Source organism: Ischnura elegans, chromosome 3, assembly GCF_921293095.1.
Source record: "Ischnura elegans chromosome 3, ioIscEleg1.1, whole genome shotgun sequence".
Classification (NCBI taxonomy): domain Eukaryota; kingdom Metazoa; phylum Arthropoda; class Insecta; order Odonata; family Coenagrionidae; genus Ischnura; species Ischnura elegans.
Window position 1 is genome coordinate 125,930,073 of NC_060248.1, and position 72,089 is coordinate 126,002,161.

Here is a 72,089-nt window from a genome sequence, read left to right on the forward strand (position 1 = left end):
TACGGGAAAGGGTTTTAATATCAGTCTTCTGTGGATACCGGGACATGCAGGGATAGCTGGAAATGAGATAGCAGACGCTATGGCCAAGGAAGCTCTGAGTGACGAAGAGTTTGTCTTAACGCTGGTTCCCTACGAGGACTTAAGAGCATCTCTAAGAAATGCGGTATTGGAACAGTAGAGGGAGTCGTGGAGGATTCTTAATAATAACAAGCTCCGTGGCATCAAGGACATGGTAGCAGCGTGGCCCTCCTCCGCTCGTAGTAATCGGAGAGAGGAGGTAGTACTCACACGATTGAGGATAGGGCACAGCCCCCTGACTCATGCGTATCTCTTTACTGAAGAGAAGAAACCTCCCCAATGTGAGGATTGTAAGTGTCCATTAAGTATTAGACACATCAGGTTAGATTGTGATTAGTACCGCGAAGCGCGAAGACGGAATAATCTAGGGGGAGACCTAGAAGCCCTATTAGGAGACCACCCTACCAACTTAAATAGTACATTTCGGTTCCTCAGAGAAATAAATATTTTTTATAAAGTCTAATTATGCACACTCTTTGTACGAAGATATCATCTGCAGTGGATCACTTTCTACATAAGTTTTGTAATTAAATCACACAGTAGTCGCGCAAAATGACCAAGCCGTCGACGCACCCTAAATCCAAACACTACTGCTACTGTATTACTGGAATTTGCTCTATAACTACAGACTTCACAGAATACTGACTGCCCATATGAATCATAATCAAATTGAAAAGCCTGGAGCGCCTATTCAAATCTTAGAAAAGAATATATTTTTGCATGACTTTTAAACTTGACTTCTTCTTTTCTTCTGTCAGGAAGTGGCTGAAGATGCAGACTTGGTTTTCTGAATTCAGGTTTCATCTTGAACAATGGGTTACAGCGCTTGTTCGGTGATAACATTTTTGCTAATTTCCATCTCAAACAATTATTTGTACTTCATGTATCTTTATGCTATTTTTTATCTAATATTCACCTCCTGTTTGCTGGCCTTTAATGCTTTTTCAACGCAATTTCAAAAGCAATTTTCATCGCCACACTTGTTCCTTGTGTGAATTATTTTATTTCTTCTCTTTGGAATTTTTTTTGCTATTGGTATGTTCTGGATTCCTTACATTTGTTCATCCATTTGAGCTATGCCATCGAGTATCTCATTTCTATAAATGTTCACTTAATTCACCTTTTTTCACAGCGCTTTTGAACAAAATAAATTCCCTCTGAATCTAAAAAAAATAACGAGTGTAATTGACTTTCCTTTGAATTATTTTGGTAGCCAAAAGTCCATTTAATCAAAAAGTCCATACTGGATCATCTGATCGGCATTTATTCATCAACTCCATCGTATTTTCTCCAGAAAAACCAAGTAGCGGAGGGAAATCTTATTTCAGCAGCATGCTGTCCATTCTAAAATGCACCAGAAACCTATAGAAAAAATTCCATTTGCAGATTTGTGCGAAATTTCTGAGAGGAAAAATCATTCGCCCTGACTGGGATTTGAACCCAGATCCCTTGATTTGCGGCCAAGTTCTTTAACCTCTCAACGCCGTCATGCGTATCCAGTACGCTTCCTGAACTGGTGTATCTAATATGTTTTCTTCGACAGAAATTTTATTTTTAATAAAACTAATTACTCTGCTTTTTGAAGAAATGTGTTTTTCTTTTAAAAAAATATTCATAGCGATTTTATGTCTTCAGTTTTTTTTAAATATTTCGATGATATTCCGTTTTTAACCAGCGATTTGGTCTTAAAAATAAACACCTTTCTTCAAATGTACTATCTTGAAAACTGCTGCCAATTCTGCTTGTGAGACGTCAAGAAGGGTCAGCTACTTCAGCTTGAGTTACGATATCTTCCTTATAAGCTCACAGCCTTCTCTCTGTCTTCATCACCATGAGCCCCAATTGTGTTTGGTCCGCATCGTTTGTCCTATGCGAAGAGACCATGTGCTTCGCTCTGCATTAATTTTTTTCTTCTTTTGTGGACAGTAATCAAGGAAGATAAAATTCCTTCTAAACAGTCGGCGTATACCAGGACCCCTTCGAGATATTTTTTCGTCTCTTGATGGAGCTTCGAAACCACGCGCTTTAGTCCACCAAAAACGTTCATGCTGTGTGGTGTTCTTTCAGGCTGTGTTGAAATTCTCGTCGGGTGTACTTCCTGTGTGTGGTTATTTTTATTTATAATTGGGGAGCCTACGAAATGGGAATAGTATTGAAAGGCAAAAAGGAGACTCGGAAGTCTGTTTGAGTGATAGGCTATAATAAATCCATATGTTGGGTGGATCTCAAGGACTTGTTATTGCATTCGTACCTAATGGAAAGAAAACGCCATAATAAGTGGTGTATGAAGTTATTTAGGAGACTATTGAATTCCGCAGTCCTAAATTCATATGTTATTCACAGGGAAAACACGAATAAAAAATTGGCCCTATTATCACTTCGCGTGCAGCTGGTTGAGGTAATATTTTTAAGTATGCACCCCAATACGGACAGTTTGGACATGACCGTCACTCCTTAGACAATTTAGTACCAAGACTCACCGAGAGACGTTTCCTTAGGAGTACTCCTGCTGCTGGGAAGAAAACCCCCTAAGGAGGTGTGCAGTCTGTGCCAATCATGGGAAAAGAAGAGACAGCGTGTAGGTACTGTTGTGAACAATGTGCAGTGGGCTTATTCTTGAATTGCTTCCAATCACGTCACACAAAGCAGAATTACTAAGGAAGTCATTTCAACATTTTCATATTGACGTTTGAAACAACAACGTAAGTACCTATATGAAACGATTCGGTAAAAATCGAAAAAAGTCAAAGAAATGGGCGAAATTATGAATTTTGAAGTAGGAGAAACGGGTAATCCTATCGAAAATATCCAATTGAAAATTATGGAAATTTCAACCCCAAAGCACTAAAATACATCATGCCATCATAAAAAATGCATGGACTGTTAGAGATCTCGCAGCGTAGTGTTAACTTAAATTAAATCTTTGAGAACTGAAAATGTATTCATTAGTTTAGAGAACGATATGCACAAAACAATAAATATTAATGGAAATTGCTTGAAAATTTATGAAAGAGTAGCGCATTGTATTACGAATGCTTACAAAATTTTTTAACGATACTGATCATATGTGATGAAAGTTACAAACTATTGAATAATACCATGCCAAAAAGGTAAATTCATTTTAATATCATCTGGCCACTGGGATGGGAGTTAATTAAATGCCCGCTGGCCTTGAGAGGTTAACATTATTTTTATGTTTACTTTCTTAAACCTTATGTTGATTCCTCTGTATGGAAATTTTGTCGTCTTTCCCTTTTTATAAATTTTTCGTTTTATTTTAGGAGTTTATTAATTGATTATCAATGAAACCAATGGCTACAAGCATGGGCGTAATTGGTGTCCAGATCAATGTAGGTTTAAAATTTATATTGATGGCTTTCCTATTTCGGATGGTTGTAGAAAACCGAACGCGATCTCCGTCAGTGGGCTGAAGTACAGTGTGCTGTCCATGTGAATGGCCAAGCCGATACCCTGAGACGACTTGGTACCGACTGTTATATATTCTGGATTTCTTTTAACTTTGAAAGTTTACACGTAATTATTCAAGACTTTACTACTGTTTTAAACTCCTTTAATTCACAACGGAACTCAAGACACCATTACACAGGTTAACACACAACCGCTTCGCCCGCCTTCCAATCAGGGGTACCAACCTTACATTAATTTCAGTTACCAATCTATAACATCTCCCCCATAAAGAAGCATACCTTTGGGGAAGGTGTACAGCTCTCCCTGAGCGAGTTTCATATGCACTTGAAGCTGAGCTTTTATTACCCCCTCCAGGAACATGTACACAAGGATCACGTACACAGTTAGTTATAACCCTTGAGTCATTATTAATGCAGTGATCAAAGTCAAGGAGTTCTCTTGAGCTGTGCTTAGGGGAATTCGCATTTTTTCCGTGAGCGTTTACTTCTCTCCGGCCGTCTCGAAGTTTCCGAGGTTTGGATCAGGGTACATGGTGAGGTCGGACACTCGTCGCACGAGGTCTTTGGCTTGGTCCTAGACGATGATTGCTGGATCGTGGTCTTCGTTGAAGTAGATGTTGTCGCGTGGCCGGTTCGGAGGGAGTCCTCGTCGTCCGTGATGATGTTGGTGAGCAGTGAGCCGGACTTGAGGACGCTTCTAACGGCCTGGCCCGTGGTCAAGTCGAAGGCGATGAGCTCTTGTGTGCAGACGACGGTCTTGGAGTTCACCACTCCGTCATCCACAACCCAGAGCCTGTTGCTTCGATCAAACTTGACTCCAGGATGGATTAAGATGAGCTGGGAGCAGTTGGCCAACTCTCCTGGGGATGCAAAGGTAGGAAAAATCTATTTTTATTTTAATATCCAATAGTGAAGTGTTAAGGACATGTGTTTTTCCCATTTTGTTGGTAATGTAAATCGTATTTTTTTTCAATTTTTGATTTTCAGAAGTTAAAATTATTATGCTACGTGAATACTTCGAGGATTATGTTTTTACAATTGTTTACTAATTTAATTTTCGCGTTTCCCGTTTTTATTTTTGTTTAAAAGGGACATAACACATCTTCGCTTATCCTCAAGTGATTCCGATAATTTTCGGGATCATCAACAACAGCTCCTTCTCTAACATCGCTAGTACGCCTCTTCCAATGCCTTCATCTCTTCTTTCCGAGCCAAATCCAACCACAGTATTTCTTACGCCTAATTTCTCTCAGGGCATGCACACTTTTTTTCAAATAAGTGAAACAGATAGGGTGACAACTAAAACCTTTATATGAGTAATTACGCAGGTTTGCAAAGAAATATTTTGTAAATCGTTTGAAATTTGATAGCTGATTTTTATGTACTTTCCTGCGCCGATTTCAGAAATGCAATCTGTTTTTGTCTATCGCGTCAGGTTTTTTCACAAAGTAGGTATACCTTCACAAAATATTTGGGTATAATAACAAAATGTAAGCAATTTTCACATTTTTCCAACGTAATAAAATTTTAGTTTATTTATAAATCATGTTCTAAACTTCATTTCCAGTACACTTCCATTTCTCTTAAGCTCATTAGTCCTTATAATAACGCTTTCGCTTTCTGTCAAAGCCTCTTTTACTGTTTGTCCGGTTGCAGACTCGTAGAGGATCATCTCTTTTTATCATCCAGCAGTAGTCCGCTATCATGTTGACGTTCCATCTTCCTTGAAATCTTCTTTCCATTTCTTTGATTTCTTGATGGATTCTTTCGCCCTGCTTTTTACTTACATCACCAAGGTCTGCAAGGAAGTAATCAATATGTGAGTGGAGAAAATGAACTTTGATGCCTATGTTACAGCCAAGTGTCTTAAAGTTGTCGAGCATGTCTGCGACGATTGTCTTGTAGTCTGGAGCTCTTTTGTTTACTAGGAAACCGGTAACTACTAATTTAAAGATTTCAATGCTGTCTTTTCTTTTTTTTTTCCATTTTGGCAACAAAGTTGGAATCTGTCATTAGTTTTCTTATGTCTGGTCCGAAAAAGATTCCTTCCTTTACCTTTCTCTAGGATATTCCAGGAAACTGTCCACAAAGATATCTGAAGCACTCCCTTCTTTTGACAATGCCTAAACAAATTGTTTCTTCAGCCATAAATTAATGTGAAGTGGTGGAAGTAACACCTTTCTGGCATCCACAAGGCTTTTCCTATCATCGTTTTTAACCCCTGCCTGTAACCTTTTTCTGAAGGGCCAAGCTTTTTTTATGTAAGGTAAGGTGGGGTAAGTGCGACCCCTAAATAGCATATATCAATTTTAAATTGCTTAGGAAAATTTTCTAGGCTAGCTAAAAACATGAGATTCAATGTATAATATATATGTGAATCACTGAAAAAGATAATTGGATTAAAAATCCTCTCTCTGTAAAGTGGTAATTTTTATAAATTTTTTCTTACAATCTTGTCGAGGGATCGCACTTACCCCATACATGAGGCAAGTGCGTCCCATGGCTGATGTGCAATATATTTATACATTACGCGGCACATGGGGTAAGTGCGTTTCGCCCAGAAATTCAGCTGCACATTGCTTTTTAAAGTACCAAATTATGTTCAACCATTCTTGAGAAATCAACTTTTATCTTAGGTAATGTAAGAAGATTTTTTTGCTGTTTTTGGTTAGTTATGACACAGTATGGAATTGTTGTTAAGTTTGTTTTTTAATGATAGTAACAGTATTTAACTGTTACGCATTAATTCAAAAGTCTACTTAAAATAGCTAGTGTGTATAACAGCTGAAATAATGCTAAATATAATAAAAAATAATAAATCTTGCATATGACAACAAATCTGAATACAAACTAGATTGCAATGAACAAAGAATTGCTTCTATAATGTAACTTACGTTATTAATATAAAAAAGCAAAATGAAGAAAAAATCATGGTCTTCAACCATACCATTGAATATTGAATACTTATTTATTTTAAGTTGTACCCCGGGAAAGATAGGCAAAACGTTAACTTTCCTCGGCGGCCGACAGAGGCCTTGGGTAATATTTTTACAACATCTTCCCTAAGTATTTCGCTGGAATCCTCATTTCGTGGATAAGTGAAACTTATTTCAGTTCCAAATCATGTCCTCAGAAAGCAAACCACGGGATAACCTGATTCATTAATCTCCAGAATTTTCCCTACATATTGAGCAACTGACTTTTTGCTGCCGAATTTAGCCAGAATCCAATCTCCACTTTGAATGTTAGTCACCGAATTTGTTAAGCTTTTTCGACTCATGCTATCTTGTTTCAGGCATTAATACCATGTCGTCTACATTCTCCTCGACAGAAGATATGATATCCAATGTCCTATCATAATCAATTAGCAAACTCAAAGAAAGCTATCTTTATCAGATAAACCTTCAAAATCTATGTTGATGTGAGGACTCTAATAAAAACACCTAGTTTTATAAACCTCGGTGCTTTGCAACATTTGTACAAGAAAGTTTACGCAAGAGCTGCCAGACAGAAATGAAATGTTTAACGCAAGAACTGTTAGACATAAAATAAAAGTTAATCCATACTACAACCTCATAGCCTGGGGTAAGTGCTACAGGGGGTCGCACTTACCCCAGGCAACAGGGTGGCACTTGCCCCGGAAGGAAGGAATGGATGGTTACGACGGGGAAAGTGCGACCCCCCATCTAAACTATGTATAATGACCCGAGTTCCGAAATTTAAAGTAAAGCAAGGAAAACCAATCCATGAAGAAGAGAAAACAAGATATAGTTCTTGCCTAACACCTCCGATGCGTTGATTCAGAGGGAACTACGGTGTAGCCTCTCCTCACAATCAACTAAGACTACGAGATGAACGGACAGGTATATTTCCTAAGCATGTGGAACGAGAAATTAAGGGATAAGTATTACAAAGTCGTTGGCTCTGGTTTCATTACTATGTGTGGAATATGCTGCACGACCGCCACCTGCTTCGAGAACAGAAATACGATCTTCCTTTAGGGAGGTCGCACTTACCCCACCTCACCTTAGTGCTGCTTTCTGTCTCTACTGTCCCATTCAAAGAGAAAGCAAGGGAACTTAGTATAGCAACTTTGTTGACCAAGCAGCGTTGAAATCACTTTTAAATCACCACATAGGCCCTTATTAGACGAGGTAGCCAGGCGACGTCGCCAGCGACGGTAGCTGGCGACGTCGCTGGCTACCAAACCTAGTAGCCAGTTATGTAGCCAGAATTTTTCCGTTTTCTCTCAGTTTGCTGTGAACTATAGTGGACTGCGTTGTGTGAGTGGTAACGTTATCTTAATTTTGTGTCGGCCAACTTCTGGCTCTTTTTCACGAGCTCTTCATGCTTTTTCTTTTGGTCGTCTTTCTGCGGCTCTTCTTTTTTCTTCTTCTCTCCGCGTATCCCTTCCACTGAATCAGAAGATGCAGGCATTTTCTCAACTGGCGTGGACATAATGAACAACTCACCCACTCACAACAGAACACAACACAACCTTGAACAGTACCTACCAAACGAGGTGTACTGACCGAGTAGCCTGGCGACCTCGTGTAATAAGCTCCGTATGCTACAACGCAGCGTCGCCAGATGGTCGCCAGTATGGGTAGCCAGTGGCGACCGGAGTGGCGACGGGGCTCGGTAGCCAGTCAGTCGCCAAAGTGTGGCTATTTTCGATAATTATGTCGTAGAACAATAATAAATTAAGGAATAAGACATACATTAAATAATTGAATATGATACTAAAAGTCAGAATATCACGTATGCTAGTAGAACATCAACATGGAACAAGTTTCGACACTTTCTTTTTTCAGCCGGTTGCGTCTGTCAGTCACAACTAATTTGTAGTGGCTGAAAAACCTCTTGGCACCCACGCTGCACACTGGTGCCCAGATTGTATGGTGTGCAGCATTTCCAAAAACAGGTTTTTCCTGGCAGATGGCAAGAAATATTTGCTTAGCATCGCATAACCTACCAGGATTCTCTCTCAACCTTTCTATTAGCTGCCTATGAAAAAATACGTAGCCATCTATGAAGCAGTCAGGCCCAAAGTCTCGGAAGGCTGGTAGCTTTGCTCTTAAAGCAAAGTCTTAAAGCTTAAGTCCAGTCATCGCATTTATTTGCGCGCATCGCATTTATCTGATTTGCGATTTTCACGCATCTCTACCCATCAGTAATTGGAGCTAATGGAGCAGATGGCAAGAAAAGAAAGCATTTTAATTTAACCTTTTCATTAAATCATTAGTGAACTGTTCCCGGGAAAAATACCGTTCACAAACTCGAGTTTTTAAATGAAGTTTGGCATCATCTTTCCCGAGCAATTTGGATTTCCACGCAAATCTCGCCATTTCTCAACTCTTTGAATCACGATCATAACTTGCAAAAGAGAAATTGTCGCCATGAACTCTAGACCACTCAAAGGCAGGTAGTACACATGCAGTCAAGCGCTGCCTTGAGTGATTGGAAGGATGACAACAAATCATTATAACGTGATTCCTGTTACTTTTAATTACAGGCTTAATTTGCACTCACCAGCATGTTATCAGAACAACTTTACAGTAAATAACGAACATAATTTTACTTATTAATAATATTCTTGTGGATTTCTTACGCATTATTCCTCAGTATTGGTACCTTACTACTTTCTCTAAGAACCATTCAAAAAAGAAAATATTCGAAAGCCTAATAATTTAAAACAAAAACGTTCCTCAGAAATGGAGTGATAAAATATCGCCATCAAATCAGAAAAACCGCCATGAACTTGAGCAATCACTTTTACGGTGATTTTAATAGCGCATATGAGAGGAAACCTTTTTCGAGAACTCACTCCTATCTGTATCTCATTTACTGTTACAAGTTCCTTTGCCAAGAATAATGCTATGAAACATCTCTTCTATGTAGCACTTCAATTAATATTTAGTAAAACCTTTTCATGCGAATTTATCCAGAACAGCATGAACATAAGAATTTCATACCGAAAACCGTAATTTTAATGCGTAGTAACTTCAAACCACTGAGTATGAGATATTTTCTGCTATCCCATGGAAGCATAATATTAGTGTGACAAGCGAAGGACGGAAGTTAGCTAAGAATAGTAAAAATCATGCATTCCTTTTTCAAAATCCCTGGACTTTCATAATAATCGCTTCAACCAGATTCTCTCAGCAAGTTCTCCCATTCATTTGGATTTGACATTCTTAACAGTCCTATACCTACTCGGCCGGAAAGATATGTGTTATCATTTGAGAGGAAATAAACTGACAAGTCGCTGTTATTCCAAAGAGAAGGTAATTATCCAGGTATGGCGTTCTTGAGAAAAGTATTTCACCACACATGACAGCAGATGTAATAAGCAGTGAATGTGAATTACCTGGCTACTGTACGAGGAGAACAGAAAAACTTACAACCCTTTGAAGGGCAACATTTCAAACGATACTCCAAATTTTGAAGATCTATTAAGACGCGATAACGCTGGCAATCGCCGAAATTCTTCGATTTCACTAAAGAATTACGAAACAACTCCAATAACACAGATAAGAGGCGTTCAAATGAGAGGATACGGATGTCACCTTCATTTATTTTTCTGGTAAGACTTCGAACAAAAATATTAATTATTAGAAAGGGAATTTTAGTTATAATAAGGAAAGGCAATATCGCGTAAATTTGAACTTAAGTATGGAATTATAAATTTTTATAGCTACAAATATTATTTTAACAACTACAACAAGAATAGGCATCGCAAATGTCAACGGAAATTTTTCGCCTATCCGGTTGGACATCCATGCCTTGAGGCATATGCCAGAGCTCATGTGAAACGGATCAATTTTAAAAAGTAAGAGTTTAAAAAAAATCTTGTTATGATATTTTACGGCCTTTAAATAAACAATGGAAGGAGTTGTTTTGGAATTCAGTACGAGCAATTCTGTCTTCTTAAAAGGTAACTGAGTTCTGAAACTATGTATTTCGTTGTTGATTAATGATCGCCTTCGAAAATAATGCTCCTGGTGTTCATGAATTTCCAGCTCTTCCAAGGCGTCTTATCTCCGTCCTTTCTTCTCAAAGTGAAGAATATTTGGGGTCAAGTCACTATTGTGCCCCATGCCTATAAGATGTTTTGTGAAATGTGAATGATCTTTCCCCTGTCTGTGACACATATGCTGGTCGGCCGCTCTGATGGAAAAACTCCTACCTGTTTGGCCGCTGTAAATCGCATCACAGTCGGCGAAATTGAGGCGATATGCTCCGCTCCGTTCCTCAAGAATTTCCTTGTCTTTCGGTGATCCTAGCATGCTTCTTAGTGTACGTAGGCTATAAAAGGCTGGCCTTATTTTTTAATCAGGGAGTAGTCTCTGCACTTTTTATGATAAATTCTTAAGGAAAGGAATTCGCCTCTACTTGGGGGACTCCGCCAGGGAAGTGTGCGTCACTCCTCTGTAGATTACACCTTCTGCAAGATTAGATAATTAAGTAGCAAGCTTAATGCCATGATTGGCCTTTTTATCTAAGGAAAAACCTCCTTATAGTTGGTATAAAAATGCATTATTGCCTCCAGTTTAAACCGTTTAAGGGACGTCGGAGGGTTTTCCATGCATATTTCACTTTGCAACAAATGAAAACGAGGTGCTTTGCATGCTAGCTTCAGTGCCAGGGCACCATGGACAATCTGCACCTTCGATTGTACCCACTGCTCGCGGAATACGTGCGTCAGCCCATCTCCCTAGCACCAGACGCCACGAGATATCTGCATCCATTCCGAAGGTAGATCACGTTCTAATAGTTAGCCAGTTTATCGTTTAGTAACCATATCTTACACACATCATCATCATACACCGAAACTTTTGGTAGTGGAAGTTTAGTTGTAGCTAATTTCCTCTTACTCCGAAAGTAAAAGTGTCGCATGGGCATGGATGGTGGCCATCCAGTGGGGTAAGGGCGTGAAACTTCAGCAGATGGTGTATCCTCCGGCGTTGGGCACAGAATTCACCAAATCTTCATCAGACAGTTGTAGAAAAGGCCACAATTTTCACGCCTTTGATAGGACGTACTGTCGCTGTATATAAAGCATTCTAAAAGCCAGCATCTTATCTTCGATGCCTATCAAAATCATTTTAAAATTCCGAAGGAGTAAGTCAGTATAGGCTCTACCCAGGTATTTATAGCCGTTAACATGTTCCTTCCAGATAGCTTTTTATTCAGGATCTTCGTCACCCGACTTCTACATGCATTTCCTCGGGCTTTCTTTAATTCCGTGTGGTCCATCCTATGATTTTAATAGAAGCCTCATTTCTCCAGTCCAAATTCCATACATATATCCTTGCTAAACATTTTTTTCATTTCAGATGAGTATCTGAAGTTTTTATTTGTATTCGGCGTATAGTTTCAGATCATCCATGAACATTAAGTGATTACTTTTGGTATCATTTATACGATTTAACCTATATCCGATGTTGCATTTATTTATCAGAGTTGACAGTGGATCTATTTCTAAACATAACCATAGTGGTGACAGTGAGTCACCCTGAAATATTCCTCTTCGGATGTTTAGGGAACACATTGTTTGGTTTTGGAGGTGCAAGTTGATTGTCCAGGTTTTCATCATTTCGGCCAGAAATTCCCTATACTTTCGGGTCTATTTTATGTATTTCCATAGTTTTTAACAGCCAGTCATGGGGTACCTACTCGAAAGCCTTTGCATAGTAAATACATCCTACTTGGAGGTTTCGATGGTTTCGCTGAGCTTGCTTCAGAATTACAGCATCTATTGTTACTTAATGCTTGCAACCAATTGGATCTTTTATACAGCATTTATGTTCTTCTTCAATGAGGTGGCTAGTATCTCAATGTAGGTAGATAATAAGGTTATTGCAGTGATGAGTTAATAAATAACAGACAAGCATGTAATGGGTCTGTAGTTCCTTGGATGACATGGATCTACTTTTTAAACAAGAGATATGTAATCGAAAAGTTGTGTAGCTCATCAGGTCCTGGGCAATTCCAGTTGATTGCCCTCTTTATTTTTAACATTATATCCTTTGCAGTGAAACCCTCCAATGACACTGGGTCTACTTCCTCCCGCTGATTTTTTATTCCATCCAACCAATTTGCACTATCGTCGAAGTCTGCGGAATAGACCATAGTAATTGCCAATAGTTTTGAAAAGCATGTGAGTCAATAGATTTCATTGCTGAATTCGATTGGCTCTCTGGTGATTATTCCAGTAGGCGGAAAAATTTCTTCCGTTCGTTCCAGAACATTTCGTTTTGTGTTTTCCTCTTAGCTAGCTCATTATATCTTCTAAGTATTGTTCATGGTGAATTTCGCATGGAATAACACACATTCTTACTTCAACAAGGTTGACTTTAATCTGAACTTCCGAAAAACACTCTTACATGTCATACACAACCAGCAGGGAGAAGACGTTAAAAAAAAGAAGAACAAAATGCACCGCGGCGATTGGCCAAGATGATGTCACAGAAAAAACAAACATTACAACACTCTCTCCTTTGCTGTGACATCATTTACACAATACGAACAATCATAAACAAAAAAATGTTCCACACTAAAAAAAATTCTTTCAATATTCCACTCTTGAATATTGTTGTAACTTCATAACAAATTCATCTTTTCCCTGAATTTTTACATCTTTGGTCCATTAGATGGCTTAGTGAATACATCTGCCACGTTATCATTACTACATATATATTCATATCTTAAAATACCCTTTTTAACATAATCTCTACATAATTTATACTTTATATCCAAATGCCTAGACCACTCTGTATCCCCATCATGCTTAGCAAGCCACATTGCACTCATGTTATCAGCTGTGATAACAAATGGGTTGGGTAAATACCTCTATTGACCTAATTCTGTTAATATGTACCTAAGCCACATTGCTTCTTTGGCTCCCTCAAACATAGATACATACTCTGCTTCGCAAGTAGATGCTGATACAGAGTCTGACTTCTTGGGTAATTTGCTATTCCAACTCACTGGAGCATTTGCAAACATAGATATATAACCAGTAACAGATTTTCTATCCAAGGAATTGGCAAAATCTGCATCACAAAACAGCAAAATAGGACATTCTGAACGACAAAATTTCAATTTTACATCCGAAGTCCTTTTCAAGTATAACATAATGTGCTTTACATCTTGAAAACCTGACTGAAATAATAAACATCTTACCATGTCTACAATAGTTTGGTTATACCTTTCTGCCACCCCATTCTGTTGTGGAGAGTATGCGACCGATTTTCGATGAACAATCCCATTTTCTCTGAGAAAGTTCTCAAAAATACCCCCACAATACTCACCACCCCCATCAGTCTGTAAGCATTTTAATTCTAGGCCATGCAGTTTCTCTACTTCAACCTTATAATCCTTAAATTTTGAAAAGACTTCATTCTTTTTCTTACAGAATTTCACTACTGCGTACCAACTAAAATCATCAATAAAGGTTACCATGTACATTGCACCACCGTTTGATCTAACTGGAGAAATCATTAAATCACTGTGCACTAGTTCTAATGGTTTGCTAGTTATTCTGTCACTTCTCACTGGAAAAATGGTGTTTGTCATCTTACCTTCTATACATACATCACAGCTCTCTGTTTCTTTGGGTACCTTGAGTTTTTCTAACCCTGGAATTATCTTTATGGCATCCGTGTGCAAGTGTCCAAGTCTCTGATGCCAAACATCCATGCTGACTGCTTTCAATGCCATTGCTTCAATGTCATCCTCGACCTTGAAATCATCAGATTGCACTACACATGATTGAGCAACATTAGAAATCACCACATCTCCCTCCAGAGCATATAATCCTTCATGTACATTTGCCGTAAATACATTGCTCCCATCAAATAGACCAGTAGCACATTCTTTATCAAATAGTACCTTCACATTGTGCCCATTCAGTTTGGAAATTGGAATTAAATTGAAATTTAATTCAGGCACATACAACACATTTTTAATTTCTAGGTCATTACCTCCACATTTTTCTGACATACTCAGCACAATAGTACCCCGTCCACAAACCTTAATACTACCTTTACCAAGAGTTACATTTCCACCTCCCGGAGTGAATGATGAAAACAATTCCATTTTAGAAGTCATATGCTCAGTCGCGGCTGAGTCTAACAACCACATATTAGGACCTTTCACAGCAGACAAAGCATACAAACTTACACAACTAATGGTCTTCTTTTCTGACTTCGCTTGCACAAGATTATTATTAGTTTTACTTACATTCTTACTTGTACAGTCAGCAGCCCAATGTCCCCATTCCTGACAGGCATAGCACTGCACTTCAGGACACACTTTACTAATATGACCAGATTTCTTACATTTAAAACAACACCTGGTATTGTTTTCCCTCTTCTCCACTGCTGCAGGTTGACCTTTCCCTTTCGGCCTTGAACGACTCTTCCTGTCCTGCTTATAGGTTAAGAGCGCAGTCCGATCATTTTCCTCTCCGGTCAGTTGTAGACGCCTCCTTTCTTCGTCCAGCAAACGTCCCTTCAACTTCCGCGTTGTTAGCTGAGGCTCTTGGAGAACATTTTGAATAAACACTTCGTATTCATCAAGTGGAAGTCCCGCTAACAGAAAATTAGCTACGACTTCATCATCGAACTCAATACCGCCTCTCTGCACTTTCTTATTCAGTCTTCGAATGGATGCTGCATATTCTTGCATGCTGATGTCTTCGGTCTTGCTTACGTTGACCATCTCCTTCAGTGCGTACAAAGCATGGAACTTCGTAGACGTGACATGTATTTCTTTCGGTTAAGTCTTAATTGGTCAACGTTCAACTCCTCAATATCGTCATATCCCGGCTCTATCGCAATCCAACAATTTTTATCAATTAAGTGCGCCTTCACGCGCAACTTCCATGCGAAATAATTTCCATTAGACAATTTTGGAATAAAAGTGTCGTTATGGTCCTCACTGTCCGCCATGATGACTAGTGAAAAACCTCACAATCAGTCGCTCAGTCATATACTTCACTCGAATTCGTCAACCTTCAACAAGTATTTCAATCTGCACTCTACTTGGTTGCCTGTCTGGGCCCATAACCTATTGTTCATGGTGAATTTCGCATGGAAATACACACATTCTTACTTCAACAAGGTTGACTTTAATCTGGACTTCCGAAAAAAAACACTCTTACATGTCATACACAATCAGCAGGGAGGAGACGTTAAAAAAAAGAACAAAATGCACCGCGGCGATTGGCCAAGATGATGTCACAGAAAAAACAAACATAACAACAATTGATTCATTTGTTCCACATGGCTGTATGTCCATATTTCCTTGCCAATACTTCAATAATGTTGGATTATAATTATTGATCCATCTATCCTCTCTTCTTGGTTTCAATACACATATTCTGCCGTTGTTTCGGATAAATTCATCAGATGTGTTTGAAATGATTCTGGTTAATGCACTTTCTCCTCTAGGAAAACCAAATCTGCATAGAATGCTCGAATCTTGTTTTTTGCAGCTATGTGCATGTTTGTGAGTTTGACATTTATTAACCAAATCTCTCATCTCATCACCCTCATCTGGCATATGACAACTTGCCACTTGATCCAAAATTGCTCTACCTTCTGGTGTAACAAATGAAGGGTGATTTTCAATCCATACTAACATGTGTACATGTGGGCTACCTCTATTCTGAAATTCGATTCCGTACCAAAAATCTTTCATCTTGCCTCCAAAGATAGAATCATCCTTCTTCATGAACTTTTTGAAAACGTTGAATCGTTGCATGAAATGTCTTGCCACTACAATAGGATATCTCTCTATAAGTTTTTGTACCTCGTCAATAGTAAGTGCTGTAGGATCTACTTCTGATCTCTTGTCTGCATGAAGTAATGCTTTTCTCATGTCAGTCCAATTCAAATCGTTGCGGCTAAATGTAACAAAATATGTTGGTGGTCCCAAACATTTTATCTGTGCAATTAAAATACTCAAACATTGTCGCCAATATGCACCAGATCCTCGTAAATTTTGAAGTAGCAGATGGACATCTTCAACCATTCCATCTTGACCTACAACTTTCTTTGCACATGCTGAAAGTGTTGCTTTTACGTTATTGCTCTCCATCGCTGATAGTGCGAAGAATAAGTATTCAATTTGCTGGAATCTCGGATCATCGCTTAACAAGTGTGCTTGAAAATAGTCCTGGACTCCAATAGGTACGTTTCTTGCTTCATTTAATCCATTTATACCACAAGGAAAAAGTTCTTGTGTCACTTTTACAATATTATTTGTAGTTTTTCGTCTGATTTGATTTATATTGTCAGACATCTCCAATTCATCTTCTTCCTCAGGGTGTACACAATCAATAGGTAGCATTAATGGTGTTTGTACGGGTATAGATAATGTTGCTGTATCTTGTGTAATTGGTGATGTGTTTTGACGTGGTGTCATTTCCTCGGATTCTTCAATTCTGTTTTCGTCTTTTTGATGGACATCTTCTAAAATCAAGTGAATATTGAATTCTTTGAGATCCAGTAGCACGTTTTGATATACGAATAAGTTCATCGAAAGTGTTGCATTCGATTACACATGCTCTTCCATTATTTCGAGCACTGCTACCCTTTGGTCCACAAGAATGCGAATCCGTAAAGTAAAACTTTCCTTGATAATGCATAATACCATGTGATTTTTGATCAGCAATCAGAATTCCACCTTTATGTTCTCTAAATAATTCCTCAAGTGCTATTTTCAACGGTAAAATTCGATTCTCTGGATCATTGTGTGAATCCATTAAAACTCCAAACCATGGACTATCATTGTCCAAATTCAATGCTGAATGCTTGATTAAACATGATAAAATCGTCTTTGATAACGTTGAAATTTCTCACTCATAAAAAGCCACTTTCATCTATATCATTTCCGTTGAGTTTCTCAATGACAGTTTTATACATTGCATCTCCTTCTATCATGTTGTAATCGAGAACCGATTTGCTCCAAAGATGTGGTGAAATTATATCGGCGCGCACTATATTTGCTAAAGCCATGGCACAGCATTGTTTTCCAGCTGTGTTTTCACTGAATATATCCAAATTTCCTTGATGCCATGAAGAGCGTAGAATATTTGATACATCATTAGCCCGTACATAATGAATCCTCCGGATTTCTTCCTCTATTGGTTGCTCAAATTGTCGAGGTTGTTGAACTCGAATCAAGCTTGCTTGGTCGATTCTTGCTTCTGTATTTATAGTAACATCTTGATACAATGGATTATTTTCAATTAACCATTCCAGAGCTTTGAAATCTCGTTCACGAGAAATTGTAAATTCACGAGTAATGTTGATGTTTTCAAGGCATTCCGTCACGACTACCATTCCAGCCTTATCTGTTGATCTTGGTAACACATTTGGCAGTCTTTCAGTTACTTCATGGACGTCTTGTGCAAATAAAACAGCTTGGCCTTTGAATCCATATTGACCAAATCGAACATCATATTTAACTACTTTTACGAATGGAATTATTCGCTTCAGTAGCCTAATCTCAACCGGAGTTAAAGCTTTGATTTCATCCGGAATCACGCCAGGATCCAATTTGTTCCAATATCCCTTTGGAGGTGGCAATCGCTTGTTGCTTGTGATGTGAGTTTTGCAACGATGACACAACTCCAAGGTATCCTTTTCATTCAATTCCGGAGGTAAATATTCAACAGCCGTGTTACTTGGAGCACATGGTGAAATTTGATTTGGATAGCATTGCTTTCTGCATACTTCACATGTTCGATCAGCAAATATATTGATTTCTCTCTCGAATGCTTCCAAATCTGCGAATACTAATTGGCGTTGTGCTCTATGATTCTCTCTGTCTTGTTCCAATCGTGCGGCACGTTGTTCGACGGTTTCTTGAGATCTTAATTGAGACATTGTTTGTCGCACTTGTTCCAATCGTGCAGTATGTTGTTCATCAGTTTCTAGAGATCTCATTTCTCCCGCATGCTCTCTCATTATTTCTAATCTATTTGCTGTTTGCTCAGCAGTTTGTTGTAATCTTAGCTGAGACATATTTTCTCTAACATGTTGTAAACGATTTAAACGTACATCAGATGATTGATTTTGTACGCGTTTACGTCTCTTCTCCAGTGTTGATCTCTTGGCTTCTTTACTCTCTATAGCCGTTTTTTCCGCATATTTTTGTCTTGCCTTCTCCAACTTTCTCTTTCTTTTCGTTGCTGTCCGTCGCCTTCCGTTCCCGTTAGCCATTGTCCTAGCCGTAGTCGTCACCGTTGAATCCAGTCCGATGTTGTTGTTGTTGTGCTTGCGCAAACTCGCCTAAACCGAGGCCACTATCGGTATCTATAAAGAAATTTTTCATTTTTTACATCTCTTTAGCGAAAAAGTTTATGATTGCAAAAACTCACATATCTTTGATTCAGGTTCTGCTGCATCTTTTATTTCATTTCTCGCGCTCTCGTAATCGTTAGTTTATACATGAACAGCATCAGATCTAAATCGTCTTACTTCCTTTTTGGTATTTTCTTTCAATCTCGAAATACCTTCTGTAAAAATTTTTGCAAACATTAAATATGAAAATAGTATTGTAAATTATTGTTCCTCACCATCGTTATCATCTTCTACAGTCTTCAGCATTATAAATATCCAAAACGTCAGCCATTAGTTTGTTTTCACTATGAATCTAAAATTATTAGAAATTATTGCGCTTTCAGGCTTTGTTTACTTTTTCAAAATAACGGAATTTTCTAGTTCAATAAAGAATATTCCTGAGAAAACTACCTTGTTATGCTCTTTTGACATGTGTTAAAATCATTTATAACCATCAGTAATTAACTTTCACAATTGTATATTTACTGAAATAAAGCAACTTAACATATTTTTAGAATGATTTTAAACTATTCTAAAGATTTACCAAAATACATGATTGACATTGGATAACGTATTTTATTTCGAAAAAATCCGCCATGTTGAAAATTCCATATTTAAAATTAATATGTTTATAATGATCAAAATACACACTTTAGATGTTCGAAAGTGGTAAAATATTGTATTTTCACCGGGAATACGACTTCCTGTAAAGTTTCAGATCGATTGGAAGTCGGGAAGTGGTCGAATTTTCGATTGCAAGATTTGAACTAAACATACAAACAAACGGACAGAGTGAGTAAAATAAAAGCGTGTTAAAAAGATTTGATTGAAGCTATCAAACTGGTGTGCTAGGGAGTTTTTTTTTGTAAAATATACTTAAACTTTGATGTAAATTATGAAGCACTTGATTTATTTTACCAAACGCTCTTGATATATTTCATAAAATATTTTGATATTTCATAATTTGGTCAATTGTACGAAAGAGTTTGTTAAAAATAACTGAATTAATTTAATACGATTCTGAATTTGGTAACTTTCATCGAAGTTATGATTAATTTTATGAAGGTGATTGCTTGTTTCGTAAAAATTATCAAACTCTACATTGCTATGCAAATTTGGTTTGATAGGATTTACTAAGCGTTTCGTAATCTATCAAACGGTCTGCCGTTCCTCTTTTTTAAATACCAATGCCCATTTGCAGTTGAAAGATTCTTAAACAGGCCTTACATTAAAGATAGGTTGGTAGAAATGATTTTGTTTTTATTATTTGTGATGGCGATAACGTTTTAATTTTGTTTACGTTCATTTTTCTGTTTGATCCTACTTTAAATTGCAATGTTATCCGTAAGCTGGTGCATCAAAGACAATGATTGAATAGCGTATTATCATGGATATTAAAGCTGTAAGGAGATGTTTGTGTATTTAGACACATTAAAACTTTAATAAGAGGTATTCCTGAGGTATAATCATTCGTGATAATGTTTACTAACATGTGATAAAAGTCTACATACTAGGCCCAATCCATGCTAAGGATACAACCCAGCGCACAGTGGGCGGAAATCGGAAAAAGCCGGACAAAATTACAAAATGGCTTTTTATGAATTATAAACTTGAAACTTATACTTATATATAAACAATTATACTAAAAAATGATTGAAATTTATGGATATGTACTTCATTTGACATAGGTCCCACCCGTTACTGAGATACAGAGGCTCAAACGTGAACAAATTTCCATAAAAACGCCCGTCTTCAATTTTCTCTGAAAATCTTCCGAAGTAAGTGGATGGTGAAGTTATGGGTAGATTTTTGCGGAATAAAAAAACCACATAATCTGTTGGCATAGGATTTTTTCTTTAATTTTCCGTAATTTTAAAGAATATCTTCGACAAATTGTTTCCGTGCAGTTACAAAATGGCGGACACTGTTTTTCGGCAAAGTTTCACAATTAGGTAGAGTTTCAAATGGGTTTTCGGCAAAGTCACGCGGAGTAACTTATATGAGAGCATTCTTTGAAAATTTATTGAGGTGCTTATACAGTTATCTTTGAAATAAGTTAGCGTCGCCAGAAATTACAACGATTTTTCGATCGCGCGGCAGGGCTCGTCTCCGCGCGTCGGGAGTTGGATTAGCCGCGACGCGGTAAGGTTATTGAAGCTTCATGGGTTTTAACGCTCAGCATTCACCGTATTTATGTTTTGCTTCCAGACACCGATTCTCAAATGGTCTATGGTGAAGACGTTGGAGGTTTTTCAGCCGAGGTAAGTGCACATTTCATTGAAGTTCATTTCATTTTCTTAGGATACGATCGAAGACCTTGCTTTATTTAAAAGCGTTCAAATCTCGAAAAAGTGAGTTGTTTTCCTGGGACTCATACAAAAAGACCTACCAGAAAGACACCAGCTGAGACTCTTATACCTTCTTTACCCTCCGATCCCTGACCCTCGGGATTCTACTGCGAAAGCGGTCGTTTTATGACACCTTTATATATATATATATATATATATATAATTGCATGCTCTTTAATCTCTGACTTTATCACCTAACAAGAAGAATTTGGTCCATTACAAGATCGCAAAGTTAGCAAGGACGCAGCTAATAGTTTTACCTACTTGAAACATTCCTCATTGTCTGCGAGTTTATTCTGAAAATGCCATTAAGGTGACTTACGTCTGACACTGCCTGCCAGATCATGACGGATTTGAAATCGCAAAATGAAGACAATGTCTGAACCCGTCGGACATGTGCAATTTTCTCCTTAGAGATGTAAAAGCTGTATAACCGTGAAGCAGTTGCTATTCCGCTGTGGGTCTGTTGGGTGTAGCCAGGATCATTCGATCACAAACGTCTCCAAACATCAATTCAGGCGATGCTGATTAACCATATGTTTTAAGGCAGTAGCGTACCTTGGGTATCTCTCAATTCCATTTTTTCTATCAGCTCTGTAGGATGGCGCTAAGAGTGCAATTGAAATCACCCCAAGAATTATCAATGTGGTTTGATTTCCCTGAGACAAAATAGTGTGAGCAATGTACCCGTTAATTAAATGAATTAACTCAACTGCATTATCCTGTATGTGAGAGCCATATATGGCTATATAAAGGATATTTTGACGGTTTGGGTAATTAGTCGAAACTTTTAAGTGCTAATGCATAACCAGGTACGATCACATGACGTGACACAGAGCAAATGCTAACACTTTTCTTCACCGCAATAGCGGTCCCAGCATGTGGAACCATTTGAGTGGTAAAATGAAAACGGTACATCGGCAGGGATCGAATGGTAGGTGAGTAGGTATTAGTTTCCTGAGTGAAAGCGATATCTGGTTCATATCGGATAAGAAACAAATGCAGTTTAGCTCATTTGGTTACGCTGCGTAGGTACCGAGCAAGCATTGATAGTCATCACCCGTATCTCCTTCATAAATGACAATAAATATTTAAATTAATTCATTAAAATTGCCAATTTCATGTATTAGGATATGCGTGGGATGACGCTCCTAACTATAGTACTAACTACTACCTAACTATATACATACAGAAGTTATTTATGCAATAACTAACTATCAATTAAGTGGTGGTGTTACAACAAAAGTGAGGTTATAAGTAATATGAACTCATTCACTTGTGGCAAGCATGTAATTTATTCAATGGATAGGTAATAATAATAATAATAATAATAATAAATTTTTTATTTGTCCAAGGATCTTATGAATACAACATAGATATAAGACACGTCAAAGTAATCAACATAACACTTAAAAATGTAAAAATGGTCAGAGTTCATTTGTCATTTAAAAATTCATTTACACTGTAGTAGCACTTATTAATTAAAAATTTCTTTAAAGAAGATTTAAATTCCCTATTAGAATTAATCAAATTAATACTTTTGGGAAGGAAATTAAATATTTTTGATCCCATTGCAATGGGATTTTTTGCTGTTATACGTTTTTTATGGAGGGTAACATGGATGTGGCGAGGAGACCTAGTTAGGTGCTCATGTACATCATTATTAATTGGTAAATCATTAATATTCTCTTTCAGTAAACATAGTTGGTATATATATATACAAGGCACTGTTAACAAATTCAGTTCTTTGAATAAGGGTTTACAAGAATAAGTATAAGGCTTACTCATTATACATCTTATAATCTTTTTTTGCATCTTGAAATTTGTATCTAATAGCGTTACAGTTGATCCCCAGAATACAATACCATAAGTCACTCTACTTATAAAGTTGCAATGGTAAACTGACATCATCGCCTTGTGAGGTAAGGATGCTTTTAGGAACCTCACACTATACAGTACTCGGGACAATTTCGAACACAAGTCTTTTACATGGAAGGACCAGTTCCAAGTGTTTTCAATTTGTAACCCTAAGAATTTACAAGTTTTAGTTAGACTCAGTGTATGGTTGTTCAGTGTCAATGTTCCAAAATCTTTGGAATGATTCGGGTTAAACAGCATAGACTGAGTTTTTGCACTGTTTAATTTTAATTTGTTGGAAAGACACCAATTCCAGACTAAGTCTAATATTTGCTGACCATAGTGATGCACTTCATTGATGTCATTAGCTGAAATTAGGAAGTTTGTGTCATCTGCAAAGAGGACTGGTTTTACTTGGATGCTATTAACAATCAAGGGCAAGTCGTTAATGAATATCAGGAAGAGTAGAGGACCCAAGATGCTACCTTGAGGGACACCTGACGTTATCTTGTTTTGGTTTGATTTACATAGTGTGTCACTAACTCTCATTTCAACACATTGCATTCTATTGCTAAGGTATGTTTTTAGCCACTCCAGTGCGACTCCTCTGATTCCATTTTGGTGACACTTGTTTATGAGTATGGAGTGATTAACCATATCAAAGGCACAAGAGAAATAAAAAAATAATGCCAAGACCTGTTTGCCATTATCCAAAGAATTTGAAATAAAATTCCAGGCAGTGATGAGGGCATCCTCTGTAGAACGTCCTTTCCGGTATCCCCACTGAGAGTTAGAAAGAATTTTGTATTTTTCCACAAAAGAAAGTAATCTGTTGTAATATATACGTTCAAAAACTTTAGAAAGCTGTATTAAAAGTGAGATAGGCCTATAGTTGGTTATATCATCCTTATTACCTTTGTTTTTGTACACGGGTATTACTTTGCTCAGTTTTAGGGGTTCTGGAAAGATCCCTAGCCTCAGCGATTCATTGACTAAAAATAGTAATGGTTGCACAATAAGTTTTTTTTAATCCGCTACTAGTCGACCAGGTATATTATCAACTCCAGGAACTGAAGAGTTAGATAATTTATCTAAGCACATTAACATTTCTTTTTCATCACATGGATAAAGGTAAAGGGAATGCACTTCACTGGTGTAATCTACTAAACAGTGGTTGTTATTATTGTTTATGAGCTGGGATTTTGTTAAATTACAAAAGGCTTCATTGATTCGATTGCATACGATATTTGGATCAGTTATTAAAGAACCATCGTCATTGAAAAATTTTGGTACGCATGGGTTACGTTTTTTACCGAGCTGTGCATTGATAATTTTCCATGTTTCCTTTGTCTTATTTTGTGCTTCAGTTATGCGTTTGTCATTAAAAGATTTTTTTGAATATTTTAGTAAAGCAGTATACTTCTTCTTTGTCTTTTGAAAATCTAATTGTAAGAACAATTCATTATTCTGGGAAATTTTGTATCTATGTGCTTTTTCTTTTACAATGCGTGACAAATTAATTATTTCCTCAGTGAGCCATGGTTTTTTACATTTGTTTTTCCTATTTTTAATGTTGATGGTGACGGTTGGAATGCAACACTCTATATGATGGAGCAATTTGTCGTAAAAGATCTCAAAACTATTCTCAAATGAGTGAGATATATAAACATTTTCCCAAGTTTCCAACATTAGAACGCTTTTTAGAAAATTTATGTTCTCCTTTGAGAACACCTTGGTGGTAATTTTACTAGGTCTGACACTCTGAAGTTTCAAATCAAACGTCGACATGATCATGTGATGGTCGGATAAACCAAGGTCAACAACAGTGGATACACTCTTACTATGATTATAGTTTGTTATCATATAGTCAATTAATGACTTAGAAGTCTTTGTCACGTGAGTTGGTTCCTCAATTAAACATAATAAGCCATATGATTTCACAATGTTCAGTAATTCCGTCCGCTGTGGTGAATCCACTAAATAGTCACAATTTAAATCACCAGTTATCACTAGAATTCTTTGGTTAACATAGAGTAGTTCCAAAAGTTTGTCAAGGTTGTTTATAAAAACATGGAAATCACCCACAAGTGAACGATATAGTGATATAAGTACCAAAGTCCCTATGGCTGTTGTGAGAAAACACACTGCACACTAAAAGTTTTTTTCTTCTACGAATTTGGAGACATTAAAAGCACTAATTTCATTTCGTAGCCTGTTGTGTGCAAATATGGCTACACCCCCATTTTTGTATGTTGAGCGGCTAAACTGACTCACCAAGCTATAGTTACAAACACAAAATACACTTAGTTCTTCAGCACTCATCCAGTGTTCAGATACACACAAGAAGTCTGGTTCGGTATTATGGAGGTACACTTCTAATTGGGTAGTTTTGTTCCTCATGCACTGAATATTAATGTGGGCAACGCTTATACCATTGGCTATTTTCACTGTTTTTTGATTGGAAATATTATCATTCAAAACTGGAGTATTGTACCATTCGTCATTTAGGTAGATGGGGGATTGTTCCGAACTTTCCGAAAAAAACCTGTTTACTAGTACGTTTTCTGGCCAAAATTCAGGATTTTCAAGTTCATTTTTGAGCCTGTAATCGGCAGACACGCGAAATGAGGCATAAGAGTCCCCTCTTACCTGCAGCTTTTCTACCTCAACCTCTTTATCTGGAAGTTTATCGATAATAAATTTCCTTACAGCTTCCACTGTGGTACCTACTTAAAAACGCCACACATGGAGATGTGTTTTCCTTGGGATGCCGGATATGGTGTTGTCGGTGCTTGCAGTTCCAATGATTGGTTTCGGTCTCGGCTTTCTCTTGTATGTGACGAGCTTGAAATCTTCATTCTTGGTTCCCAACATGATTCCGTTTTTATTACTAGGGCTAGCATTCGCCAACTCCACTTCATTGCCTGACGCTTGTTTTAACTCTTCACCTTGTACGTCGGGCGCAAGTGATTTCTTCGTCGAGGGATTTTGACGGTAGGTGTCCTTAAGAAGTGTTGAAGAAGACCCGTAATCGAAACGAACCATCTTAGTTTCCTTTTTTATAACTTCTGAACCACCTGATTGAGGTATTACGCACACTTTAGAGTACGCTTGATTTTGTATATTATCACTCACGTGCGAATTCTTACTCGCCGACTTTAAGGCAACGATTTCTTCATTCTGCTTCAACATTATGTCTTTGCAGTTTGATAATTTCGCTTGGAGATCTGTAACAATCTGCATTATTTTTTCTTGCTTTTTTTCCATGTTTTTCATCGAGTCACATGTTGCGAACAAACACTTGTTGCACTGAAAATGTAACTGCGTGTTGTTAGCAATAGCAGTTATCAAGCTTTTTGTTAAGCCAACACAGCTGGCGTGAAAAAACAACTCGCAACCGAAGTCACACTTGATTTTTGGTTGAATATCAACAATTTTTTCGGAGCAAACTTCACAATTAGCCAACTCGGGCGCCATCTTGTCAATGCTACTAAAGTATTTACATTCACTGCATACAGTTGCAGTAGCACATTTTCTTACATCAAAACTGAACCCAACTAGCACAAAAGACAAATTAGGTAAATGATAATTAACTTGATAATACATTACTTTTAAACATTTTATAAACATATAGATCGGCGTATTTCATTCAGGCGACGACCAATGGCACCGATCAATTCCGTCTTCTTCACTGTCCAGCCTTTAATAGGAGCCTGAGCATTAACATAGTCAAAAAGAGAGGTAATGACCATCAGAACAAAGGAAATAGATCATTCTACACAAAATAATTTGGTGTAAATTTACATGTACACCTAAATTAAATGATGGGAAAAATTAAAAATTTAAATTTACATTGATGTATGTTTCAAATATTTTGAAAAATATACAAAATGCTTATTGTTAATTAATAAAACTTAGAGCATCTCCTTGACTGAAAGTTACAAGCTACTCAGATAAGTGTATATTACTAAAGAACATTTTCACTAGAACTACTAGAGAACATTTTCTATGAAGTTGTCATATTTTTTTTTAATCTCAAGAATGAGAAGACCCAACAGGCCCTTGAGCCCCCCCCCCCACTAGAAAAAATCCTAGATCCGCCCCCACATGTATGCTAAGTGTGGTTTGTAGGAAAAACAAGAGAAATCGGTGCTAATCCATTGTACCTTAGGCCTATGACTTAAACAACCATCAAGTGGAATGGTGAGTTGAGTGGTGGACTTCTCAATACAGATTGGCATAGAAAAAGTTGAAGTAATACCTTTCACTTTATAAGAAGATAAATTTGAAGGAAATGGAGCAACACATTGCAATGTTTACACTACATAGAAATTATGTCTTATGTCAACTTACTACATATTGCATCAATGGCCGGTCCATATAAAGACTCTCTTGCTCCATCTTTCATGTTGCCAAGTCCATTAGCCTTTCTACCTCTTGCTGAACATTTTTTCAGGACTTCCTCTTTAAAAATAATAGGCAAGAGATTCCGGACAAGCATGGTGGGAGAACTGCATGTTCTGGTACAATTTTGCAGCAATACTTTGTTGACGTACACTTCTATTGAGGGGACAAAATTCACGACCTTTAAAATGAGAATTGAAGGTTGTATGAAGTAAAGACCTGAAGATGCACCATATTTCACCAATTATGATAGTTTCCATGTAATTCTATGTACATACAGTAGAGAATGAGTAATCGTAGGACATATTATGTTACCAGAACTAAATTATTTCTTAGGCTACACCAAACAAACGCATATTATGTGGAAAGTAAATTGCATAGACTTACATCCGTATCTCCCTTAGAAGAGATTAAATGAGGGTGATCTTCATTGGTCTTAGGATTTGGCTCACCTATGTCCTCCTCTAAATTATTGTCGCGCTCTTCAATGAAATTTGGTTCAAAATCATAACTAGGCTGCCTCGAGTGACTTCCCTGGAACTTAGAAATTTTTTTAACATCCTTCAATGACTTCCTAAGCTCCCGCAGTAGGTTCATTGACTCTAGATATTTGAAAATAAAAATCACAGATGCTGAATGAACTTCAAGGACTGATAGCATTAAATTCTCATAATATACAAATACATCAACGAATGCATGAGCAAAAAAAAAAATAGTTCTAATTTATGCCCTCGCATTTGTATACTAGACTGTGGATACATACCACAGGCATCATCCCTTTCACGTATAGCCTTCTCCATTGCTCTCTTTAATTCCTTAATTTTTTGTTTATGGCTTGCACACATATAACATCGTTCACTGTTTTCCGCCATGCTGCTGGAAGTTTCGCATTCACCTACTTCCGCTAATATTCTCTGTGAAGTGGCTGTTTTTCCAAGTTTGAGGATATTTTTCTGGAATGAACAAAGGTAAATCCATTAAGAAGCATTAGTGATACAGTGGAGAGTAAATGCGGGCCAATAATATTCCATTTTTGTTATGAAATGCTCAGAGTTGGGTTAAAATTTATGTACCTTACTTTTCTTCTTTTGCATAATTTTGCCTGGTTCCACAGTTCCTCGTCCCCCAAACTCTTGGGAATTCTTGGCCGTTTTCTCTTACCGGGGTCGGCATCTGGTATTTCCCCTGTCTTTATGTATGTGCCCATTAATGACACTAAAATTGGTCGTGTTTCTGAAATATATTTCCCGGTCAGCCAAACAACGGATAGGGATGAGAAATGAGCTCAAAATCTTTCTCTATAAAAATAGAAACTTACCAAACTTTGCCAAAACTTCTCCAAAATAACATGCGTCTCCATTATCCCCCTTGCTCCGCTTGCCATTCGCATTTAAAACACTCGTTCACTCTTACCGTGGAATTAATCGCCAATTCCTCGATTGGTCGCCAGTCCTTGATGCATTTTGAAGAGGCACAATCCACCTCTTCTTCATTAAATTTAACTAGTACAAAATACTCCATGTTTGTTTGAATATATATATGTTCCCCACACAAGCACTACTGCACACCACCAAGCCCTATTGAAAATTTCTTTTAAGTCTTAAGGCCTGGTTACACGGTACATTAGAATGTACAAGAATCTGTACATTTTTCTGAATGGTTTTCTGAACAGATTCTTGTATATTCTCATGGACAAGATCCACGAGTAGGTGGTTACACGGTACATTTTTTCGGACATTTTTCGTACATTTTTTAATGCGCAACAAATTATTTCAACTTCAAATATAAACCAATGGGGAACATGCAAACTTTTTTAAAAGTACTAGAATAATAAGATCCTTACCTCAAATGTACTTGCCGAAAATTTCGCGGATGAATAATGTTTTATAGCTGAGATATGAGTCTTTAAAAATAATCTTCATCGACTGTTTGAAAACACGTGACGGAGCGTGCGCGCGTTACATCACGGCCTGGAATCCACTGATGGCAGACTGAGGAAGTGGATAGAAAAACTGTCTATTTAGGGACTCAAACGCAAATTTGGCGAATATAATTGCTGCTTTAACGTCAAACTTCGGATTGTGAATATATTGGGTTGCCAAGGCGTTGTTGAAATAAATAAAGGCGATTGTTTGGGGGGCTTTGGAAAGATTAAATTAAAATAAGTTGATTGCAGATAAGCAGACACACCTACATCATTTGCTTAATGCAGTAAGTATATTGTAGCATGGACCTTCAATAGAAAAACGTGTGAAAACCATATAAATAGTGTATCCCATAAAACCATATAAAGTGCCCCGACGTCTAGTACCTCTATTTACTCGCCGGAGAAGTTTTTTGCTTGTGTTCGAAGGGACAAAAGTAAGAGTAATGAGAGGTTGATGATCCGCAGAATGGAGTCAAATACATTATCTATATTGTCAACGGGATATCCTCAACGTAAGTACACTATTAAATCAGGGTTACCGCAGGATTTTATCAAGTTACGTATTTCACTTTGTAAACAACTCTATAAATGTACCTATCATTCTACCCATTGTAGGATCAAATTATAAGGAAAGTGGCTGTTTACTAGAATAAATACTGATTACGATTAAACCACGGTGAAAAATAAGGGATTGTAATGGGCGGCCGGCCTCTCGTCACGAGGAGCCCCTAACAAGGAATAATCTCAAAGTGTCTTTCGCCGATATCGTTAAAATTTTGTTGGATAGTAGTGTTCCATAATAAAAGCACATTTTCAAAATTTCTCGTGCCCTTAAGCCTTGTGATATAATAAACAGGACATAATAAAGGCAGTTGAATTTTAGATTTGAAAGAGAGTGTGTCGTGATTTCCCTCCATCCTTCTCCTGTGAATCGGCGCACGCTACAGGAATATACGAGAAATATGAGGCTTTTGGCAAGGTAAATTCAATATTTATTACTGCGATGCCCATAACGTTCGCTGCATGTCAACGCAACACCTAAAATTTCGACTCGCTTTGCAGTCGGTCTCGATTCAAAAACAGAAACTTGAGTAAATACAGCGTAAATAGTACTTGAATCTTATTTCTTTGCCTATCACATGCTTTTTATGACCTTTTAACGATCATTTGGATCTCAATCTTGGACAATTCTCGCGGTTCATACATTCAGCGCCTTTCCATCTGATCCTTCATTTTACCCATCCCCTTTTCTTGTGTTCCATTCTTTCGCTACCTATATCCAATCAGTGAGATATCCAGGTCAAGCAAGATCATATCAAATCCAAATAACTATCGGGGCCGTACGTAAACAAAGAAGTCGCATATACAAGCCAGATGAAATGAATGTGTCGTTTTCGTAGTCTGCCACCAGGTGACTCTGAGTTCAAATTGTATGATTGTCTGGTTACACGGTGCATTTTCGCGTTCATTCTGAGATTCAGACATTCTCACATTTTCTTGTACATTCTCATGTACCGTGTAACCAGGCCTTTACAGAAATTCTTATGTGTACTCTGCATTTCTTATGGAATTTTATAAGAATGTTGCGCGGGTCGCATACCTTTCAGGATATTATCCGGCAGGCGTTTAGGTCATGTAGTAACTTATGTTGGCAATTGATAATTATTTATGGTATTCTATTAATATTTCCTTTTGGAAATTATCTGAGTTTCCAGATTGTTCTCAACAGTTTGAGGTTCGATTATATGGTCCATGAATAACACCAATGTATAACACGATTGCATACGTTGTAGGATACGGTTCACATGGAAACCTTGTTTGGTTGTTAGGGATTAATTTTATATGATAATAATTCACTACGTATTTGTAATAGCTATTTAATGAAATAAGTCGCATGCTTTTATAGTTATCAATGTACAATTTAATCAGTATTAAACTATTATTCAGTTACTAAGCAAGAATGATAGTAGGAGAGTAAAGTTGAACAAAGGCTATAAAGCATACAACCGAAATACTACCCCATATAGAGCCGTAAGTATATAACATCCCATTGGCTTTCAGTAGTGGATAACTTATTACTTTAGTTATAGCGTATGCCGTCTCTAGATAATGATGATTTGTTCAATACTATTCTTCTTGGTTTGCCACATCTGTTGTTGTTTGCTGTTATGTTGTCAAATGCATTATCAACATTTTAAAATTACCTTCGTACGGTATGGTCGTGGGGTTAATAGCTATAAATTTACAGATTCCCAGAACAACTGCGTGGCGTTTGCGTAAAAATGTCGAAGACATTCATGGAACGTGTCTGGAGGATGAGTCTGTGCAGGGACCACTTGAGCATGGTTAGTTTTTGGGTAAAATGATTAGTACCCGAAGCTTTTTGAGTTTGCCATTATAAAATCAGCTCTTAAAATTGCAGTGTCAAGTCCAGTAACTGGCGTGAGTGATAATGAAAGTAATGTTGAAAGCTCATTGTTAAGTACGCCGTCTTCTTCTCAAACATCATCCGAGTTCTCACTATCATCAACAAGTGAGAGTGATTGTGAGACAACAGCAAAGGAAGACAGCACTGACGAGGAAAATGCAGATTTCAATGATTGGAATGCTAAACTCCATGATTTCACAGATACTACGGTTGGAGAGGCATTAAATGAAATTTTGGATCTTTATATGAAACATAAACAAAAAAAACTGCCCTAAATGAATGGCTGCAATTCATCACAAAAATTCTGCCTACTCCTCATAATTTCTCTAGCAATAAGTTCCGATTTTTTCATTTACTCTCTAATTGCTCTGGTGAATTCAATGCAGAAAGCCACAGATATTGCTGTGAATGTTTTAGTTATTTGGGGCCTTATGATTCTAATGCTGTCGAACAGTGTGATGTATGTGGATCAAGTGAGGTATTCGGAAGATTAATTTACATTCCAGTGACTGATACTATTAAATATCTTCTTGAGAGTGAAAAAATCTACCAGCACTTGATTCAAGGCAGTCAGGTTGTTGGAAGTGTCTGTGACATAGTTGATGGTGCAATGTTTCCTTCATCGTCATCTCCTTTTGACGTGCATTTGATGTGGAACACGGATGGTGTCCCAGTATTCAAAAGTTCTAATTTTCAAATTTGGCCTATTTTGTTTACGATTTCTAATGTACCCCCAGGGATGGGAAAGGAAACTTTGTCGTTGGCTGGACTATGGTGTAGTCCTACTAAGCCAAACATGAACACCTTCCTAAAACCGTTTTCTAAAGAAATGTGTAGTTTACATGTTGATGGACTGTCGTGGTTTCACCCAGAACTACATAAAACTGTACATTCTAAGGTTAATGCTAATCTTGTTGTGGTTGATGCTAAAGCTCGCAATGAAATGCAAAACCTAGTGGCTTGCAATGGGTATTATGAATGCTCTTTTTGTGAACACCCTGTAGAGAGAGTGGAGACTCAGAAAGGTCATGTAATTGTTTACAATTACTTGAAAGGGGGTGCACCTTTGAGGAAAGGGAAAACGACGCTGAAACAAGCAAAAGCTGCTGCTGAGAAGGAAAGTAGTGTGAAAGAAGTGCTGGGTCCATCATGTTTAGCTCTTATTCCTGGCTTGAATTTATCATCATCGTTCATTCTAGATTATATGCATGCAGTGGCTGAAGGGGCTGTACGTCAATTTGCATTTTTATGGTTTGATTCAAAGAATTGTAAACAGCCATAACATATTGGGTTGAAATCTGATGAAGCGAGCAAAAAATTGTTGTCAATTAAACAGACCAATGATGTGCTAAGGGTACCAAGAAGTTTATCTCTCTTGAAATACTGGAAAGGATCGGAGTTGAGAAATTGGTTATTATTTTACTCCCCATTTTGTTTGGCAAATGTACTCCCTGTTGCATTTCACGAACACTGGCTGTTACTGGTGCGAGCAATTTTTCTGCTTCTCCAGGACAAGATTCCTCAAGAAGAAATTACATTGGCAGAAATGTTGTTAAAATCTTTCTGTTCTGAAGTTGAAGAGCTGTATGGGAAACGGCATATGTCATATAATGTTCATCAGTTACTACTTTTAGGTGATGATGTTAGGAATTGGGGGCCACTCTGGGCTACATCTTGCTTAAGATAAGACATTTATAAGACATTCATGTTTGAAGATAAAAATGGACAGTTGCTTTCACTTATTAAGGGCACACAGAGAGTGAGTGAACAGCTTGCGAGTGCAACGAGGTTGATTCGATCATATCACATGCTGAAGCAATTTATTTTCAGAAAAAGAAAAAGTTGTCACAAAATGAAGACCCCTGTGGTTTGCCTTGGTGCACCATTTGTGGGGATATTGCCACCAAAAGTAAAAAAAATGTTGCATAATGAATTTGGTGGATTGGAGGGTATAAAAATATATGGTAGGGTTAACGTTGACTGCAAGGGAGTGTTTACCTCCAGAATTTATATCAGGGAAAGGGTACGCAGGAGCAATGTGATTAAATTTATAAGAGAAAAACGGGTGGTAAAATATGGCTGTATTGAGTGTTTTGCGTTTTCAAATAACTCCTTTTATGCAGTTATTCATAAATTAAAGTCACAAAAGCACAGTGCTTTGTAAATAACGATCATAAATTTGCATTGCCACACATTAAAAAACTAGATCCCACAAATGTGTTTGAAATAGTTAACTGCAATCGCATTTTAAGTAAAATTTTATATTTTGAAGGCTTGGCAGTGGAGTTGCCAAATTTATTTGAAATTAATCTATGAGGATGGTTGTTGAATTAATTCATATATTCTTTACCCCTTCCTATTAAATACAAATTATATTTCATGTCATTTTGTATATAACTTAATTTATCTTTTATTTTAACAGTTCTATATGATAAACAAGCTGCTTTAATAAAAATAAAGAATGAAAGTCTTCTAAAGTTTTATTCTTCATAACTTATGTAGTCATTCAGTGGTGGATCCAGGATTTCTTTCTGGGGGGGGGGGGGGGGGGGGGGGGCACAAGCCAAGCCGTATCCAGGACTTTGTTCTGAGGGGGCACAAGGATACCTCGTAATACAAAACGTACGCAATGATAATTAATGGGACCGTATTAAAAATTGCATATTTTTAAAGGGGCTGGGGGGGAGCCTTGCCCCACCCCCCAGCGGAAATGTACAAAGAAAACACTATTGGTTTTATTAGATCCACATAATGTAACATTCCAATTTTGAGCTACTAAATAACCTTGTATATATGCCAAGTTAATTAAATAGCCCGCAAACAAAGTTCAAGGGTCTTCTGAAAGATTGTATTAAATTGTATACAGGCTTAATGAATAAAGCATAAATTTTTATACCGATTGTATAGAATGTATACATCCTGTATCTTCTCCTTATATATAACATCGCATGTGTAACCACTCACTCACTCATGTATACTAATTCCCGACCACTTCCAGATGAGCTGGAGAGCTGAAATTTGTGTCACCGGTGGAGAAAAAATATTCATCGGGAGGAAAATTCCGAAAACTCGAAAAAGTCGATTAGTTTTCGAGATATATCGACTTGAATTAACATGGGAGCCTTATGGGACTAAAACATTTTCCCAATTATTGCGTATTTGCTGATTATTCAGGAAGATGAGATTCCTGTGACAAAAACTAGATTTTTTGGTCAATTTTTTGATGTGATTGTCATTGCGATATTTTGATAAAAAGTATTTTTTATGATTTTTTGAAAATTTCCTATGCTTTTCTTACGGGCCTATCTTTGGATTTTTTTTTGACCAACTTGCAATAATCGTAGGACAAATTCCTTGAAACGCAAGATACTAGATTTTTTGCTTGATTTTTTGGCTATCTTGGAATATTCACAAGTCGAAAGAATTCCGAGGAATAAACGATTTTCGATTTTCCATTGTCGAGGAGACGAATATTAAATTTCGGATTTCGGCTTTGAGACTTCGGCATATGAAAATTTGGAATCTCCGTGAAAACCCTTAGAGGGTACTCCGTACCCTCACGCCCTACCCTGTTTTTCCGATAACCCTCTTGGTTAATTCATAATAAAATTCCGAAAAATATCCTGCACGTGAGAAAATCATTGTCGCCATTATTTTGTGAAGCACACGATCTTGAATAACTTGGCAACCGTTCAAGTTAGAGGAATGAAATTTTCAGGGTAATACTATTATCAAAAAAGACTACTTTTGAAATGATAACCATTCCACTCGATCGATTCATGTGAGAGTTATATCGATACCAATCTCCTTGGATACGCTTTATTCGCTAATAACTTTCTCGTTATTCGAAGTATGAATACGAAATTCAAATATAATACTAAAGTCGACGTGCTTAATCTGCCAAAAGTTAATTCAGGCGGATCGAATTATTAGAAGCGAAGTTATAATCGATCATAGGGTGCATTCGATATATGTCTTTTTCAGACTTGTTTACATAGTTACGGGGATAAAAATTATAATTATATTCTAAGACAGCCACGTACTATACGTACATGTAAAATATTTTGTTGAGTAATGATTCCTTTGGAAGATATATCGAAATGAAATAATTTCGATAGGTCTAATTTTCTCCTTTGTTATTGACCGTAGATGTCCGACATTTTTAGGATAGTATGTGATTGGTGATATAAGATTTCTGTTATATTTTGGTCTCCATGGCAACCATAGTTTCAACTTTATGCCGAAATATATTTTCAATGTAAAGTAAATGGGGATATATCTAAATCGTTTTATACAAGTTTCCTCACAAGCACACGATCTTGAATAACTTGGCAACCGTTCAAGTTAGATGAATGAAATTTTCAGGGTAATACTATTATCAAAAAGGACAACTTTTGCAATGATAACCAATTCTCTCGATAAATTAATGTGTGAGTTATATCGATACCAATCTCCTTGGATACGCTTTCTTCGCTAATAACTATTTTGTTATTCAGGATATGAAATCGTAATTCAAATGCAATACCAAAGTTGACGTGCTCAATCTGGCAAATGTTAAATCAGGCGGATCGAATAATTAGAAGCGAAGTTATAATCGATCCAAGGGTGCATTCGATATATGTCTTTTTCAGACTTGTTTACATAGTTACGGGGATAAAATTTTTAATTATTTTCTTAGACAGCAACGTACTATACGTACATGTAACATATTTTGATGAGTAATGATTCATAATGAAGATATATCGAAATGAAATAATATCGATATGCCTCATTTTCTCCTTTGTTATTGAATGTAGATTTCTGAAATTTTTAGGATAGTACGTGATTGGTGATATAAGATTTCTGTTATCTTTTGGTCTCCGTGGAAAACCATAGTTTTAACCTTATGGCGAAATATATTTTCAATGTTAAGTAAATGGGGATATATCGATATCGTTTTATACAAGTTTCCTCTTTTGCGAGATTAATAAAAATATAAGGACATGATCCTTACCATAGAGGTCACATTTAGCAATGATGAACATTCCGCTCTACCCGTTTTCCAACAAGAAAAATCGAATCTAAAATGCTGGAATTCGATTTGTCGCTTACATATTTTTTTATTTAATTATGAAAGGGACTTAAACTCTTACCGGTAGATAAAGAAAGGTACAAAACAAGATAAAAGTTTCAATAAACTAATGCAGTCGTTATAGTTGACGTTATGTTCGATAAAATTGTGTACTGTAGAGATTCCTTTTGCAGACCTTTTACTATAGTTGCTGGGATAAGACTTTTAGCGGTATGCTAGAAGGTAACTTACGATTCATACATATAAAATATTTTGCAGAAGTACATCCCCTTTTCAAGATATGTCGATATGAAATTATATCGATAAGTGTCATTTTCTCCTAGCATATTAACCGTACCTACCCCATATTTTTGTCTTTTAGTACGGTATTTATATTAAGGCCATCTTCAGCCAACAGAAACAAAACTGGATGGTTTACTCACGCGATAAAAGATGTCACGTAAAATTGTTTCGTTGTAAAAAACACGGTTTTCCCATATTTAAGCCACGAACAGAGATACTTTGGTCTTATTTATTGTCATTGCGATTGCCAATCTAATTAGAAATTGAACCCGTATGTATTCATTTGGCACATCTGTCGGAATAATAGGGATTCGTGGCAGTAATACATCTCCTTGGAACATGCTATTTATATCTTAGTGTGATGGGAAAATATTTCAAACGGCATAAACAATATTGACGGTCGTCAAGGGAAAGGTAAGCGAAACACGCTAAACTTGAACCTTTTTTGGATGTTTATTTCTAAATTCAGTGTAAATCAGGTATAAAACGAAATGGATCTGCAGCATTAAGAAGGTGCAATTCTTTTCCTTTCGAATGATATATGGCTTAACTTAATGTGACCATTTCCACTAATTTTAATGTGCAAATACAAATACGTCTGCAGGCATTAAAAATTTGATTTACATGTATTTCTTATGGAAATGACTCATGGCACATTCCAGGGACTCATGAGCCCAAGAAGCTCAATAAGAAACCAATCAACTCTTCTTAATCATAACTTCCGATCCCCGTTACGTAATATCAGGTGAAGGATAACGAAAATGATATTTCCTCATAACATGTTCTACGAAATGAAGTTAACAGTTTCTTACAGCGTCGTTGATTACTCAGAAAAAATTAAAATATTCCGATACTCAGAAAATTACGATTTACAAAGGATTAACACAACATTTCGTGAAACTATTCCTGACCAAGCGTTCGATTTTTACCATCGAGCGGGAGTGAAAGTGACTTTGTATCAACGATATAACTCTTCGCGGGGAGTTTAATTAACTTAATTCAAATAAAGTAGTTAAATAACACACTCATTTAAATGAAATGTGCACTCTATTGTCGTTCCGACCAGAATAACAGCCTATTTATGTCACCAAGTTAAAGCCAACGTTTCGAATTATTTTAAATAATAATCAGGGCTATGAATAAGATTAATAGATACACAGCAGGTATTTCTCCCTTATATCTGTTTTATTTATTTAGGTTAGGGACTGAAACTCTAGTTGGTAGATAAAAATAAGGTACAAAACGAGATAAAAGTTAAAGAAAAGTAATGCAGCAGTTACAGTTGAAGTTATAATCGAAAAAATTGTGCGTTTTATGCATCGCTTTTGCAGACCTGTTACTGTATTTGCTGCGATAAGGCTTTTAATGGTATGATTGAAGGCAAGGTAGTATTCATACAAATTAAGTATTTAGCAGAACTACATCCTGTTATCAAGATGTATCGATATGAAGTTATATCAGTCGGTGACATTTTCTCCTACCATATAAACCGTACCTGACCGAAATTTTTGTCTATTACCGCGATGAAATGTACGATATTTATAGTAATTCAATCTCTAGGCAACACAAATTAACTGGATGTTATACCGCACGCGATAAAACATGCCACGTAAAATTGTGTCTATGTGAAAAACAAAGTTTTCCAATATCTAAGCCACAAACAGACATACTTTGGTCTTATTTATTGTCATTGCGATTGCCAATCTAATTAGAAATTGAACCCGTATGTATTCAATTGGCACATCTGTCGGAATAATAGGGATTCGTGGTAGTAATATATTTCCTTGGGACATGCCATTTATAATTTTGTGTGATAGAAAGATATTTCAAACGGCATAAACAATATTGACGGTCGTCAAGGGGACAGTAAGCGAAACACGCTAAACTTGAACCTTTTTTGGATGTTTACTTCTAAATTCAGTGTAAATCAGGTATAAAACGAAATGGATCTGCAGCATTAAGAAGGTGCAATTCTTTTCCTTTCGAATGATATGTGGCTTAACTTAATGTGACCATTTCCACTAATTTTAATGTGCAAACACAAAAACGTCTGCAGGCATTAAAAATTTAATTTACATGTATTTCTTATGGAAATGACTCATGGCACATTCCAGGGACTCATGAGCCCAAGAAGCTCAATAAGAAACCAATCAACTCTTCTTAATCATAACTCCCGATCCCCGTTACGTAATATCAGGTGAAGGATAACGAAAATGATATTTCCTCATAACATGTTCTACGAAATGAAGTTAACAGTTTCTTTCAACGTCGTTGATTACTCAGAAAAAATTAAAATATTCCGAAAATCACAGAAAATTACGATTTACAAAGGATTAACACAAGATTTCCTGAACTTATTCCTGGCTATATAGTTAAAACTCTTCAATAATATACAACTATGCATATGATTTTAGGAAAGGCAATCGTTTCAGAAATATTTCAATCGATACATCCGCGAAAAAATAAAAATGGTGGACACTACTCATTTGTTTCCCGGGAATGTCTTACTTTTTACTGTATTACTCTCAAAATATGAATGCCATATGGGCATCTTCTCTTACATATGATAGTAAATGAATGTGACCGTATATCTTCGAACCCCGGAAACACCAACAAAAATTAAATCATGCATATATGTCTCCTTTTCGGGTACTTTTCGTTACAATTACCCCAATTTTCCAACCCCTACCATGTCACGGAAATTATGTGGACGATTGGTGACCCCGTTTCCCCAATACACCCCGAAAAAAGTTGAATTTTTCATTTTGAAGTCTACTTTTTGGGTACTTTTCGTCACAATTTCACCGCTGATCCCTACCCCCACGAATCATCCCTACGGAGGTCACGTGAAATACTGGTGACCGCAAGCAGTACACCCATATAAACCCCAGGTATCCCCCTGAAACTCTCAACAATGTAAAATGTGACATTAACTCTCCTTTTTGGGACTTTCTGGCCGACATTACGCCGCACTGCCCGTCCCGTCACAGCTCTAGATATGGAATATTTGCCAATAAAGGGCCACCGTAAACCATACGGGAAAAAAACCTGAAAACCCTCGATGACCTCCTGGAACCCCCCAGGAAATTTTAATTTTTTAAGGTCGCCTTTACGGGTAGTTTTCCTCACCATTCATCAGTGTTCCCTAAACCAACGAGTTATTAAAACCCCCGACAACCCCGTTAAACTTCCCAAAAAATAATTTTAGTAAAGGTCGCCTATTTGGGTATTTATCTCCAGAATTCCGCCACTGTTCCGGATCCCTACGACTATCGGCACGGAATTTATGAGATCGATTTATTACCACTGGTTGACCACAAATATGAAACCCCCGGTATTTTGTTGAAACCTCCCCTTAAAAATTAAAATTTCCAAATAGGTTTTTCTTTGATGGGTACTTGTCGCCGCCACTACGCCACATTGCCCTACCCTTTCCAATCATCGCAACAGAATTAATGTGGATTTTTGTTATCCGCACGTATAACACACATTAAAACCCCTACATTCCTCTGGAGCCCCTGTCGGAGGAGGAGACCCGTCTAACCACCGAGGAGGCGAAGCCGCCCCTCAACCATTACTAATAGATTTGACTTGACGAGGTCGGTCGTAGGGGAGAGTCGCTACCCGCGGTTGCGCCGCGGCTTCGCCGAATCTCGTTTCGAAATATACAAAAGTAAAAACGTCTGCAGGTATTAAAAAGTAGCTTTATCTGCATTTCTTATGGAAACGACTCCGGACCCTTTCCAGGGCCTCATAGGCCCAAGAAGGTCAATGAGAAACCAGTGAACTCTTCTTTACTGGGTTCCATTTTGGCGAATCTAGGCAAAAGAAAGATAAGATCAAAAGCTATACTGTACAGGGAAAGATATGAATGCAAATATGTACTGCTATGAATGCCAGTGGCGCAGCGAGGGGGAGAGGTTATGTGGGATAGGTTCAAGGCTCTAAATAAGTTAAATATATTTTACTTACTTGGGTTAATATAACTTTCGGAATAGTGCTAGAATTAATAAAAATATCCCTCACAAAGCCGTAAAAATCACCATTTTGAGCCTTTTACCTTAATTTTTTTCCGGCGGAAGGCCTCCGCCCCTCCCGCTTACCCTGGTGGTAATGCAATATACCTCCAAACCCCCCAGTATTAGTTGTGCCTGAAACCCCTCCTAGCCTTATTTCGTAGCTGCGCCCCTGCCAGCAATCATGCGGTTAATGAATATGGCGAATCTCGGCAGATGAAAGATCAGATCGACAGCTATAGTAAACAAGGAAAGATACGAATGCAAGCATGTACTGTTTTCAATACATTCTCAAAATATATACTTAAGGGATCTTAGGGGAGTTTTAATAACTCAATTAAAATAAAAGAGTTGAATAACACACTGAATTCAATGCAATTTGCACTCTATTGTTGTTCCGTCCCGAATAACTGTTTATTTATTTTTATTTATTTATTTATTTATGCAACGCCTTACTTCATAGCAACAATGCAAAATGACCAATCTGGAAAGCGTAAGCGGTGGTGAAAGGTACTCTCCGTGCACTCATGCGTAGGAGTTAGGGAAGAGTGTTTGGGGTACAGGAATCCCGGAGACTGAACCGATTATCAATGGAGCCACAGGAAACGTATGGTGTTCTTTGTTGACGGTACCTCTACGCTCAGGCAAGCGATCGATTTCAACCATGGAGTGGAAGTGAAAGCGACTTTGATGTAGCGATGTAACTTTTCGAGGTGAGTTTAAATAACTTAATTCAACTCAAGTAGGTAAATAACACACTGATTTCAATGCAATATGCACTCTTTTGTTTCAACCAGAATAACTGCCTATTTATTTCACGCATTATTACATAACAGAAAGCCTAAGCGACCAATTTCGACCACAATATTTCGCGCTGCGGCGATGAAAATGGTTTGAATTAAAATTATTATTGTTAATATTGTAGAAAAATAACCCTCCTGGTTGTCGCACCCATGTACTTTGCTTTACCTTCCTGGCACAATCTCTCGCGTAGCAGTGATGAATGTTGTTTTGAATGTAAATTTATGCGGAAAATGTTTGTGAAAAATCTTTAGTTAGTGGTTATGGGTGTCATCTAACGCTGATTTTCCTTAATGTTGCCCTCTCTCGCGTAACAGTAATGAACATGTTTTGGAATTTAAATTTTTATGGATAATAATAGTGAAAATACCTTGCGCAACTGGTTGTTACTAAAGTCTAACGCTGATTTGCGTTCGTGAAGCCATGCATCCCGTAAGAAATAAAAACATATTTTAGAATACCTATTTTTATATATAATGTTAATGAAAATAACTTACATGCCTGGTGATAGTTTTTTTGTCTCGATAAGTCGCGTTCCTATTGCCATGTCTCGCATAACGTAGAAGAAAAAGTTTTAGAATTGCTAATTTTAAAGATGTCAGAAAACATTAAACTTACAGGTCTGGTGATATTTCTGTTTCACTTTATTCCGCGTTCCTATAGCCAAATAGTAGGCTGCATAATCAAATACATCTGTGGAAGTTAATCTGTCATGGAAATGGAATTGAAGTTATTACGGCCTATAAAATTATGCCTTATGCAGATGCACGCAGCAGCGTTATTATTATTTCGACAGAAAATTAATTTACATAGCATCATTCAAACGCAGAATTTGTACTTTTTACAATACTTTGTGCTCCCTTCCTCGTATTTGTGACAGTAAGACGAAGTAAAGTAATACCTTATGCATTCCTAAAATGTTCTCCACTTAACATGAATAACAATTTCTTTCCGTCAACCTTTGTTCCAGTGAAAAGAATTAAACCATCTTTGAATTTTACTATTTTCCGAAAATACGCATGCTATTAATTTCATACTCCCGACCTTGGGATACTATACGGGTGGTTACAGTTTACTAGGAAAGTTAATGAATGTTTTCAGGCTCTCTTCAATTTACTTTACTCGTTTTTTAGGTAAGTCATTTCGAAAAGCTTTCGAATCGTACACATAACGGGAGAAAATGCAGTATTTCTCTATATTGTCATGTTTAGTCGCATTTTTGAGGTAAAAGAACACCAACATTTTCGGAATCACTGTACAGCTTACATTAAATGAATAACTCTTCTCACCGTCTATTTACGTATATTTGTATTTGGAATCTTGCGTTAAACCCGCATTTTAAATACAAACACTTAAGCCATACTTTACGTTCCAAGAACGGCAATTCCGTGTATGTACACTATGATCATTGTTTGGATAACTTACAATTTAACGTAACGCAGTATAATACTATCCAGACATTATTATAATTCACGAAATATTTCATTTCACGCATTTTGTACCGCGTACTACTATACGTCATTTCGGAGTGTGCTGGCGAAGCTGGCTGCGGCGGGCGCTTTACTTTCCCCTGGCCGGTAAAATTGGTCCCTGGGACTTAGTGGATAGACGTACGAGGAACGGCGTTCCGAGGAGTTCACCGTCGATGGCGGTCGTGGCACATCCAAGGGTCCGCTTCCCTCCCCTCTGCACAAGCACTTTTCGGTCACATTACTCGTATGAAAATTCTTCAAACACCCACAAAATTAGACGGCGACGGCCGTTACGAGGACTAACAGAGGTGGGCGCGGGGGGCGTCAGTAACCCCCGGGCGGCGAAGCCACCCTTTACTAGAAACTGCGAAGGCATCCGGAAGAAGAAGTGGCGCACCGGTGGGGGCTTCTACCCCCCCTGGGCGGCGAAGCCGCTTCTTAACGAATAACGGCGAAACAGTTACGATGACTAATCGGGGTACACCCGGGGGGGCACGCTCAACCCCCGGGTGTGGCGAAGCCCCCACTAAGCGAGGAACTGCGAACCCGTCCAGGGGAATGAGCGCGGCAGCCCCGGTTAGACTGCTTTAATCTCCGGGCGGCGTGGTGCCCACAATGAGGTATGCCGAAGCCGTCTAGAGGTCTAGGCAGCGCAGCTTTGGGGGATTCCTTACGAAGCGCAGCCGCGGTTAACGACTCTTCCCTCCGACTGACCGTGGCAGGGAACGGTGAAGCCGTTCAGGGAGGCGGCCGACCAAGCTGGCCGCGAAGTGGGTTCTTCAGGTTCGAGCCCTATATCCCCCGAGGACTTTGTGGACAGCGGTAGGAGAATGAGCGATAACGTTCCGAAGACTTTGCCGACGATGCCTGTGGTGAAGCAGCCAAGGGTCCGCTTCCCTACCCCCTGGCCGGCGAAGACGGTGCCTCTCAATTTTTGGTCATATTATTCGAATAGAAATTCTTCGGACAACCACCAACTAAGACGGCGAAGCCGAACAAGGGGATTCTATATTAAAAATTGACGCCTATCGTACGACCGATCTCTTACAAAGCTTGCGGTTACATGAAAGTATGCATTACAGTTCGGAATAAGTCAACTTAGCCGCGCCCCTCCCCCTTCCGCTCTGATCAGCGGGGATTTGGGAGCGGAGGATCAGGAAACGGCGAAGCCGTTACTAGGAGTTCGCTGGCGACGACGGACGTGGCGGGTGCTAACCCTACCCAATGGCCGGCGGATCCGGTACCTAGAACTATATGGACAAGATACAAGGAACGGCGATCCGTTCCAAGGAGTGTGCTGGAGAAGGTGGGTCGGTGTGCGCTATCCTTCCTCACTGGACGGCGAATACGGCCCCGAGGACTTTGTGCACAGAGATTCGAGGAATGACAAAGCCGTTCCGAAGAAATTGCCGGTGAAGCAGACCGTAGCGTTGTAGAGGGTGCGTTTTCCTTACCCACGCCCTTCTCTAACCCGGTAATTTTGGGAACTGAGCTTCCAAGTGGTGTTTCTGCGAAGCCGGCAGATAATCCGTTTGTGAATACCTTTTACGGAAAAAAAGAATACGTTCCATTGCCCTCGACTTATTTTCGTGGGTTGAATAATGAAAATGATTACCATACATGCTGGCAATATCTTCAACCGGATGTTGGCAACAGATTGTTTTAATCTCCCTTTGCTACAGAGATGTAAGTAGAACAATTCCAAAAATCACATAAATTTCGATAAATAAAAGATTCGGAAAACATATATCGTACTTTCGGCCGACCGAGTCGTTACGACGGCGGCTCAAGCGGGAGCTAACGTTCCCCCTGGACGGAAAAGGGGTTTTTGAACTAAATGGAAAGAACTTCGACGAATCAAGAGGCCGTTGCGAAGATTGCGACGCCGAAACCGGCAGTGGCGTAGCCGAGGGTTGGCTCTCGTTCTTCATTCGCGGTGAGATTATTCGTGAAAAAAATTCACCAAACACACACAAAATTAGACGGCGAAGCCGGATCCGGGGGTTCTAAGGGGGCGGAGCCCCCTAGCGAGCTACAGCGAGTCCTATCTATATACAGCCGGCGTGGTGACTGACTCACTCATGGATACAAATTCCCGACCACTTCTAGAAGTGCTGGAGAGCTGAAATTTGGCACGCGTGCGGGAAACCCGAAATGATCCGGAGGAAAAATCCGAAAACCGGAAGTTTCCGCCACGTGGCGTTGCTAGGACGACAAAATGGCCGAAATCGCGCTTTTTCCGGGGACCGTCTTTCGGTTTTTATTTTACTGCGCGCGAACCGTGCGTGCCACACGGATCATTAATGCATTTCCTGAAAGCTGTTAAACGTGGGCACGTTATTACGTAATGATATTAATTTGTTTTTAAGAAAATTGCAGCCAAAATGGCGTCCAAAAATTCGTTTTTCGAATAAAATATCATAACTTCCGCTCCCTTCGACTTAATTTAAGGTGTAGGATAACGAAAATGATTATTATATATGCTTATAACATCTTCTAAGAAATCTAGGTAACAATTTTCTTTCGTCGTCCTTGGTTACTCAGAAAAAAATTAAAATATTCCGAAAATCACCGAAAATTACGATTTCCAAAAGATTAACACTAGATTTTGTCAATTTTTACCTGACCGATTTCTTTCAAACTTTGTAGTTACATACAGCAATGCATTGTCTTTTATTAAACATAAACATTTTATAAATGATTCAATGGATTAAACTGCGAAAAAATAAAAATGGCGGGCACTACTCACTTTTTTCAGGGACTGGATTGCTTTTTATTGTATTACTCTCGAAATATGGATGTCGTAGGGCATACTTCTTTTAGATATGACAGTAAATGAATGTGACCATATACTATCGTCATCTTTAAACCCCCCGAAACCCCCTAAAAATTAAAATTTGCATATAATTAGCCTTTTCGGGTGCTTTCGTCACAATTCCGCCGCTTTTCCAATCCTTACCACTCATCGCTACGGAATTGATGTGGACGATTGATGACCGCTGGCAGTAAAAATCTATAAACCCCCGGTAAACCCACATACCTACCCCCCAAAAATAAAATTTTGCATTTAAGTCTACTTTTTGTGTACTTTTCGTGACTATTCCACCGCCCCCAACGACTCATCCCCCCGAAATTTATGTGAATGGATGGTGACCGCCAGGAGTACACACATTTAAACCCCCGGTATCCCCGTGAAATCCCCCCCAAATGTAAAATGTGTCATTTAGTCTCCTATTTGGGAACTTCTCGCAAACATTACGCCGCACTACCCGTCCCCTCTGAGCTCTAGATCCGGAATATTTGGTGAGGGCGAGCCACCGTAAACCATACGGGAAAAAATACCAGAACACCCCCGATTACCTCCTGGAACATCGCCGAAAAAAATAAAACAAATTTAAACTCGGCTTTCCGAATAGTTTTCGACACAATTTAACCGGTGCCCCTACCACTTATTAAAACCCCCGATAACCCCGTGAAACCTCCCAAAAAATTTCTAATGAATAGCCTCTCCAGGGAAAAGAATCGTAAGACCACTCTTCCGGTCCCCTAGGACTTATCGGCACGGAATTTATGAGAACTATTAGTGACCACTGGTTTAACACAAGTATAAAACCGCCGGTATTCCGTAGGAACCCCCCGAAAAAAAAATGAAAAACTTGCCATTAAGTCTTCTTTTATGGGTACTTGTCGCCACTATTAATCCGTATTGCACTACCTTTTAAAATCATCGCTACATGATCACTGTGGACTTTTGGTGACCGCATGCATAACACATTAAAATCCCCGAATCCCCCTGGGCACCCCTCTCGGCGGGGAAGACCGATTATAAGGACTAGGCGGAGCAGCCGCGGGGGGGCTCCTCAACCCCAAGGCGGCGAAGCCGCCCCACAACGAGGAACTGGCGTAGGCGAGGGGGAGCTTCAGCAACCCCCGGGCGGCGTAGCCGCCCCGATGTTCAAGCGGCGCAACCGCTGTGGACTCCCCCCACCTCTGGGCGGCGAAGCCGCCCCTTAAACGAATAACGGTGAAACAGTTCCGAAATGCCCTCGCCCTCTGGCACACTAAACCCCCAGGCGGCGAAGCCGCCCTTCAGCGAGGAACGGCGAAGCCGTTCCGAGGAATGAGTGGGGCACCTCCCTACCCCCTGGCCGGCGAAGCCGGCCCCTAGCCGTGTTGAGATTATTCGAACTTCAAAAGTCTTCGAACGACCACAAATGTAGACGGCGAAGCCGGAACCGGGGTTTTAAGGGGCGGAGCCCCTTAACGAGCGCGCGGAGCGTGCGAGTCCTATCTATATACAGCCCTCGTGGTGACTGACTCACTGATGGATACAAATTCCCGACCACTTCTAGAAGTGCTGGAGAGCTGAAATTTGGCACGCGTGCGAGGAACACGAAATGATTCGGAGGAAAAATCCGAAAACCGGAAGTTTCCACCACGTGTCGTCGCTAGGACGACAAAATGGCCGAAATCGCGCTTTTTCCGGGGACCGTCTTTCGGTTTTTATTTTACTGCGCGCGAACCGTGCGTGCCACACGGATCGTTAATGCTTTTTTTGAAAGCTAATAAATGTGGGCACGTAAATATGTAATGTTGTTAGTTTCAATTCAAGAAAATTGCAGCCAAAATGGCGCCCAAAAATTGGTTTTTCGAAACTAAATTCATTCCTTCTGCTCCCCTCGTCTTAATTTCAGTTGTATGATGACGAAAATGGTTATTATATATGCTCACTTGATTTTACATTTTACCTAGGTAACGATTTATTTTTGCCACCATTGGTTGCCGAGAAAAAAATTAAAATATGCCGAAAATCGCCAAAAAGTACAATTTCCAAAAGATTAACACGACATTTCGTCCAGTTTTACACGACCGATGTAGTTTAGACTTAGTATATGCATAAAAATATTAATTTTGTATTAGAAAATTTAAACATTTTTACAAATATGCCATCGATAAACCAGCAAAAAATTAAAAATGGCGGACACTTCCCATTTTTTCCCGGGAGTCCGTTTACTATTTATCGTTATACAGGCGATACATTTCTGTCACACGAACCGTTGTGCATATTATGAAAGCCAATAAATGTCGCCACCTACTTATGTAATTTTTGAAGTTAATTTCTAAGTAAAACGCTTTCAAAATGGCGTCCAAAAATCGATTTCTCGGAAAATATTTCATATTTTCCACTGCCGTTGGCCTTAATTTGTGAGTAGGACAACGAAAATGATTATTATATATGATATTAACATTGTAAACGAACTGTAGGTAATAGTTTTCTTTCGTCGTCCTTGGTTACTCGGAAAAAAATTAAAATATTCTGAAAACCACCGAAAATTACGATTTCCAAAAGATTAACACAAGGTTTTGTCAATTTTAACCCGACCGATTTCTTTCAAACATCGTAGTTACATAGAACTATGCATTTTCTTTCAGAAAACATAAATATTTAATACATAATTTAATCGATATAACCGCGAAAAAATAAAAATGGCGGGAAGTACTAATTTTTCCGGGGAGTGATTTACTTTTTATTGTATTACTCTCGAAATGTCATGGATGTCATAGGACTATGGATGTCATAGGTCCTACTTCTTTTAGATATGACAGTAAATGAATGTGACCATATAGTATCGTCATCTTTAAACCCCCCGAAACTCAAAAAAAATTAAAATTTGCATATAAGTAGCCTTTTCGGGTACTTTTCGTCACAATTCCGCCGCTTTTACAATCCTTACCACTCATCGCTACGGAATTGATGTGGACGATTGATGACCGCTGGCAGTAAAAATCTATAAACCCCCGGTAAACCCACATATACCCCCCAAAAATAAAATTTTGCATATAAGTCTACTTTTTGGGTACTTTTCGTGCCTATTCCACCGCCCCCAACGACGCATCCCCACGGAATTTATGTGAATGGATGGTGACCGCCAGGAGTACACACATTTAAACCCCCGGTATCCCCTTGAAATCCCCCCCAAACGTAAAATGTGTCATTTAGTCTCCTATTTGGGAACTTCTCGCAAACATTACGCCGCACTACCCGTCCCCTCTGAGCTCTAGATCCGGAATATTTTGTGAGGGCGAGCCACCATAAACCATACGGGAAAATACCAGAAAACCCCCGATCACCTCCTGGAACATCGCCGAAAAAAAATAAAAAATTTAAAGTCGCCTTTCCGAATAGTTTTCGTCACACTTTAACCGGTACCCCTACCACTCATTAAAAACCCCGATAACCCCGTGAAACCTCCCAAAAAATTCTAATAAATCGCCTCTCCAGGTAAAAGACCACTGTTGGTCAGGTCACTGGTCAGACCACTGTTCCGGACCCCTAGGACTTATCGGCACGGAATTTATGAGAACAATTGGTGACCACTGGTTTAACACAAGTACAAAACCCCCAGTATTCCGTTGGAACCCCCCGCAAAAAAAATAAAAACTTGCCATTAAGTCTTCTTTTATGGGTACTTGTCTCCACTATTACTCCGCATTGCACTACCCTTTACAATCATCGCTACGTGATCACTGTGGACGATTGGTGACCGAATGCATAACACATTAAAACCCCCAAATCTCCCTGAGCACCCCTCTCGGTGGAGAAGAGCATTAATGAGGACTAGGTGGAGCAGCCGCGGGGGGCTCCTCGGCGAAGCCGTTCCGAGGAGTAACTGGCGTAGGCGAGGGGGAGCTTCACTACCCTCGGGCGGCGAAGCCGCCCCGAAGTTCAAGCGGCGCAGCCGCTGTAGACTCCCCCATCTCAACTCAAACTCAACCCCTGGGCGGCGAAGCCGCCCATTAGCGAGGTACGGCGAAGCCGTTTCGAGGAATGCGCCTCCCTACCCCCTGGCCGGCGAAGCCGGCCCCTAGCTGAGGGGAGATTATTCAAACTTTAAAAGTGTTCGAGCGACCACAAATGTAGACGGCGAAGCCCGAACCGGGGTTTTTAAGGGGCGGAGCCCCTTAACGAGCGCGCGGAGCGTGCGAGTAAAGTTTATACAGCCACAGCTCAATACAATTGGAATTTTATACAGGTTTGTATACAATGTATAAAAATTTTATAAATTTGTATAAGATTGTATAAAAATTTTATACAGTTTTATGCAATTTTTTCATAGGGGTATATAAAAGAAAGTCGAAAATCGTGTTAGTTAGAACACTTATAACTCGAGAACGGCTGCTCCGATTTTAATGATATAAGGTTCTTTGGATTTGTCTCAGCCCTGGATTACATAAAGAACATTGAAAAAGGATAATTTCACAAAAAAATCATCTATTTCTTAGTGATATGTTTTTAGGAGTTAGTAACGCAACAGCAATTGATAAGTCGGTCAAAACTACAAATTAAATTATTTGTTTTGTTTTTACCAATTTAATAACTGAACTTCGTAGCATTATAACAATTTAATTACTAAATATATTCAAAATATTGAAATTGTGATCTTTCCATTCTATTCGGGTTTTTTCACCGCGTTTGTTGTTATTTTAAAGACAACAGTTTCGCTGGCGTTACAGTCAGCGTCTTCAGGTCGAAGGTAAAAATTTTGGAAAATTTTCCGCCTTATATAGGCGGCGGCGGCTGCTGATCCGCTGCTGCTCTCTCATTGGCCGGTTGTCCATCTCTCATTGTTGGTGGTCGGAGAATCCTCTTCCATGCAGTATGCAAGCTGTAGCCTTGATCTCTGTTGAAATTTGTGGGCGTTTTCGCTATCTCAATAGCTTCTCTGATCAAGCGAGGGAAGTATTTATTCTCTTTAGCTATTATCCTGGCGTCTTAAAAGAGGATGTTATGCCCAGGCTCACTCCAAGCATGCTCAGATATGGCTGAGAGTTGGTGCTGCTTGTTTTTGGTAGCCCTCCGATGTTCCTGCAATCGGACTTTCATTGATCTGCAGGTCTCGCAAATGTAATATTTACCACATGAGCAAGGCACTCGATATATTCCCTCAAAGGTCCATTGGGAGTTTGTCCTTCGCTCCGGATAGCATGTCTGATATCTTTGTCACGCAATTGAAACGTGTTATTACGTTGTGTTTTCTGAGTATTCCGGCAATCTTTTCTGATGTGCCCGCCACAAAGGGAATTGTGGCGAATGCTTCTGGCTCCGGCCGGCTCTCTTCCTCAGAGGTCCTTTTTGGGGCTGCGTCTTTGTTCTCCTGCTCCACAAATCTTCTATTCAACATGCTACTGCTGTAGCCATTCCTTACCAGCACTTCAATGAGATGCTTCTTCTCCGCAGATAGTGACTCGGTGTCTGAGATGGCATAAAACGGCGAAAAAACCCGAAAAGAATGGAAAGATCATCTAACCAACGCCGCGAAAATCTTCGAACCTATATTGAAATTGTATTTAAAACATTTAATTAGAGCTAATTGTAAGCCCAGCTCGAGTTGACTCTTCACTACCGTGTATGTAAACAAATCTCCAAGCAATTGTTGACAAACGGTCCGTGTTCCTGCCACGCCACGCCGAAATTTACTTTTTATGATGGTCACCACTCCCAGCCAATTTGGCTGTCTATGGTGAGTTTCTTAAATCGTCATTTCAGGTAAAATTACTCATGGTAGTCACAGTGTGGCAATCAGTAAAGAATTATGGGGAAGGGAAGTTATTGGGTAGAAGGGCAATTTTTGGGGACTTGTGCGTTTCAACAGGTACAGGAGTATAATCCCAAAGATTAATGAGTAGACTATTTTCTGTCGATGCCAGAGATTTCTCAAAAGTTACTAAGTTAGATTTGAGGTCTGTTAATATTGGGGCAATTTTTAAATCCTTCCGGATATCCTTGTTTCGCAGGAACCATGGAGCCCCAGCTATCTTCCTTACAATCTTATTTTCCGTTGTTTGCACTTTTTTAAGGTGGGTTTTTGCCGCCATGAGCCATACTGGCGAAGCGTACGCAAGTAATGGCTTTATCATGGAGTTGTAGATAAGCAGTTTAGTATTCAGTGAAAGTTTCGCGTTTCGATGGAGCAGGGGTCTAAGTGAAGCTGAGGCTGCCATTGCTTTACCGGTAGCGAAGGTAATATGCTGTTTCCATCGCATTCTTTGGTCAAGAATTACTCCCAAGAAATGTAGCTTTTCCAGCTCGAGGAATTTCAACGTTGCCGTAGAATATTGGTTCGCCAATTCCTGCTTTCGGGCGGCGAGAGAATGTGACGTGGGCGCATTTGTGTGGGTTAGCTGATAGTTTCCAGGAATCGGCCCATTCTTCGTATTCATCAACCTGCCGTTGGAGAAGTTCTGCCGTCGATCTAGGGTTTGAAACCTGGACAATAAAAGTGGTGTCATCAGCGTACAGGAAAGATGAAGTGCCGGGAATGGTGGGAAGATCATTTATATAAATGTTGAAAAGAGTGGGGGAGAGAATGGGTCCTTGAGGAACGCCCGAGGAGATGGCTGCGGTATCGGAAAATGAGGAGTTGACTTAAACATAAAAGGTGCGGGCAAAGGTGAAAGATTGGATTAATTTCTGACGGTAGATAGGGATAGGGATGAAGGAGAGTTTCAGTACGAGGCCCAGAGTCCAAACCCTGTCAAATGCTGCCTCCAAGTCAAGGAATACGGCTTGCGTGATCCATCGATGTTTGAAGCCTCCGATGATGGATTCCGTCAGGCGAAGAATCTGGTGCGTGGTCGAAGTATGGCGTCGGAAACCAGTCTGCTCTGGTCTGATGCAGTTTTGAAGGGAAAGGTGATGTTGGAGTCTGGAGTGGATTACAGATTCAAATAGTTTGGAGAGGGTATTCAGGAGGGAAATGGGACGATAAGATGAAGGGTTTGTTGCAGGTTTCTAAGGTTTAAGAATCATAATTATTTTTGCGCACTTTCAGGAGGTTGGAAAATACGATATTTGAAAGAGAAAGTTAAATAATTCAGCAAGGAAGGCTATTGCAGGAGAGGGAAGGTGTTTGAGGAGTTTATTGGATATCGCATCCGGACCAGGGGCAGATTTGGTTTTTAAGCTGGCAATAATGCCAGTGAGTTCACTGGCAGACGTTGGAGCTGGTTGATCGGAGGGGCAATGTTGAAGGCTCAGCCAATGCTCTTCTGCTTCTTCTTCCATATCTGACGGGAGGTTATTAGTGAACCGCTTTTCCAGAATTGATTGGAAGAGTGAAGCTTTTGCGTCATCCGTGGAAGCATTGTAGTTATCGCAGGAGAGCGGGGGAGTAGCACGACGCGGATTCTTGAGTGCCCGGGCCATTTTCCGGTGCGTACGGAGTAGAGAGTTGACTTTGTTCCTGAGCGCTTAAAAATTTTCATGGCTTTCTCTCGTCCTTTGTGTTTGCCAAGCTTTGCGAGCCTTGTTTCTTTCTCGCATAATCTGGAGAATTTCCAATGGTAAAGCATCGTTGGATTTCTCCGATGGAATGATGAATTTGGCATTTTCAGTACAGGAGCGGATGGTATTGGTGAGCTTGTTAAGATCCAGCTTCCATTTTCTGTACCACTTAGTGGCTTCGTCGAGAGAATATTGAGCGTATTCTTTTGCAAGCGTCAAAATTTGCTTCTAGTCAAGAGGCAAACGTCGTTGGTATAGAGAGAACGATTAGTCATCCATTTCTCATCCACTGATAAATCTGCCATGTACAAGTTCAATAAAGTTGGCCCCAATTATGATCCTTGTGGAACACCTGCATCTATGTCTTTTTCTTAACTTACATTTCCGTTCCAGTTAACTTGAAACGTCCTATTCTTGAGGTACGAGTCTATGAAAAGTAGTACCCATCTAGGAAAATTCGTCAGTTTCAGTTTGTGCAGTAGGCCATCGTGCCATACTTTGTCAACTTCGCGGAACTTATATTGTAAGCGCGAGCCGTCATTCAGCATTTGTATCAGGAAAGTCTTGTCTTTTACAAAATTCCTGATTTTCTTTACGAACTCAGTCGGGTTAAGGATTTTTGAACCACTATCGGAAGTGGCCATTTACTTCTCGCAGGTGCCTTGGCTTGATAGTGCACCATCCGTGGTTCTATCTGACTTTCGTCCGTGGGAAGGTTCCCGAGCGCCTGAAATAGGTTTGTCATACTATAAATATTTCCGGTGTCTGTCTCTCCCCGACTCCCGTGTCTTTTTCTCTGGCGTCTCGACCAGCGACAGTTTCAAAGAGGGCGCCAGTATAGTCTTCAATTATTTCGTTTTCTACGATTTCGTCAGTGAAGAAAATATCGGCGATGGTTCGGTGACGTCTGAGATCGGAATGCTGCTCCATTGTCACTTCGTTTGCCGCGTCAGAATATGTTCTTGGCCCGCTAACGTCGGCAGTCATTTCATTTTGCGCGATTCTTGTGTCTTCGTCATTCTTTTCTCGCCGACTCGCGGCCCTGTCTCTCTCGTCAGCCTTCTTAGATATAGCACTTTCAGGCTTGAATAGAACATTACACAGATGATCTGGAATTGGTATCCTCTTTTCGTTTCCTTTCTGGAGACGAGGATCGCGTGAGTTGAATTTCCGGGTTTCGACCGGCGATCGCTCTATGCTGAAGGAAGGCCTTTGTTTCCCATTGTCATTATTTTCCATCTGTCCTCTAGACTCCGAAATTAGTGGCTTTGATTTAGCTTTAACCGCTGAGTGGAACATCTCTTGGCTTTAGACCGTGTTCTATCAGGGAATGAAGTGTAAGTGTCAAAATTTCTCTGTGAGAGGCCCTTGGGGATCCTACCGATCCCCAGCCGCGGACGGAAGGGGGCGCTGAAGGTCTTCACCCACCTCTCCCTATCCTACACTCGAAGTCCCTACGATAGGACCCACACATCAACCGAGAGTGCAATGAGGTGCAAGTAGGCATTAGGATGGATTACGAGGGGGGACCCAAAAATACGGGAATTTCGCAATAACTTTTTTATTAATAAATGTTTTCCCACCAAATTTGTACCACTTTCAAAATAATCCTCATTGACTACAACACATTTATCTTATCGTTTCTTCGACTGTTCAAAACAATTTTTAATTCACGTAAGTCGATGTTCCTTAGGCCTTTTAGCGATTTTTGTTTTACCTCATCTACAGTCCCAAAATTTCCTTTCATATCCCTTTTCAGTCTTGGAAATAAAAAGAGTCACTGGTGGCAATTTCTGGTGAATAGTGGGGGGTGAACAATTGGCGTCATGCCGTTTTTTGTCAGAAGCCACTTCATGGACAGCGCGGAGTGGACGGGTGCGTTGTCGTGGTGGGGGAACCAATCACTTGTGCGCCAGAGATCCGCCCTTTCTTCCGGATATTTTCCCTTAACCTCAGCAAAATATCTACGAAGTTCGTCAATTGTTCGGCAAAGATCTTCTTGAACGAGGGAGTGGATTTTTGCAACATTGTCATCCGTTATTGATGTTGACGGGTGTCCTGAGCGAGGATGGTCATCAATCAACATCTCTCCATTCTTGAAACGCGGAAACCAGTCGTAGACACGTATTTTACTCAGGGCACTATCCCCATAAGCAGTTTTAAGCATCACTAGAGTTTCTGAGGGAGTTTTCCCCAACAAAAAACAAAACTTCGCAGCCGCGCGTTGTTCCCGGCAGTCAGCCATCACAAGTTTTCGCTAAATCGGAAAAAGTTGGTTAACCAAAAAAAATCCCATAGACAAACGGATGCTCTCAGAGCGACCAGGATTCGCACACTGACTCAGGAAATGTCAAGGCTTAGAACCCTTTACGGGAAAAACCGATCCCTCAGCGCTATTCTCGTTACTTTTGGGTCCCCCGTCGTATGTGCTTTTTACTCGTTATCGATGAAATAATAGATAGGGGGCGGGCGGTATGACATCAGCAAGGAGGGAACACCTCATGCGCGGGGAGATAGGGATCCAAGATTGTGGTAAGCAGCCCCTTTGGCGGTTCCTTCCTACACGTGGCGTCTCCCAGACATAAATGATGGCAGATCGAAATGATGCCAATAAAGTGAAATAAGTGGAAAGAGGACCTTCACTGGGGCTCGAACCGAAAATCGGCGTTTTGAATGGGGTTCGCTGAGTAATGGGTTGGAGAGGGTGATGAAAGAACGGTAAATGGAAGGGATGGTGGAAGTCTCTTCCCTTGGGGATGTTGGTTTTGCAGCCCCAAGCTATATGTTTGCTATTTAGGTCTCCACCTAGCTCTGCTGTAGTAAAAAGGATTTAAGTGATGTTAACGAAGTGCACGGTGCACTTATGTTTGACATAAAAAAAATACTTCCTAGTGATAAATTGAAAATATGATGTATACATTGTCTGTCTATGATATTTATAACAATATATATCATCATCAGTTAATGACGACGCTTAACCAAAAATGTACAAAGTAACAGTAAATTATAATGAAAATGACATCCTCGCAAAAGCCGGCATTTTGGTCAATATGCCTCTCTTCAAGCAAAGTGTTATGTAGCTTGAGAGAGGTAAAAATAGACAATATACTTTTAAATTCTTAATTTTCATAATTTTAAAAACAGCAACCTCTGAGGCCGCAAGTCAACTGTTAAACTAATCAAACCTAAGAGTAAACTTGGAATTATCATATTTCTGCAAATAAAGAAAGCACCCTCATTCTCATCGAAACGGAATTTATTCAAACAAGGAATTTTGTGGCTATTGTGTGGAATACATGCAACTATTAATTTTTTCTCCTCCTCTCCTTGTTCTTCGTCGAATATTCATTCATCTGGCCACAGCGTTCCATCTTCTACGATGGTAAAAAGGTGACTGTTCATCTGCTTGCAGGTGGTATCTTGCGTATCCATTCCGCACTTTAATGAAAAAATAATGAGTCAATTGTTGTGATTCGCAAAGAGCAAAAAAATGCGCTAAGCAAAAAGAAAAGGCATGTGCTAATAATATTTTTTGGGAAGGCGAGAAAGATAGATGCACCGATGCATTTAATTTTTTTCAACGATTTGTTCTAAACTCCACGTCATATGAGAATTTCCGTGTTGCATGAGTGCAAAACCTTTGAATTTCCTTACTCTCAGATTATAACTGATTTATCTTTATTATCATGCACGTTTTGAAGCTCATTATATCTAAGATCTATCGTATATTCGCTTAGGAAAGATAATGGAGACGTGTTGACAAACAGTTCCGATAAAGCTAATTTATTAAATGTCTACTTAAAAAACAAGCGTGTTCACCGAGCCTTCTGAGAACTCATCCGAGACAGTGGACAAACTCTGCGTACGAAAGATGCCGCCTATTGGCATAGGTGCGCAGAATTGTAATAGAATAGTTCTACATTAATTAGATTTTCACATTTCTCAGGGAGACGTAATGGGTATCATAAAGTGAGGTATTTCTGGTGAGCTATCATGTAAGTGAAATTAAATTCAGCACCGTCATTTTCTAACACAAAAAAGATTCTGCCTTTTTGTCAGGTTTGATAAACAGAGTTTCTTCTGAGTGAGATATAACTTTCGAATGGTGGTGAAGCATGGCATTGCTAGCGATTAGAATTAATTTATAGTATCGGTGAAATGGGTAACCCCACAACTTTCAAAGTATTTGCCTTTGCACACGGAGGCCGGACAATTCATTAGAGAGGCATATTCAAATACATATATAACAGAAATAGAAAAATATCTTGTTGGTTTTTTTGTTGGTTTATATTTCATGCGTCAAACATTTAATTTTTTTACGCGACGAAAATTCTCCATTTTCAGATGGCTGTGGACACGTCAAATACGGTTGTAAGGAAGCACGTATTTCAGCATCATTTACTTAAAAATTGATGTTTTTTCTCCAAAAGTTCAAAAACACTGTTGAAAAAATCAACATGTAATCTTAGCTTTGAAGTTTAAGATTTTACCATCCTATTAGAAGATAGACACGAAAAATAAAGTACTCACCTCGAGTTAAGACCTAAAATGTGTCCAACCCCTTGGCTCGAAATACCTTCTTGGATTTTAGGTGAAGATTGTGAGATGGAAAGTTAAGGTAATTTTATCTGGCAGTCGGAACGCACATTTGGGGATGAGCTGAAGATTTTACGGGCTTATTTAGGGGTGTCATACTTGATCGTGAGAGGAATGCTGGAGATGTAGTTATTGGTCTTCCGGATGAACAATAGACATAGCTTTGTAAGGGGCAATACCTCACAAGAGACCGATCTTTTTGGTGTATATTTCGGCTTTGGTGTCTTGGTTCTTTCCAAGAGGGAGGGAGCAAATGCGGAGATGGAAGGGTATGTCGTAATTTCGGAAGGGAAGTGGTCACGGGTGGTTTCGTCCTCTTCCTCCTTCTTCGACTTGCCGAAATCGACTTCGACTTGGAAATAAAGGGATAACAATAAAGTCCAGTTTATAGAAATAATTAATAATAAATAAACCCTACGGTGCACTAATAGGGAGAAAAAACTTTGTTGAAGTTACCATCCCTATGGTGTTGCAGCAAAATTCGTTTGTCAGCGTATGGCAGCATAACTCACCGCAGCCTGAGCATATGGCGTTTCTTGCCGCTGCTCCGCCGAGCAAGCAAAAGTCATTTGCTGACAGCGCGACTAAATTTGCTCCGCCAGTTGTCCGACTAGCTGAGGTAGCTAAGGCATCTGCTATTTCGGCGTTCACTTGTTGGTCCAGCGAAGTGGTTTGCTGGCTCGACAGAAGTAATTGCAGCGTTGGCATGCCTTATTTCAGCAAATTATCGGTGCCGATGACAAAACGTAGGATGAACACGTATCGGGGTTTAAGATGTAAATAATAACAATGCCGTTTGGTCTGGATATCAAACATTTAAACTAGTTACGCACACAACTGAGAAAAGTATAATATGAAAAACACAAAACAATCATAGTAGGTACAAGGGTTGTTTCTCCATGCTAGTCACAATTGTTACATTTAAAAATGCATCCTATTTACAGTTCAATTACAATTTCAATTACATTGAAAAGGAAACATAGGGCGTAGACTTATATGGCGTATCTCAGCACAAGATATTTTTTCCCCATTTGCCATAGTGAATGCATAGACTGGTAGAGGGTCCAATAGCTCATTCATGTCAATTGAAACCCACGCTCTAGAGTGAATGACCTCATACCCTAGAACATGCTCATTGAAGCCTAAGTTCTTTAGCTCTGAACAAATTAAAATTGGCATGTCGTCTATGAAGATGAACCTAATCTCCGCAAATGTTGGGCACAAATCGTAAGTACCGGTGACAAGAACCATACCTGGTTTATATTTAGTTCCCTTACACTCAATCCAGCCTGGATTTTGCACCTTTCTGTCTCTTATGCTTGCTGGGAGAGTATGATACCATTCAACAAGACCGTTTACTTTTAACATAACGCCAGGACCGCGAAGTGGTCGTGGCAACATGCCTTCATCGACAGCAAGCCTATAGCACATGTTTAACTGGTGCTTGACAGGCAAGGAATGGCTGATATTCTTCCTGGACATGTTAACAGAGGCAGCTCTAGTCCACTCCCGGTGTTGAACTTCAAATTGAATTCATGACAAATTACTTAAAGGACCCCTTTCTTAAAAAATGATAGGGTAATGCATTAGGGGTGTTGCTTTCGTTTGAGTGTGTCTCCAGTCAACCTTTTTTACAAGGAGGGGAAATCACATTACGGAGGCACTAGGGACGGGAACCCTAGGCAGTGTGAGACTCAGTCATGGCAATGTGTTCAGTCAGACCATACTCACTAAAACCCCTCCTTTCGTTGTATCAGCTGCTTCCTCTCGACGTTCGCTGACCAGACGGCTAAATTTCTTGCTGCCGAGTTTAAGATGACTAGGTGCAAGTTTCTCATTTCTAGCCGACATTCTTCTTCTACTGCCCCTATCCGATTCCAGTTTTCCTTACGGAGGTCATCTGGTTCCATCTCGTCCAATTCGTATGACCCCCCTGGAGGACCCTGGTAGTTATAGATGACAATGCGCTTTTGGAGACTCCCAGGTTCAGTAACTGTGGAAAGCTTACTCCAAACACCTGTACAGGAGATAGTGCAAGTGATGACAGCTTCATCTTCCTTCTTCGTCCTATCTTCTGCAGCTACAGACGCCTTGTGTTTTTCACGGTCGCACTTCCGTACTTTCCTCTCGTGTGCTCCGTCTAGTTGTGTTGAGCCGCTAGCCACTTGCGAATTTATTATGCGGGTTTGCCCATTCTTTGTGGATACGATGTCAGGTTTAAGGAGGAATTTCCTTGGTTTTGTACTTTGGCTCTTTCCTCGTCCTCCACCCTCTTTGCCGTAGCTCGTTGTTTATTATTTTGCAGACAGCGTTGTGCCGCAATACTCGCCCACCATGGGTTTTGAAGCCATTCTGCACAATGTGCGCCGACGTTTCCGTGGCGTAGCATCCAGCACGGCATTTTACGTCTTCCGGATCCGTCCGTCTCCACCTCGTGGTCCGTACTCGGCTCGGCAGGGCGTTGATCCGCACATGATGATATTGTGTATCATCTTTGCCTGGGGTACCGCAACTCCCACCGTCGATCAATTTATTACTCATAGGCACCTTGTGTGCTTCACGTAGTTCCTTCCTATCCACTGAGGAGTACAGCTTTTCTGCCCAGAATTTCTCATTGTTACTCACACTTCCGCGGCATCCTATGGTGGAGAGAATTTTCTCAGCCCAGTTGAGGCGTTTCTGGACCAGTTCTAGTTGCTGGGCACACCTTGCAGCATGAAGGGAGAATTTCTCCATTGCCGCCATCTTTCGCTGTATTAGTGACGGGATTGCTGTACTTAGGGATGGGATTCCTAGGCCACTACTCCTGCAGCTTGCATGAAAATATCCAATTGGCGTATCCTTTGGCAAAACGAGCCATTTTCTCACGGCCACGCGCACTTGCCTATCTAAATCACGTAGGTACCTTGCAGTGCATCCAGCCAGTACCAGCTGGTGATAAAAGTGAAGGATAAGGAAACAGCGTAGGATTTTCAGACGGTGCTGCGGTTTTAATGGGGCTGTGGAATTTCTACCAAGTTCTTCCCCCAAACTTCGTCCGCACTTTATGACGCCAGTTAGGCTGAATTTAACGCCTAGATACTTGAAGCGCTCCGTTGGCTTGAGCTGCTTCAGAGGCGTTCCATCCGCTAGATGAAATTGCTCTTCCGTTACCACCTTGTACTGCTTTTCCTTCCCAGAAGGCACAATGGACAGGGCATAGCATTTCTGTATATTGAACGCTATACCTTGAGTGTTAGCTTCTTGTTCTGCTGCTAAAATGCTCCTCTTCATTCCACTTCTTGTAGATGTTATGATCAGCATATCGTCAGCGTAGGCCAGATTCTCAATGTTGCAGTCACCCAGTTTGAAAACCCACTCTGGGTGGAGCGGACCGCAAGATCTCGTCTACGAAGAGGCAGAATATGGGACTGGAGAGTGGATCTCCTTATCTCACGCCTCGGGTTACCTGGATGATGCCAGACCGTTTACCGCCAACTTACAAACAGGTTCCGCTCCTCCTGTAGGTGTTGAAATTGAACTGCACAAATTTCTCTGGGATACCATTTTCCCTCAAGACGTTCACAATGGAAGAGTGGCTAACGCTATTCAAAGACTTTGCCACGTATAGCGACGCGATGTGCAGTTATTTTAGGCGGGTTTTTGCCTCATGCAGTATCGTTGCTAGAACCATAATGTTCTCAGCGCACATATCAGTGAGCGCACGTTGCCTCTCACATATAATATTTGTTTGCAGTAGTCTTCTGGCCAAAACCTTATGGAGTTGACGCACGACAGTGGAGGCGGGGCTGATGGGGCGAAAGTCCTGTGGTGAATCGCTGTCATTTTTCTTAGGCACGAAAACTGTTCGGCTGATGAGCATAGATTCTGTGAATCCGCCCATAAAGAGGACAACATTGTAACAGAGAAGCTTTACAGAGATCGGTACTTTCTGCCATAGCCTTGGACTGATTCCATCGATCCCTGCAGCAGAGTTCAGAGGAATTTTTGCTGATTCCAATTCTTCCTTCTCGATCGGTTTCATTAGCCAATTGAACTACTTTTTCGGAGTAGGTTGAGCTTTTGGATGCTGAGTAGATGGTTGCGTGAGCACAGTTCGCCAGTACTCAAGAATTTCATGTAAAGGCGGTGTTTTCGCCTTCACTTCACCATCTAATACCATAGACGCCGCACTTGTCATGTTCCTCTTGAAAGCCTGTTGCATTTTCGCGTATTTTATCCTCCTTAGACCCCATTTCGGGATAGGTTTTTGGGCATCTGGTTTTCGCGCCCTTCTGCGTGTAGTCCTTATCACTTCATTTCCTTTATCAGGAAATCTATCCCTGAGCCATTGGCAGAGCTCTTCCATTACATCTTCACCTTCCGTACACTTCTTGGCTATCTCCGCTAATCTTTTGCTGTTGGAATTCCCCAATAGATTCAGTATCACTTACAAGCCGGTTGATCTCGGTTATAATCGCGTCGGTCACCTCCTCCCCGTTGTTCGTTCCAAGGGTATCTTGGGTGACGCGTGTTGAATGCGGATCAGTTGGGATTCCAGCAGACAGTCTGTTCACCTCCTCTAGGACTGCTGCCTGATAATCCCTCTTCTTACGCAGGCCTTTTGATAGCCCTTAAATAAAGAGCACGATGTTCCTCAATTAACACCCTTAGCAAATCCATAGTAAGGCTGATTTCATCCCAGAAATTATAATAATAAATTTATTAACCTTCAATTTTACAAGGCAAGTCAATAGTAATGATCAAGTACATAAAAGGTAATAGTCAAGTACATAAAGTCAGTAAAGGATACATACAAGTCAGTACACTATGGTGTACACCAAGGCACAATATACATTACAATCAAAATACAATATTACATTATAAAATTGTCATCCTACAAATATTTGGATTCGAAATCCTGTGGTTTATAATTATACCTATAATGTGAAGGCATTTTTGTCATTTATGAATTCATTTAGTGAATAAAAAGCCTTTTTACAAAGAATTTGTTTAATCACAGAAGAGAATTTCTTATTATCTTTCATTGTTTTCATTGTGTCTGGAACCTTATTGAAATACTGAATTCCTGTGTAAAGTACACTTTTTTCATAAAATGCTTTTTTGTGGAATATACTATTAAAATTATTAGGATGTCTGGTTTGGTATTTGTGACAACTCAAATGTGGTGTGTACAGATGAGGGCTATTTTTAACTAATATAATTATGTTAAGTATGTAAATACAGGGAAGAGTTAGAATTCTATCTTCGATGAAATAATTTTTGCAAGATTCACATGACTTCAGGTCATTTAAGACCCGTATAGCTCTTTTCTGGATCCTGAATAATCTCTCTATATGTATACACCATTGAGGCTTGTCCCCAGTATATAATACTATATTGTAGTAGGCTGTGCATGTTAGCATGATATAATATTAATGCTGCTGTCTTAGAACAGGTTTCCATGATTATTCTCATAGCAAATACAGTTTTATTCATTTTATTGCAAACATTATTAATGTGGCTACTACAGTTTAGGTTAGTATCTATATTTAAGCCTAAAAACTTGAGACTGTCAACATTGATATATGGTAAACTATTGATAACGACCACGAGTTCTGCAAAAAAACACGGATGAAAGGCGAATGAAACAAATGACTACATCAAAGAGCGTTACAAAATGTCCACACTATTTTCTTGCTGACTCAAAATCGACCGAACTCCATCCTAAGAAGGGCTATTTCGTTTTCATCAGGTTCTGCGCTATTTTTTCGCTATTTTGCCACAATAGGCGTTAGGGAACTTGATGACTAGGCAAAGATATGAAGTGATTCTACTTCGCACTTTTCCGCATAAAACTTTATTTCACCTTAGTCGACGTTTCACTGCACTGCAGCGTTATCAAGACTAACAAAAAAGTTAACCATGCCAGAATAAATAGCCTCGTACATATTTGCATACTCACAAAAATATGAGAAGGTAGGGATGGAAGGAGAAAATTATCCTATTCCTGTGTTTTCAAGGGTGGGAAAGAGAGTTGACGGTAGAGTGTGGGGAGGGTTGTGAATTTTGAACAGACCGTTGGACTGATGTGAGGTAGTTGTAATGATGACTGTCTCCAGGTGCTCGGAGGATTTTTTTTCCGATTATCTGAGGGAGGTCAAGGAGTGTGAAATGGAAGGGAAAAACATGGTCATTAGTGATATTTCCTTACCTACTACTTTCCCTTCCCTTTCCATGCCCATTTCGTTTCCTTTCCAGCCACCCAGACGGCACAGAACCCTCCGTATCTAATTCGTATGTACATAGTACCCATTGACTACGGGGATACTGTGCCGCTCCGTCGCTTTTCGTCAATGGATAATTTCCATTCGCGGCCTGTCGACGAAGCGCGTACGAAGCATGTGAATGTCCGCTATGAAGCACGTACGATAGGATACGAAGCGCGCAGGAACACAGCACTCAGGCTAATCTCAATCGATTAGGTCGAAAATTAGATATATCGTAACTCGCACGATCGAAAAATGTATCGAACGCAACACAATCGATAGCTACCGACCGTAGCGAGAACCTCAATACGAATCATTATGAATTGTAAGTTCTCAACAGGTAAATAATACTATATCATGGTATTTAGAATTCATGATACAGTATTATTTACCTATTGAGAACTTACAAAACTTATTCGGCCACTTAAATAACTGCGAAAAATGAGATTCTCAAGGCTAATTCACGCATCCCCAACATCCAGCATTCTTAAGTGGCTCGTACTTACTTGGAAACCTTGAGATGTTAATAAGAGTAAATTCTTATTAATTTTGACACTAAATAAGACATCACATAGCCCACGAGCATTAAAAAGCTTACCCTAAAGCCTGACGAAATAAATTTTTTAAATTAAAATTGCCGATGAAACAGGATTGCTGACACATCTGCTATTAGTATGATCGAATTCATCAAAATGCAAGCAAAAATTAACGTATAGTTCAGTCTCAGCTACTAAAACTTACCCATATCAGGCGCTTGAGTATTTGCAAAATTATTTGGGATGAGAAAAAGTCTCTAGGTCACTGCAGTAAATGTATCAACCTATTAAAAATATGAAAGTCCTGCCAAATCACCAGCATAAACACTTGTAAAATAAAACATGGTATCTCTTAGATCACACCTCCGATTTTATACTTACTTTGCATGAAGTCACCACCACAAGAAATTTTAAAGAGGCAGGAAAGAGAATACCCACAGAAATACAATACATATATTATGTATTTTCTATTGTCAACCACAATAATATTTCCAATTTTCTCTTCTATCCCACATCTAATTTAGCGAAACAATTACTCTTATTCTCTTTCGAATAGAAAATTATTTAAAAGAGGACTGGTCGATACATAAAAACTATCTCCAATACTTTCTCCGATGAACGTCCACTATCACAGCATCAACTTGCACAAATCAAATCCACATCCACAAATATGTCACTTCTGCCACAATGTCTTCTTGGCGACAGGTAACAGTGAAGCAATGGTACCTTCCTCCAATCTGGGCACCTTCAATTCAGCAAGAATTTTCTCCTCGTCTTCTCGTCCAAGGCCACAGATTATTTTCTGATATCACAAGGTGCGATGTGAAGCTCACACACCTAAAATTAATACCATGTAATTTATTAGGTCAAATCATTTCCAATTTTTGGTATTTCTGCATGAGAAATCAAATTACTAGGCTCGTAAATATAGTAAATATTTGTATGCCTGATATTTTTATTGTTTTAAACTATAGCATAAGATAATTTGAAATGATGAAAGCCGACGTGTAATACACCATAGGGCAAGCTAAGAAACAATATTCGATCCTATAAACTTGGCAGCTTATTCCTAGTTTCTCCTTTAACCACACGTTTACCGAATGAATTAATACAAAAAAGACAACTAAAATGCAAGAATTTTCAAAAGAATTGCTGTTACAATATTTTGAATCACCATTTTTAGTACTGAATAGTACTACAGTACTTCAGTACTGAATAGTTCGGGATGTTGATGTTCGGGATGCATCAACATCCCGAAGCCACTTCTAACTTAAAATTACATCCAAATAATTACAGCGAGAAAGAGTACATACCTCACAGTTTTTCGTAGGGGTGAAATGTTTTCTTCTTATCGCCCAAATGCACTTCTTCTTCAACTCAGGATCTTTTGGAAAGCTAAAAACTTGAACCATGTCCCGGAGTTTCCATTACATCCCGACAATACACACACGAAAGGCATTTTTAACAAAAATATCTCACAAACACGTTTCTGAAGCCCAGTGAATGAAATTAAAGAATAAGGGAAACTTCACCATTACCAGACACTATATTTTTCACAAACTTAACCACAAAAATCCCTGAAATGTGGTGAGACGTGACGTAAACGATGCGATCTCCAACGGCTTGTGCCAGCTTGTGAAGGCATGTGATCTTTCTAGGAGGATATGGCACGATGGCACCACCCGCGAAAGAAAATAGTCCTAGACCGAATACAGTTTTATCGATGAGATACAATTTTATCGATGCATATGAATTTGCCAGTCCTCTTGCATCTTTTTTCGTCATTAAAGGAAATAAAGAAACAAAACCTTTTTAGTAACTTCCTAAGCGCGATTTTTGTAATTTGATGGTCCACCCTCGTATTCAGGTACGAAAACTTCCTGTGCCGTCTGGGCAGCAGGGTACTAGGCTACCCGCTAGAAGCCTGCGTCGTATCAGCGCTAAGCCTCGCCTCAAGATCACCTCAAAGGGCTGCAGCAGGAACCAGAAATACGTCACACGGAGAGATTTCCCGGCATTCACACTTACGCGTCGCGTTTTCGCGCGCTTGAAAATTTTCACTTTTCATTTAATCGCGAAAAATAGATATCGCCATTTAAAAATCTAAAAGCGTGAAATACTTACTCCAGTAGTAATAATCTTTCGATTTAGGCAATAAAAAATGAATAGGAAAGCACCCTATTAAAGTCTGCATCGGTGCCTTGTAAATTGTTCTTGATAATGTTTATGCACTGAAAACCTGACCATAGAAAGCATTTTTCAACCTGAGATTGAAGTACTTTAAAATATAAAGGTCTTACATGACTCTCCTAGATTATAATGGATATTTAAAAATGTTTCTTTAGGCCGCAATACATCAGTTTCGAAGTTTCATGCTTACAACTTATATATTGAATTTATTTGTAAAGTGGCATTTGCACGATTCATTATTTCCCGCGAAATTATCAACGGCAGCTACTGTTGACCAATCCGAAATCACTGTCTTGCTTATAGTGGCAGTACTGTTTTCCGCTCCGTTTTGCAGCAGCAGTAGCAGTACTGCCAGTGAATTACGGAACGCGCCCCAAGTAGCCTCTGTAAAATAATGGAGGGAATGGTTAACCGACGCCTGGTTTGGTGTCTGGAAAGCCGAGACCTTCTCTCCAAAATCCAATGTGAATCCCGCCGCAACCGATCGACAACGGATCATCTCGTTAGAAGAGTCACCTTTATACAAGAAGCCTTTTTGCTCCGGCAGCACGTAATAGCAGTATTTTTCGATATGGAAAAAGCTTGTGACCGATTATGGCGACACGAAGTTTTAAAAACTCTGCACGAATGGGGTTTTAGGGGCAACCTTTTAATTTTTATCAGAAATTTCCAAGAAGAACGTGTCTTAAGGCTCCCGGATACCTTGACCAAAAACTACGCTGCAGACGTCTGGGCAGATTCGTCTGAGGCCTCTGTTATTCTATGCACATAACATTTTAATGCTTACTTACGAAGAAGAAACATCGATATTTGAAAAGATCGTCGTAATTTTTCATTTCTCGTTTTTCATGCTGCAATATTGACCACAGAAAAACACTAAATTCGGCTAAATTGGCTGCCTGCTACGGCGTGTAAGATGACGGAACGCAAAATGTTTTACAGTCTTTTTAAACGATAATCCTTTATCTTTATATTAATCCATGCCATTTCAATATACTCCTCATAATAGCGACACTAAGTCAATCTATGCAAACCTCTGCACGCTATTTTTGCGTTCTCATCGGCAGCAACATTCTCCCGTTCACATCGCCCTCAGCCACTGAGCGAGTCTCAGCGTGCGGGAGAAGGGGAAATGGAGGAGGACAATGCTTGCACGGAGTGCCTTCAGTTTGCCGGCATCCGCCCAGCCGCCGCGGCGCGCTGCGGCTGTGCGGCTGCCGGCGAATATGTTATTGCTCTTGCTGCGTGAGGGTTGCTTTTGTACGTGTGATACGCGCTTCGGAGCCGAATTTTAATCTAGTTCAACAACACGCTCTGGGACAGGAATTGATTCACGGTAGACGCGCAGAGCGCCACATACTATTTAACAATGCATGATCTTATTGCCAAAATACTGCCATGCCATGATGACTTTTTTCCGTGAATCTTTTGTTCCGATGCTATTACAAAAAGACATATGAATACAACTAAGATGCATTTCCCACATTACATGCGTGGAGATGTACTTCGTACATTTACTATCGGTAATGCAGGTTTATTCACAGCGGGGAGGATTGCTACAAATGACCCTGGTCAGTATATATCCGCTTCAGTACTGTATTGTACCCTGATTCGTCAGTACATTTCGAGAGTAAAATTATCCTCTCTTCGGTGCAATCTTCCTTGCCATAATTTTATACGAAAAATAAGATAAATTATATTAATTCTGCTTAAAATAAAAGATTAGCTTTAGATTTGTGAGTCTCGAATTTAAGAAATTCAATAGTTTAAATGCCTAAAACTATGTAACTAATATAATTCTTGATAGTTCGTGTCACGTCATAGATTACGCATCGTGTACCAGCGTGCATATTTACATCCGTGTGTTCTATTACAGAAATTTTCAATTTTCTGTAATTGAAGTTTTTTCTAACGTGCAAGTCAAGAACTCATGGACAACTTGTACTATGCATGATGCATTGCAATAGGTTTGCTTAACTCATAAAAAAAACTTGTGCTAATTCTACGGTGCTTGTCAATTGCCAGGAAAATATTTAGGAAATCGGTCTCTTTCAACCCACTCTTGCACTCTACGGCCCCTAAAATAGATTTTTTCTACATCTGACGCCTTTTTTGGCTATTTGAACAATTGAAACGGAAACTTAGATAAGTAAGTTATAATGCATAAGATATGGCAGCATTATCGAATTCGTCAGTCCTACATACAAGGTAATGGTCTAATTTTTCAGTGGAATGAGTGTCGTTTTTTGGATACTTAAAGATAGATAAAATATTTTAGGACTAGTTTAGTGTCTCTCATTATTTTAAACTTAAACAGAATATCATATCGCACACTATATCATTGATTCAGGGATCCATAATTTTTGAAAGAGGCAACAGGATGCACGAATGAGGAAAGGATTCCGCATTCGCGTCATCTCAATCTACGCAACACCGCATATTTTGATATTTTGCTGCATAAAAATGCGATAATTTGATTCTCATCTACCCACTGTCTTATTCGTCTCTCGTCAATCCTTAGACCCTTTGTTTTGACTACAATTTCGCTCGCAGTTCCATCATTATCAACTAAGCCTTATAAACCGAAAAAAATGGGCATTTGTTTCAAATAATGTTACATTTTCACGGGTATCGAATGAAGGACTTCTGGTTAAATTACAATGAAATCGCTATGACAAATGCTTATTTCTTTTATCGCAATAATCTTATATTTCCCTTGCATTGGAACTGCCCGAAGAATTTTTTAATCTGGGATAGAAGTCATTGGAATATATGCTTGCACTGGACGCTTCCTCAGAGACAATATAAGTTCAAATCACGCAAGTGCTAAAACAGGGTAGCTAATATGAGCGTATCTTGAACCGCTCGTTCATATCTTGGAGTATAATACTAAAAATGGTTCACATCACAGGGCCTTAGGTCGTAGGCGGCGGAAGACTGACTTGATGGTCGTGTGTCCATTGATGTTGCCACTTGGTCTTCCACCTCTGGCAGCTCTTCCTTACTCTAGAATTTTATTTATACGCTCTTATTATTAATAAAACATGTGCACCTTCTCGTACACAATTTCGTCGATTTACCTGCGAAGCCAAAATTTGCAGTAAATACGCCGCAAAAAGCATCTTTTTTAACGCTATATTTTTTTTACTCACGTCTCGAACTGAAAGCTTTGGTAGAATAAGTAATCCTCTCCAGAAAAGCAAAGGAACATATGCACATATAAAAATAACTTTTTAACAATTTTAACAACTAACTTTTTATGCGCACATAGATTATGTGAACATTCACGCCCATTCTAACATTGGCAACAACGTCCACCAACGATATACGGCCGGAAAATAGCCAAAATGATTGAGTCCGTCGTGCATCGATACTTAAGCAAAGAAGAGAAAGCATATTTTTTCATGAAGAAAGCATTGGTGAAGTGGTATTGCACCCTTGTTCGAAACTTATTTTATTGCTGGCACTGATAACTTAATATTTTTATCCATCTTATAGCGGGCATCATTGTAATACATGGTAATGAACAAATTGATAATATTTATGGTGACTCCGGAGATGCTACAAATACAGATCTAGAAGATACTCCGCAGACCAACAAAACAGAATCTGACGCAGAAACTGCACATATAATGCTGGTAGAATTTATTCCACCTCCCATCTCACATGTATATGGTGGCTTTATGTTATGGTAGAGAGGAAAGTTAACTTCAAAAGTAGCTTCAGTATTAATTGGGAAGCTGAGTAAGACAACGGTATTAATAAATCCGGTAAGCGATGTGGATTCTGGTTGTAGAGCTTGAGGCACGACCTACCAACCTAGTAGCAACTCAAGTCTACAAGTCCGCTAACATTCATATGGAGAAAAAAGTAGACGAGGTAATAGTAATAATAAGTGAAATCCCTGGTTAAAAAAAATCAAGTAATGATGGGGAACTATAACGCCTCAGTTGGGGAGGGAGAAAGGGCTACGAAATAGGAGATTTTGGATTAGGGAACGCGAAACGATTGGGGAGAGAAATCAATAAACTATTGCAGGAGAAACAAGTTATTCATCACAAAGGCCTGGTCCAATTATCCTAAAGTGCGAAAGTCCACCAGGAAGAGTTCAAGGGATACGGAGATACACCAGAAAGACCACAGTAAAACAGACGTTTAGGAATGGTGAAAAATCTAGCGCATTCTCCCTAAGGTGAACGAAACGAAACGTAATATCCAAGAGACTTGTGAAAAAATAGAGGTGAGAAAATAGAACGTTGAAACTTTAATGGGAATATCAGGAGAGATTACTAGAAACTTCTGGAGATTCGTATGGCAAAGAAAACTTGGATAACGAAGGAAACTAAAAAAGAAATTGCGGTGATAAGGAAGTGGAAGAATGTAGACACAGTACAGGGAAAATTCTACGTAAAATTAATCATGTATTACGGTGAGAAACCAAGAAGAGAGAAAGAATTGGTGGTAAACAAGGAGAGACACTGCGAGGAATTGGAAAAGATTCAGAAGTAACGAGAGGTAGACGAGTTGTACGTCAAGGTGAAGTTGCTATCTGGCGGCAAAAGAGGACAAGCCATGTCAAAAATTAATGATAAAAATGGAAGGATGCTAACTGAGCAAATCGAGGTTCAGAGTAGATGGACGGGGAAAGAGGAGGATCTGCATGACAGCGTAAATAGGCAGGAAATATTTAACATGTAGAAGGGGCAGTGGTGTAGCATAATCTTGAGCCAAGGAGAAACTGGAAGGGAAGCTTTGGCCGAGTAGTA

General features: G+C 39.3%; 1 protein-coding gene and 1 long non-coding RNA gene across 2 annotated transcripts; one reads left to right on the forward strand and one right to left on the reverse strand.

Annotated features, from left to right (window-relative positions):
• Positions 1 to 27,406: 27,406 nt before the first annotated feature.
• LOC124155275 lies at positions 27,407 to 28,148 on the reverse strand. Its single transcript, XM_046528995.1, has 2 exons — positions 27,859 to 28,148; positions 27,407 to 27,652 (listed from the first exon to the last, which is right to left on the reverse strand). Exons 1-2 carry the CDS (start codon positions 28,129 to 28,131, stop codon positions 27,407 to 27,409), a joined length of 519 nt encoding a protein of 172 aa, XP_046384951.1. The 5' UTR covers positions 28,132 to 28,148.
• Positions 28,149 to 31,286: 3,138 nt separating this feature from the next.
• On the forward strand, positions 31,287 to 32,312 carry LOC124155123. The gene is made up of 3 exons (XR_006864137.1): positions 31,287 to 31,429; positions 31,647 to 31,743; positions 31,821 to 32,312. It is a non-coding gene; the product is annotated as an uncharacterized LOC124155123 (long non-coding RNA).
• The last annotated feature ends 39,777 nt before the right edge of the window (positions 32,313 to 72,089 follow it).

Bases quoted from the DNA above. Each gene is read 5' to 3' on its own strand.
- LOC124155275 (XM_046528995.1), bottom strand. From the start codon at position 28,131: ATGCTATCAGTCCTTGAAGTTCATTCAGCATCTGTGATTTTTATTTTC. The intron at 27,653-27,858 runs GTAAGTCTATGC...CTCATTTTAAAG, and splicing joins CTTCTAAGGGAGATACGGAT to GTCGTGAATTTTGTCCCCTC.